Source organism: Mandrillus leucophaeus, unplaced genomic scaffold (assembly GCF_000951045.1).
Source record: "Mandrillus leucophaeus isolate KB7577 unplaced genomic scaffold, Mleu.le_1.0 Scaffold59, whole genome shotgun sequence".
NCBI lineage: Eukaryota > Metazoa > Chordata > Mammalia > Primates > Cercopithecidae > Mandrillus > Mandrillus leucophaeus.
Window position 1 is genome coordinate 3,562,565 of NW_012106363.1, and position 68,532 is coordinate 3,631,096.

General features: G+C 53.7%; 2 protein-coding genes and 1 pseudogene across 3 annotated transcripts; 2 read left to right on the plus strand and 1 right to left on the minus strand.

Moving 5' to 3' along the window:
- The first annotated feature begins 21,449 nt into the window (after positions 1–21,449).
- Positions 21,450–39,024, plus strand: COL1A1 (collagen, type I, alpha 1). Its single transcript, XM_011999267.1, has 51 exons — positions 21,450–21,690; positions 23,180–23,374; positions 23,535–23,569; positions 23,671–23,706; positions 23,799–23,900; positions 24,624–24,695; positions 24,923–24,967; positions 25,129–25,182; positions 25,346–25,399; positions 25,898–25,951; positions 26,068–26,121; positions 26,460–26,513; positions 26,602–26,646; positions 26,762–26,815; positions 26,930–26,974; positions 27,153–27,206; positions 27,464–27,562; positions 27,651–27,695; positions 27,796–27,894; positions 28,020–28,073; positions 28,282–28,389; positions 28,484–28,537; positions 28,663–28,761; positions 28,927–28,980; positions 29,068–29,166; positions 30,081–30,134; positions 30,313–30,366; positions 30,470–30,523; positions 30,635–30,688; positions 31,150–31,194; positions 31,288–31,386; positions 31,676–31,783; positions 32,242–32,349; positions 32,570–32,623; positions 32,786–32,839; positions 33,058–33,165; positions 33,253–33,306; positions 33,433–33,486; positions 33,627–33,788; positions 33,890–33,997; positions 34,155–34,262; positions 34,370–34,423; positions 34,528–34,635; positions 35,015–35,068; positions 35,153–35,260; positions 35,598–35,651; positions 36,014–36,121; positions 36,214–36,496; positions 36,629–36,819; positions 37,113–37,355; positions 37,485–39,024. The coding sequence occupies exons 1-51, from the start codon at positions 21,588–21,590 to the stop codon at positions 37,629–37,631; spliced, it is 4,395 nt and encodes a 1,464-aa protein (XP_011854657.1). The 5' UTR covers positions 21,450–21,587; the 3' UTR covers positions 37,632–39,024.
- Positions 39,025–47,100: 8,076 nt separating this feature from the next.
- Positions 47,101–59,353, minus strand: SGCA (sarcoglycan, alpha (50kDa dystrophin-associated glycoprotein)). Of its 2 annotated transcripts, XM_011999268.1 has the most exons (10): positions 59,286–59,353; positions 56,226–56,345; positions 55,977–56,131; positions 55,695–55,767; positions 55,139–55,337; positions 54,458–54,620; positions 53,341–53,549; positions 53,026–53,052; positions 47,581–47,773; positions 47,102–47,318 (listed from the first exon to the last, which is right to left on the minus strand). In XM_011999268.1, the coding sequence occupies exons 1-9, from the start codon at positions 59,320–59,322 to the stop codon at positions 47,593–47,595; spliced, it is 1,164 nt and encodes a 387-aa protein (XP_011854658.1). In that variant the 5' UTR covers positions 59,323–59,353; the 3' UTR covers positions 47,102–47,318; positions 47,581–47,592. The 2 variants fall into 2 exon arrangements, with proteins under 2 accessions (XP_011854659.1, XP_011854658.1); XM_011999269.1 differs by lacking the exons at positions 53,341–53,549; positions 54,458–54,620 and having other exon boundaries at positions 47,101–47,318.
- Positions 51,191–52,087, plus strand: LOC105553266 (annotated as a pseudogene).
- Positions 59,354–68,532: the final 9,179 nt, after the last annotated feature.

Here is a 68,532-nt window from a genome sequence, read left to right on the forward strand (position 1 = left end):
GAGCTCGGGTCCTCCCCAGTGGGAGGGGACCACGGCGCAGGAGGCAGAGTCGGGAGGAAGGATGAAGCACCCGGTGGCAAGACCACTCTAGCTGCTGCCTTTCGGAGAAAGATTTGGGCCCTAGGAGGGAGGGAGCAGGGAGAGGAGCTGGGAGGCTGTGGCAGGAGTTCGCAGACTGCAAGGCAGGAGGAAGGAGAGGGCGCTTGGGGAGAATCCATGGGTGGAGAGATTTTACAGGGAGAACCCCATTTGATGGTCATTTTGCAGCGGGGAGTTAAAAGCCCACACTTGGCTGCCAGACCTCAGTTTGAAGCAGAAGTCGCCACTCATTTGCAATAGGACCAAGGGCAAGTGACTTAACCTCTCTGAACCTCAGCTTCCTCATCTGTAAAGCAGAGCTAATGACCCATGTATCTCATTGTGAATATGGCTGTAAAGATTGAGACAATGTAAGCAGGCGTCTGAACCTAAGTCCTAAGTAAACCAGAGCTTTCTGGACACTGTCCTTTAGGTCGTTTTGCAGATGTCTAAGTCTGGGGGAAAGGGTCTTTGGGGCAAGGGGCATAAAAAGTTCCTGGGTCCTCTCCTAGCCTCTCCCCTCCAAGCCGGGTGGCTTTGGGGAGAAGCTCTCTGAGCTTCTGGGTTCTCATCTGTAAAATGGGGCTACTAGCATTTCCTTCACTGGACTTGAGCAGAACAGCTGGGACAGAGCTGTTGGACATGGAGCAGAGCATTGCTTTTGTGTGAGCAAGAGCTAGTGACCCACCAGAAGGCTGTGACAAGGGTCAGCTCAGTTAACACAGCAGGGCTGCGCTGGACAAGCAGGGCTCACAGGATCCTAGGGGCCTCCCTGGATTCCCTGTGGGATTTCTTTATCTGCCATGGAATGCAGCCTCGGCAGTAACAGGAGTGTTTCTCACATTCAACATCAGCAGCCCTTACTGGACATTGAGCTCACACGTCAACCACCCACTTTAAATAAGTTTAAAAACAACAGTGCATTTCTAAAATCATTTTTGAAATGCAACTGTGTAAAAAGTAACATGAAGGATAATTGTTACATATCAGGGAGGGTGATGATACCTTCTGAAAATTTCTGCTAGTACGTCTGCGCCCTGTGTGACAGTAGGAGCCATAAGGAGTTTTCATATCCTGTCAGTTTCTTTTCTTATTCCTTATTCGTACCAAATTAGAAAAATCCTAAACCACAATTATAGGTCATTAGAAATGGCAGCAAATGTTTGGTGGCTCTGACAGATGGTTCTGGATTCAGACCAAACAAGAATTCAGAAATCACAGACCTGTTTCTTCCTGAAGACTGCTCTCACCTCTCTCGGACGTTAGGTCAACAGGTACAAAGCTTCCAAAAGCCAGAAGACTGAGTATTTCACTGAGGGAGCGGGGGGCGGGGGTTGGGGGGAGCAAGCAGAGCCATAATCCTTTCTTTGGTTGAATTTGACTCCGGAAAGAATTCTTTAAGTTCTGATGTAATGTTTGGATGTGGTTTTTAAATAGTCTTAATAATATGTCACCGATTCCTTTCTCCTGCTCAGAAACAAAAATCACCAAGTGCTGAAAAAGAATCAAAATCAAAATGGAGCAGTCATACTGCTGTTTGGTTTTAAGAAATTCTGCTAATGCCGGCACGGTGGCTCATGCCTGTTATCCCAGCACTTTGGGAGGCCGAGGTGGGCAGATCACGAGGTCAGTAGATCGAGACCATCCTGGCTAACATGGTGAAACCCCGTCTCAACCAAAAATAAAAAAAATCACCCGGGCATGGTGGCATGCGCCTGTAGTCCCAGCTACTCGGGAGGGCGAGACAGGAGAATCGCTGGAACCCGGGAGGCGGAGCTTGCAGTGAGCTGAGATCGTGCCACTGCACTCCAGCTTGGGAGACAGATTGAGACTCGGTCTCAAAAAAAAAAAAAGAAAAAAAAAAATTCTGCTAACTTGCTCCTCAACAGTAAACACTGTGATTGATGATGTCTGGTCAATACAGATATTGAATATATTGCCATTTGAGCAAGTCACTCAGGATCTCAGAAGTGGCCTTAGAAGAAATGGGGGGGTTTTTTGGTTTTGTTTTGTGTTTTGAGAGTCTCACTCTGTTGCCCAGGCTGGAGAGAAGTGGCATGATCTCAGCTCACTGCAGCCTCCGCCTCCCAGGCTCAAGTGATCCTCCCACCTCAGCTCCCCACCACCCCACCCCAGTAGCTGGAACCACAGGCAGGCACCACTGTGTCTGGATAATTTTGTTTGTACTTTTTGTAGAGACAAGGTTTTGCCATGTTGCCCTGATTGGTCTTGAACTCCTGGACTCAAACAATTTACCCGCTTTGGCCTCCCAAATGCTGGAATTTCAGGCATGAGCCACCAGACCCAGCAGCACATCACTGATTTTTAGCCAACTTCACATGGGGCCTCAAGAATGTTTGAAAAAAGAGATGAAATGAAACCATTTCCTTAAGTCATTGACTAGGCCACTGAAGATCAGTTCTAAGATCTTAAACAGCTTGCTCAGATGACAACGTATGTAATAACTGACAGTTCAAACCTCATCTTAGAGGAATAAAATGTCATTATCTTCTTTTAAAATTTTGGTATTAGACAAATTATCACTGGGCAAAAACTTACATTTTTAAATGAGGAGGATATGATAGCCGGATTTATTAAAATCAAACAATTTTCTCATATTTGCAATTGATACTATGTGATATCCAACACTGTCATTTGATAAAGGAAATTTGCCAAAAGTTGGTTTTTCATTCTCTGTGAGAGAAATGTGTATCATTAATAACACAGCTGTGTTACAATCTTCTCAGACAGTATTACTTTGTAGCTGTGTTTTACTAAGAGGAGTGTACTTTTAAATGCTGCCTCTGTCATTTTGTTTTTCTTCCTGCCTTTACTGGGGGAAAATCCATTAATTTTGTCCTGGAAAGCTTATTTTGCTCTTGTTCTGGAAAAAAAAGAAAAGTCTCTGATGGTTTACCAGAAAGGTCACTGTGCTGTGTTTGAAAATGATGTGAAAATCTTGATGGCTTTATGCCACTATTTGACAAAGTTTCATAACACACAACTCACTGGGGATTAAAATGGAATAGATCACCAGTCCAGTAAAGTTTAGTTTCAGATCTTCAACATCGTACTATTTACACTTTTTCAGCTGCTTGTGTGAGATTGTCAGACATGTCCCAGTTCTTAGAGATTTTACAGATTTTTGAACTAGATGCTTGTTCATTGTGTGTTTACTTTTCTTCTTTCTTCCTTTTCTTTTTTAGCCCAGCCATATGCCTGGACACTACGCATTTACTTTTATAACACCATTCTCAGTTGTAGTATTTGGGTTACTATTTTCATCACTCTTCTTAGGCTTTAATTAACCACTTTTGAATCACTGGCTTATTATTTGGGTTGAGGATATTACACATCACAAAAATAATAACCAAAAACCCTTAAGTGACATGAAAATATATCTCTGGAGATGATCTGCCCAAGCAAGATCAGCCAAATTCAAACTGGAGGATGCACAATGTTGGAGAATGTGACAGTTATTAAGAACAAAATGGGGCTGGGCGCAGGGGCTCACGCCTGGAATCTCAGTGCTTTGGGAAGCTGAGGCGGGAGGATTACTTGAGCCCAACAGTTCAAGACCAGCCTGGGTAACATTGTGAGAGCTCATCTCCAAAAAAAAAAAAAAAAAAAAAAGTAAGGATTAGCTGAGCATGGTGGCCTGCGCCTGTAGTCCCAGCTACTCAGGAGGTTGAGGCCGGAGGGTAATTTGAACCCAGTTCAAGACTGTAGTGAGCTGTGATCACACCATGCACTCTCTGAGTGACAGAGTGAGACCTCGTATCTGAGATAGATAGATAGATAGATAGATAGATAGATAGATAGATAGATAGATAGATAGATGGATGTACAAGAGGGAATTGTTGCAAGAATCTTAATCAGTTAATCAATTTTGCATTTCAGATTTATGAGTAGAGCAATTCCATCCTTTTTTGCCTTAGAGGTTTCTTACGGACCACTTGTATACCTTTAGGGACCCTCCAATGGTCCATGAACCACACTTTAGGAAAATTCTATAGCCATTAAGTCTGTTGTCTGAATCATGAAATGTAGTGGGGTGGGGGGAATAGTCCTGTTACCCTGGTCTCTGGCCACCTAGAGCTGGAAGAGTGCATCCTTGGCCAAGTGACATGTTAAGTGGGAGGGACCTTGATAGACACATAAGGGGCATCAAGAGAGACTCAGGACATGTAATGAGCAGAAACCTGGACAGCTCAGTCTGGAGGATACTCATGGGAAGATGCAGGGTCTGTCAGGACTCAGCTTATGATGAGTGGCTCTGGTCCCCTGATGCTCCCTGGTTAAGTGTTCTGTTTCTACCAGGGTCTTGTAGCATGCCATAAGCTGTTTTTGACTAGTGAATTACCCTCCAGAACTCTAGAGGTCTGCATTGTGATTCTCCTATTGCGTTGTCAGCCTTTTTTGATGCCACAAATACCTCCAATGCCATAGGATCTGTGGGTCTTAGGGTCCAAGTGGCAGGACCATTTGCACTACACCCAGAACTGTTGAACAACTCTTTGTTGCTCTGCGTCTCATTCACATTTGACAGCCTTTAATGTCACCTGTAAACATATTCCCAAATGTAGAACATGTTTTCTCCAGAGTCGAAGGAGGCCTACCAGATGTGCTTTCTTATCTGTTGGGCAAGAATTTCTCCTTTTCTTTGGAGTGGATGTCTAGTCATGCTTCCGACTACCAAACCACTAAAGATTTCACTGATGTTAATGAGACCCTAAATCTTTGTAGGGGTTTTTTCTTCCCATCCCCTGGAATGCATGCACTTACCAAGGCTCCTTGGCACTTTTCTGGTCCAATTAACATGATGTCATCTGAAGAGTAGACCAATGCAGCTGGGCGCCATGGCTCACGCCTGTAATCCCAGCACTTTGGGAGGCCGAGGCAGGTGGATGACCTGAGGTCAGCAGTTCGAGAACAGCCTGACTGACATGGTGAAACCCTGTCTCTACTAAAAATACAAAAAAATTAGCCAAGCATGGTGGCGCATGCCTGTAATCTCAGCTACTTGGGAGCCTGAGGCAGGAGAATCACTTGAATCCGGAAGGCAGAGGTGCACTGAGCCAAGACCACACGATTGCACTCCAGCATGGGCAAGAAGAGGAAAAATCCACCTAAAAAAAAAAAAAAAGAGAAGAAGAAGAAAAGAAAAAGAAGAAAAAGAAGAGTAGACCAATGCACTATTCTGCAGAATGTCCAGATGATCCAGGTGCCTTCAGACTTTTATGACAGAGTGGGAGGGTTAATATACCCTAAGACAAGACCTTAAATGTATATTGCTGTCCTTTCCAAGTGAATGCAAATTGTTTCTATTTCTTTCTGATAAGGATGAAAAAGAATGCATTCTTCAGATCAATGCCTACATACTATGCACCTGAGGCATGTTCATCTGCTTTAGCAAAGGTATGACTCCTGGTCCAGCAGCCGCCATTGGGGCTAATACTCAGTTGTGTTTGCACTGGTTCGCCGTCATCCTCTAGAAACTATTTGGTGAATTGTTTGGTTTTTACATAATATATCCACTCTAGCATGCCCACTTCTCTGAGCTTTTTGATCCTATCTTCTACTGTCTGCTATGACAGTTCTAGAATTTCTACTGTATTTAGTGTAAAGCTGGCTGGTGGGTGATTCAGAGCCTGTTCTCTCTCTCTCTCTCTCTCTTTTTTTTTTTTGAGACAGCACCTTACTCTGTCACCCAGGCTAGAGTGCAGTGGCATGATCACGGCTCACTGCAGCCTCGCTCTCCCAAGCTCCTCCTACGTCAGCCTCCTGAGTAGCTGAGACTACAGGCGTGTGCCACCACATCTGGCTAATTTTTTTTTTTTTTTTTAAGACTGCGTCTCACTCTGTTGCCCAGGCTGGTGTGCAGTGGCACCATCTTGGCTCACTGCAACCTCTGCCTCTTGGGTCAAGAAGTTCTCATACCTCAGCCTCCCATGTAGTTGGGATTATAGGTGTGTGCCACTATGCTCAGCTAATTTTTGTTTTTAGTAGAGACGGGGTTTCACCATGCTGGCCAGGCTGATCTTGAACTCCTGAGCTCAAGTGATCTGCCTGCCTTGGCCTCCCAAAGTTCTGTGATCACAGGCATGAGCCACCATGCCCAGTTTTTTGTTTTTGTTTTTGTTTTTTAATAGAGATGAGGTCTCGCTATGTTGTTTGGGCCGGTCTCAAACTCTTGAGCTCAAGCTATCCTTCCGCCTTGGCCTCCCAAAATCTCACACTGGGATTACAGGTGTGAGCCACCGCGCCCAGCCCACAGTCGGCTTCTTTAGGCTACTCCTGGCACCAGCTGTCTTAGGTGAGGTCCCGGGAAACAGACTCTCAGGTGGAGTTTTATGTGTAGAAATTTTGGGGGTAGTGACTGCTGTAGGACTGGGCAGAGACAGATAATTCACTGCAGTGGATTCACAACAAAGGCCTCAGTCGACCCCACAAGGAATTCTGGAGCTGAGGTAACCCCTGGGAGTTGTCCCTGCCTTGAGGGTTTTATACCCTTACAACAACCAGCCCTAGGACGACTGCCCCCCAGGGCGGGAGCGAGACCTGCAGACTCCCTTTGCCTGAGGGTGAAACCTGGGGAGGAATATCAAGGCAGCGAACTCCAGCATTCAGCTGGGGAAATGGGTGTTGCCATCCTGCAGGGGCACCCACAATACAGGCTGAGGAAAGGCAGATTTCACAGATCTCTCCAGTCACTGTAGCCTTCTTGAAAATGTGTGGGCTGGGTGTGGTGGCTCACGCCTGTAATCCCAGCACTTTGGGAGACCAAGTTGAGTGGATTACCTAAAGTCAGGAGTTCGAGATCAGCTTGGCCAACAGGGTGAAACCCCATCTCTGCTAAAAATACAAAAATTAGCTGGGTATGGTAGCACATGCCTGTAATCCCAGCCGCTCAGGAGGCTGAGACAGGAGAATCACTTGAGCCTGGGAGGCGGAGGTTGCAGTGAGCTGAGACTGTGCCACTGCACTCCAGCCTGGGCAACAGAGTAAGGCTCTGTCTCAAAAAAAAAAAAAAAAAAATTATGGTGGCCCTCTCACCAGAACTATGTAAGACCTAGTTTATAATTCCCTGTCTAGAGTTTTATAGCACAAAACCAAGTACTGAACAGAGCTTGGCCTAAATTAATGGTTTTCAAACTGGGTTCCATGGTGTCCTGGGAGTTTCTCATAATTCTCAGGGGGTTCCATGGAGATTCATATTCAGGGGATCATTTCTCATCCCTGCTGTGACCAGGGCAACTCCACTGTTTTCTGTTCACAGACTAGGACTCTGCAGAAGGTTTTGAGGAAAGGCTTTTACTGCTGAAAACTAACAGCAGGACATTCTGTGGAATACCTGACCAGTACTCCTTGAAACTTCAGTCATGAAAAACAAGGAGAGACTGAGAAACTCTCAAGAACCAGAGGAGACCACGGAGACACAAACACCAAATGCAATGTGATATCCTGGATGGAATGCTGGAACGGAAGAGGGACTTTAGGAGAAAAATTCGTGAAATCCCAATAAAGTCTGGAGTTTAGCTCACACTAACGCACCAGTGTTGACGTCTTCATTTTGGCAAAGGTTCCATGATGATGTAGGATGTCAACATTAAGGAAACTGGATAAGGGATATATGGGAGCTTTCTTTACTTCCTTTGCAACTTTTCTGTAAATCTAACATTATTAAATCCAAATTGTAAAAGTTTATTTAAAAAAAAAAAATAGCATTCAAAAACCATCAGACAAATGAGCTCCAAATACGTTCAGAGATGAGAAGAAAGACGGTGACCTGATTCAGGAAGTTCAGATGTCCATGTTGGTGACCTGATTCAGGAAGTCTTTCGGGAGGAGATCAAGCTTGGATCTTGGGTAGAACTGGGATGCAAGGCATTGGTGATTGGGCAATATCCCTGCCTGTAGGATTCTTTGTGGAATGCTGGATATTCATATTCCTGTCTTTCCTTATCTCTGGCTGCCTCAGGGAAGTAAGAACGCATTTGGGAAAGAGGGGACAGGACTGAAGAGGGACTTAAGGAAGTTGAGTTTACTGGATTGGGGGTGAATGTTAAAGTTCCAGTTTGAACAGGTTTGGAGGGAGAGATGGATGGTGGGGAGGGCATCATACCTTCATCCTTGCTAAATACTTCCTCTGCTTTCCAGCAGAGCCCCAGCTGGAGACCAGGAGAATCTAGAGGAAGGAGGTGACACAGGCCTGCTCCTAGTCTGATGGGGAAACCTATGTTTTACCCTCAAGGAACCCCAATCTGGTATGGGAGACACACTCCCTGACTTCAGAGAGCTCTCTGTCTGAACAAGTGGATGCAATGCCTACCTTTAAGGAGCCCCTCTGTCTGATGGGAGGGACACGGCTTCTTCCTCCAATCTGCAGGGGAGACAGAACATATCACATGCCCACTGGTGGTAGCTGGGCTGACCTTTAGATATTAGTATTCAGGGACAAGGAGAGCCTGGGAAGAAGGCTTGAGGATGACCCGTGGTCCACCGGAGAGTGGGCCCTGCTCAGACATAGATGTCCATATTGGTGACCAAGCTCTGATTTGTTGTCCCCACAGGGGTCTATACCCAGCTGAAAAGCAGTGAGGAGACAGGGAAAGACAGGAGACAGAAAAATAGAGACATGCAGAGCCATATATGGAAGAAGATCTGAAATGGAGTGATAAAGAATAGATATGAGGCTGGGCGCGATGGCTCACGCCTGTAATCCCAGCACTTTCGGAGGCCGAAGTCGGTGGATCACCTGAGATCAGGGGTTCGAGACCAGTCTGACCAACATGGGGAAGTCCTATCTCTACTAAAAATACAAAAAATTAGTTGGGCATGGTGGCACGCGCCTGTAGTCCCAGCTACTCTGGAGGCTGAGACAGGAGAATTGCTTGAACCTGGGAGGCAAAGGTTGCAGTGAGCCGAGATCTAGCCACTGCACTCCAGCCTGGGTGACAGAATGAGACTCCATCTAAAAAATAAAAATAAAAAAGAAAGAAAAGAAAAAGAATAGATATGAGTATATGATTAAAATGCAGCCAGAAGCAAAGAGAGATTCCTGCTCCCAGACCTCCCCTCACCCCCTACCCTATCCCCCATCCCTGCCCTGGCCCCAACTGGCACCCCATTTGCATCTCCTTGTCTCCATGCTCCCCATTCAGGTGTTACCTCAGTATTTTCTTTCACTAGGGGTCAAAGGCAAACAGAGCCAGTATCCACATGTGCCAGCTTGCGGAGGAGGAGAACCTCTGGAAAAGAAGGAGCGTGACAGCAGGCACAGCCCCCATCTACCATTCGTCACACACCAGGCTAGGTCAGGAGGAGGGGGCAGGGAAGAGCCGTCCCAGGGGCCTGTGCAGAGTTGGGCACAACACGGTAGTCAGTAATAGTTGATGACTGACTGAATGAGTAGCATGCAATCAATATTAGAGAATGGGCCATAGCACAGTGGTTAAAGCCTGCGTTCAAATCTCAGCTCTGCAGCTTCCTAGCTGTGTGACCTTGGGCAAATTACTTAATCTCTCTGAGCCTCAGTTTCCTCATCTGTAAAATGAGGATAAGAATATTAAAGGAACCTTCATCATAGGCTTGTTATGGCCTTGCATCTAGCTCATGCCTACATGGACCTTACAACAGGGCCTGGCACACAGGAAACACCAAAAAGCCCTTAGCCTGTGTCGTGCAGGTACGATGTGAGTACGATTTTCCTGTCTGTGACATGCATGTGTGCTCGCTGGGGATATGGTGTGCGCAGGGGCTGCTTCTGGGCTGCTGACAGTGAGAGTGGCAGGTGGTATTGTAGGGTGGGAGGAGCACTAGTTTTGTGGCCAGGCCAGGCAGACGTGGGATCTAGTCACAGCTTTACCACTTCCCAGCTGGTGGGGAGCCCCAGAAAGGGGCTTCCCCTCACAACAGAATGGGCAGAAGCCCTTCCTGGGACATTGTCAGTGAGGAGGTGTGCAGGGCCTCTTCAAACACTACCGAGAGCTGTCATTTATTTATTTATTTTTTTTAGACAGAGTTTTGCTCTTGTTGCCCAGGCTGGAGTGCAGTGGCGCGATCTCAGCTCACTGCAACCTCTGCCTCCTGGTTTCAAGCGATTCTCCTGCCGTGGCCTCCTGAGCAGCTGGGATTACAGGTATCCGCCATCAAGCCCAGATAATTTTTTGTTTTTTTAGTAGAGACGGGGTTTCATCATGTTGGCCAGGCTAGTCTTGAACTCCTGACCTCAGGTGATCCACCCACCTTGACCTCCCAAAGTGCAGGGATTACAGGCGTGAGCCACCGTGGCCTACCAAGAGCTGTAATTCTTTCCAACGTTCTATGTGGTCTGTTGTATGTGACTGTGTGTGTCTAGAAGCCGTGTGGATTTGGAAATAGGGGATGTGTGGATCAATGAGAGAAGACTGATCTGGCTGTCAGGACACCTGGGTTCTTTCTGAGCTTGAGAAAGGGGATCTTGCACAACGCCTCGGCCCGTTTGACTCTCCAGCTATAAAATAGAGGTATTAAGGCTGATGTCCCAGAGCTGTTGTGAGGATGAAATGAGATGTCGTGTGTGGTGTGGTCAGCTCACAATAGTTCCTCAGCAAATGGGAGGGAGGCGGCTCTGTTCTGATCTTTCCAACTACTGGTGGTGCCTGTGGTCAGTTTCCAGCCACATCATCCTGTGATCTTCCCATGAGCGCACACAGATGGGAGCCTGTTTGTGCAAACAGCCACTGCTTTAGATGAAGTGGGAGGGCATCCCTTGGACCATCCTGGGTCCCTTGGACCAGCTGGGAGTAGCAGATAAGCGTGGGGGCTCTGGAGCCAGGCTGCATGGGTTTGAATTCCAGCTCAGCCACTTGATAGCTTTGTGACTTCAGGCAACTGACTTAACCTCTCTGTGCCTCTCTTTCCTCCTCTGAAATTGGAGACAATTGGAGCACCCATCTCAGAGGGCTTTTGGAGCAGTACAAAGATGTAAAGTGCTTACGGCAGAGCCTGGCACAATCGTTTGTTGTTATTCCGAAGTTGGGCCGGGTCTGGAGGGTGTGCTCTGCTGCCCAATTCCCACGCCTTTCCTGGCCAGCAGATATCTCATCCCCTGGAACAGTCCCTCCTGAGCTCTGACCAGTCTCCCTCAGGCGGAAGTTCCTAGAAGGGTGCAACCTGGGGCAACAGCCAGGGCAAGCTGCTAAAATGATCACACTTCAGAGGAGGCCTCCGGATGTCAGTGGGACAGATTTTTTTGGAAAGCGAATGTTCATGATGTTCAGGAAAGACAAGTGAGGGGCACCCTTTTGCAGATCCCCAGCGGTGTAGGAAAGAACTAGCCTTTCTCAGCTCTATTCCCTCTCCCCACTCAGACTCCCTCCCACCCAAAACTCAGAAAGAGCCTCAGGGGATAGTCAGAGTGGTCTTTGGCAAGGTCAGAGGTCTAATACTCTGAAGTTCAAATCTCACTGCCCTGCCAGTGACCTCACGAGGAGGAGAACCAGGAGTAGAAAAATGTAAAGAGGGTGGCTAAAGCGGGTGGGGTGGGGGCTGGGGGAGGTATGATTGGAATGAGAGAAGAAATGGTGGGCTGTCAGAAAGAAGGAAACAGAAATTGTGGGGATCTGCTGTACCCAAAATAGGCAAAGGGCTACGTGTGCGTGTAGATGTGTGTGTAAGTGTTCATCAGTGAATGTGTGAATGAATGAATGTGTGTGAGAGAGCAGGTGGGTTTGAGTGAGTGGGTATGAGTGCCCGAGTCTGACTGACTGTGCAGAGACAGAATCATAGACTCACCCATGGGTGGAGACTTTTTCTGGTCATCCCCCTTATTTTCCAGCTGAGGAAACTGAGGCTCATTGATGGGGAGTGAAATGCCCAGGCATGCTGGGAGGGGGCGGAGAGGAGCTTTTCCTAGCTTGGCCTTCCCTTCAGCGTCCCCTCCCCCTACCCCCCAGCTATTTCTTGAGGTCAGAGGGAGGGGGCAGGCAGGGCTGCTGGGGAGAGGAGGGAGAGGAGGAGAGGGGTGGGAGGCAGACTTGCAGGGCACAGGGGCTCTGTGGGAAGGGTCTGGACACGTGGCATCCCCCTTTTCTGCGGACGTGGACTCCCCACCCAGCAGAGACGTGTCATCCCTGGAGCGGGCAGCAGAGCCTCTCCAGCTTTTCTGCCAGATCCAGCCTCGAATGTGGGGAGGGCCCTTCAGAAGGACGCCTGGGCAGGTTCCCAGTCTGACAAAGCTGTGCCCTAAAAGGGAGTGGGTGAACCTGGGCCCACCCAAGTTCAGGCCCTCCCCTCCCCACCTCTCCTCAGTGTCCCCACCTGCAAAATGGGAGAAAGTCAGGGAATTCTATCTGCCGTGGGAAGGTAGGATCTGGGTGAGGGGCGTGCAAGTCTTCGAAGCCCCCTTCCAATGGCAATCGGGGAGCAAGACCTCATCCCAGGCCTGCCTGTGGCTTCCTCCCCCACTTCAGAGCCCCCTGCCTGGGAGGGGCACCCTCTCCCTGAGTGTGGGGGAGGAGGAGAAAGAGGGTCCACGTCAGGAGAGGGAAGTTGCAGCCAGAACAGACATTCCCGATGACTCACAGCCCCGGAACGCCTTGAGAGCGGGGCAGGGACAGCCCCCTGTTCAGCTGGGGCAGCTGGAGACCCAGGACCCTGGGGGGCAGGGAGGCGAAGCGAGGGGGAGGCAGGGGTCAGAGGCAGAGCCTGGAGACAGGACTGAAGGGAAGGTCCCTGAGAGCAGCTGACAGACGGAAGACAGTGTGCCGCCCACCTCATCCTAGCCACACACCGTGGTCCTCACACAGCATGGGGAGGAAGACTAGATCTTGTAGAGGCCCCCTCCTAGACCATGGAACTCCTCTTCTTGTGAACAGCTTGAAAAGAGGAGGAATGTCCTGCCCCGTCCCTTTCTGGGTCTGATCCTAGCATCCTCCTGCCCTGAGGAGGCAGGGGGATGGCTACAATGACCTCCAGAGAGCCCCCACCTGATTCTCACCCACTCCAACCCACTTCATTGTCATGCTTCTCCCATGACCTCTGTCCCCTCCACTTCCTGGGCCTCAGGTTTGAGGAGGGCAAACTGAGGCCCAGCCTGGTCATGGAGGGTGTTGAGGAACACAGCTGCTCTCCCCAGGCCAGCCTGACCCAGCAGAGCTCTGGGCTCAGGGCCTCTGTGTTCTGCTCTTCCTCCCTCCAGCGAAGATGCAGCTAAGCCTCCAGTCTACGTGGCAGGCAAGGGGGGAGCTTGCGAGGGAGGGGAGCTGGGAATGAGGTCAGCGGGTTGGATGGGCCAGACCATGGCTGCGAAGGCATCTGGGCTGCAGCAGTCTGGAAGGTAGGGGCCTCCGGGTCAGGCCACTCCCAGCCCAAACCCGCCATCCACCCGCCCACCATGGCCTCCTTCCCGTCTCCTGCTCCTCCCCTCCCTGCAGCCCACATTCCGCCCGCCCAGGCCAGATGGTTCGCATCAAGGCTTTTCCATGTGGCAGTTCCTCCCTGCCCACCAGGCTCCCTTCCCCCTCTGGCCACATGGCTCAGCTGAGAGTTGGGGAGCAGCTCTCCTGGGCTGTCCTCCCAGGACCAAACTGGGATTATGTGGGATCCCTGTGTCATGCTGTCGCTGCCATCCTCAGTGACTCCCCTGGCCCTGCCAGCTCCCCAGCCCCAACCACCTGGGCTCTTGAAGTGTCACAGGGTTCTTACCTCTGATCCCTCAGTCCCAGCTGTGTGACCTCTGGCAGCTACTTTCCTTCTCTGGGCCTCAGTTTTCTAATCTGTACAAGGAGGGGAGGACAGAATAAACTCGAAGTTTCCTTCCAGCAGAACGTCTCTTATTCTGTGATATTTCCACTTAGAGACTCTAAAGCTCTGGGATTCAGCAGAGGTCAAACCACAACTCTGGAGGGGTTATCTGGTCTACCTCTTTACCTGCTCCCAGGCCCCATTTGTTTGTTCATCTCCAATTCCACAAGTTCCTCCCAAGCTACCCACACTTTCCTCTAATCTTCCCCTCCGTTGAAGGGCCCCGGCCTTCTAACTTGAGTCCTTCTGCTGTCACCAAGGTATAAGTCCTCTGGGTGAGTTCTCGGCAAAAGAATCACAACCATTCTCCTCTCAAAGGCAGTCACCAACTCCCATGGCCACCACCGAGTATAACTAACCCCGGGCCTCTAGAAGTTGGCCCCAGCCTATCTTTCCAGCCTTATCTTCCTCTGCCCATGGCCTTATCCCTCTCTCTCTCTCTGTCTCTCTCTCACTCAATCTGTGTCAAGCTTCTCAGGCTGGGCGGTGCCTTTCCTCCCATTTAAACCATGCATTTGAACCCTGTCACCCACCCTCCCAAGCCTGGCTGGAAAGCCGCCTCCTCCACGCAGCCTTCCTTATCTCTCATTGGCGCTCTCGTCATCCTTTGTGTCTAGAGGCTTCCATTTACTGAGCAAGACATAGACCAGCAAGGTGGTCTCACTACTACCCCAGTTCACAGACTGGGGAAATGAAGTTCTGAGATGGAGCATTTACTCAAAATCACACAGCCAGTGCTGCCTCAAGTGAAGGGCGTTTTTGTGTGTGCTTTCTTTCTTTTCCTGGCTCCCCACTCTCCCAGAATAGGAGTTATTGTCCCCAGAGTTCTCCCCAGCACAGGGCTGGCCCCAGAAGGCCTGAAGTAACCACCTAGTGAATAGGATCAACTAGAGGGTCAGCAACAGGCACCAAACTCAGCATATTCTCCCCCAAGCAGGGTCCTTGCCCAGCCAGAAGCCCAGGGTCATCCCTGTTCCTCAACACCCCCACCCCACATCCAATCCAACCCCAGCACCTGTAAATTTTGCTTCATAAAGGGCTCTCAAGCCCATCCTCTTCTCTCTGTCTCCATTCCCACCTACCGGGTCCAAGCCCCTCACCTGGACAACTGCAGCAGCCTCTCAGCTGCTCCTCCACCTTCGCCCACAGCCCTCCTCCCGCAGGTACCTACTCCATCGAGTGCCCACGGTGTTCTTTTACAAATGCAGACCTGATTGTGACCCTCCCCTGCCTCAGGCCCTCTGCTGGGGCCCATAGCTCAAAGGAGGCAAACTACACCGTGATGGGGCTTCTCTGGCCTGTCCAACCTTTTCCTGTGGTACTCCGGCCTCACTGGCCTTCCCTGAATTCCTTGGGTATCCAGCACTTGCCATGCTCCCACCTGCCTTTGCATATGTGGTCCCATCGCTCCCCAGCCTGCCTCCTACTCCTTCCCATCAGCCTACCCAGGGAAGCCTTCCTAGGGCTCCAGGACTAGAGCAGACCCTCTGCCATGTCTGCCCATTCAAAGCTCTGCATTCTTCTCCTTAGTAACCTTAATGGTTGCACCTCCATGTTTATTCATGTGATTTCATTGCTGGCTGTGTCTTTACCAGACACAAACTCCATCAGGCAAACACAGGGTCTGTGCTGCTCACCATTGAATGCCTGGCACGTGAGTATTGTTGAATGAATTCATCAGCAAATGAATGTAACTCCTTAGCAAAATGAGGTGGCCGTGGCTTTTGGGAAGAAGGCAAGGTCATGTTATCCCTACGGGATCCTTTCTGTGTCCGAGCCAGACTGTCCAAAGAGGTCCTCTGCCAGGACCCCTGCCCAACACCCTGCCCTGAATCTCCAGAATCTCAAGTTTGCCAGGAGGAAGACTGGTGGCTGGGGCAGAAGTGGAAGAGGAGACATCGGTGGCCAAGGCTTACCTGGGGTGGGGGTTGTGGGGGGTGGGTATCAAGGAAGGAGATCAAGATCTGGAAGGTACCTCTGCCCAACAGAGGCTTCTCCTCAACTCCCCGCTTCTTTTATTTAAATTCAGGATTCAAAGGAACCCTGGCATTTATCTCCCAAACACAACACGGCATCCAGACATCTGGCTGTGAGGCAAGCCCTGCACCACCCGCCCCCCTGACCACACCCCCTATGGCCGCTGCCCTTTCTCCCCTGGAGCAGCTCACGAAGGCTGCACGCCCGCCTACAGCATGAGGAGACCCGGCAGAGCGCCATTCCCCAGGATGGGCACCAGAGTACCGAGGACTGGGGAAGAGGAGATACCGGAAGAGAATAAGAGAGGAAAAGAGGGAGGGAGAAAAAAAGAGTGTGTGGGTGGAGGGGTGGGACAATGGGCCAAAGACAGAGGAAAGAAAAGGAAAGGAAAAAAAAGTGAAGAAAAGGAAGAAAAATGCATGAAGAGAAAAATTTGAAGGGAGAGAGGTTAGGGGGAGGGGGAGAGAAAAGGTAAATGAATAGAAAAAACGAAGGAAGAAAGGAATGGAGAAAAGTAAATGGGATAAAACAGGCACAGAATTGAACCAAACCAGAAAGGCGTAAATAAAAATTCAATCAATTCATGAGGCCAACTTTTTCTTTTTCTTTTTTTCTTTTCCTTTTTTTTTTTTTTTTTTTGGAAGAGAGTTTCCCTTTTTTTGCCCAGGCTGGAGTGCAATGGTACGATCTCGGTTCACTGCAACCTCCGCCTCCTGGGTTCAAGTGATTCTCCTGCCTCAGTCTCCCAAGTAACTGGTACTACAGGTGCACGCCACCACGCCCGGCTAGTTTTTGTATTTTTAGTAGAGATGGGGTTTTACCATGTTGGCCAGGCTGGTCTCAAACTCTTGACCTCAGGTGATCCGCCTGCCTCAGCCTCCCAAAGTGTTGGGATTACAGGTGTGAGCCACTGCACTTGGCCAAGCCAACTTTTAAGAAGAACTACACTGTCTCCAGACATCAGGAGCAGGGAGGGATGTGACAGAGAAGCTGCCAGCTACCCAGCCAGGAGCTCACTCCAGCAGGAATGATGAGGCTGACCCCTCACTTCTGACTACCAGAGAGCGGCAGTGAGAACTGGGGTCCCCTAACTCAACAACATCCCCCGTCCAGTGCGTTATTCTCAGCAGGGGCCTGGCTGGGACCTGGTGAGGTGGCTGGAGAGGGCCTGGGAGCCCGGGCCCGTAACAGGCCATACCCCCAGCCCTTCTCTCTCCAGCTCCCAAGTTCTCCGTCTAGGACTCGGGTGGGGGTGTTGGGGGCAGGGGGCAAAGAATGGGGTGGAATCCGTCCAGGACTAGAAAACAAGGCTCATCTTCAGGAGTCTGGAATGAGGGCTTGTTCTAGGGGAGAATGAGTGGGAGGCTGGGCCTGGCTGTGGACATTTGAGGACTCAGGTCACCTGGGAAGAAAAGGAAAGGGGGAGGGAGAGCAGAAGAGGCAAATGTGATCCAGAAAAGGAGCTCTGGAGACAGAGGGGGATGGAGAAAGCAGTGAGGTAACTCGGAAGGGAGAGGAGGGATGCAGGGACCTGAAAGGAAGGCAGGATCGGGGGTGGAAAGAAAGAGAAAGAGCAGGGGACAGATGCCTTTCTAGACTCCTGCCACAGCCAGACTCCTCCTCCCAGTCGCTGCCCTCTGACCTTGCTTCCTGGCCTCCCACACACTCCTTAGCCCACTCCAGTCCAGCTTCCTTGCCCATCACTCCACCACAGCAGCTCACACTGGGGGGTATCAATCACCACCATTCTGCTAAGTCCAGGGAACGTTTTACTCCTTACCATACTAGTTCTCTCTACAGCATATAACTCTCCTTCCTTCTGGCACCATCTTTTTCCTCTGCACTCATGACCCCCAATCCCTCTCACCCAGTCCTTCTTCTCTGGCCACTCTTGCCCTGTCTCCTCCTCCTCCTCCACCCAGCCCTTACACCCTGAGGGTCCCCGAGGCTCAGGGCTAGCCCCTCCACACTCTTCCCTCCATGCTTTCTCTGAGACAACACCATCCACAACCCCAGCTTCAGTTACCATCGTCCTGGGCCCCACATTTGTCTCTCCTCTGAACTCCCGACCCAGGCACCCAAGGGTTTCCTCCATATTTCTAATTGGATGTCTCACAGGCTTCAAACACTCAGCATGGACAAAAGCTACTTCAGCATCTTCCCCCTAACCCTGGAAAGGAAGGAGGGAGGGAGGAAGAGAAAGAGGGAAATCCTAGGAGGCTGGAGGACTTGGGTTTCAGGCTAAGGCATAGAAGAGCAGAGCTGTACCTGGAAGCCGAGGAACCTAGCAAAGGGCTCAGACCATGCAATGCTAAAGCAAGGGAAGAAGAAGGACCCGCACACACCAGGGGTCTGTCCCCAGACTCTGCTCCAGGCTCCCTCAACAGGAACTGTGCAGGACTCCATGATAGAGACTCATGGAGAGCTTCATCCTGGGGTCTTCACTGCACCCTACTCTTAGACCCCGCCCTTCTCTCTCCTCAGCCCCTCTCCTAGGAACTCCCTCTCTATTACCAGTCTGGGGCTAGAGATGGGAGCAGAGAAGCGTTCTGGAGAATCGGAGTTGGGGGAAGGGCAACAGAACCTCAACTGGAGGCTGCAGCAGCTGCAAAGGGTGACTCGGATGTGCAGGGCAGGGGGGCATGCCCCCCACCAGGTGCACAGCACCTGGGCTACCTCTTCCAGGTGTGTTCTCCTTTGTCCCACACCATGGAGTCCAGATGGGGCACCTGAGGAGCTCTGAGGGTGGGAGCCTCTTCCCTCCTTCTTTGTGTTGCGGGGGACACTTGGGGAAATTTGGAGAAGGAGAGAACTCAGAGCTCAGCACTTTCCTCTTTCTGTTTTTCTTCTTAAGGAATTTTTTTTTCCCTCACTGCTGATGACTTTACCATTTCTTGGGGGTGTGGGGAGGAGATTTTGGCTTTTGCTCCCCCCCACTTTAAGTGCCGGACAAAGTCTTACATTCCACAAGAAGCCAGAGCTTCAGAGTTTCCTAAAGATGAGGTGGCGTCTCCTCCTCTCACAGGCACAAGCTCCCTCCTCCTCCCACTTCCCATCCCCCCAGTCTGCAGCCCTCAATCCTGGCCAGGAAGGCCCAGCCAGGCTGGGAGGAGACCCCAAGCACATTCTTCCTCTCACTGTCATACTGCAGAAATTAAAGACACATCTTCAGCCTGGGCGCCCGCCAAGCGTTTTAAGTCGAAGAGTGGCAGGGGAGGCCTTGAGCCTCAGCTCCATGCCACGTGTAAAGGATGCTTGGAAACTGTCTGCCTTGGCCCCTGGGAGGAAGGCCTGGAATTGGACGTTGGGGTGGTGGCTGTCACACACCAGGCACACACAACCCCAATACCAGGGATCCCCAAATATCCTTCAGAACCCCAGGCCCATGATGTAGCAACCCCCAGTTCACACCTTGGAGGTTTCAACTCTTCTTTAAGATGGGCGTGGGAAAGCCTGGATGGGGAACATGTGGGGAGGGGCGGGGAGCTGCAGGCAGGAGCCCTTCTCGCTACAAAAACCCAAGAAGCAAGGTGGACAGGTCACTAACTCTCATACCACCAAGTCCTGTGACACCCTGCCCTAGACCACCACTCCAAATGTCTGTTCCCTCCAAAAACAGGACCCCTGTCCCCTATTAGGGAAGCGGTCTCTTGGAACTGACCCACAGTAGAAGGCAGGACTTTGGTGGGTTCAAGAACTGCCATCTCAGCACCTCAGCCCCCCATTCCTGCCCTGCAGTCGCTGGCACTAGGCGGGGGCAGACCCTGGGCCACAAGTCGCTGCCACATGGTCGGGATAATTGATGAAGGTCCGTCCCTCCATTGCTGTCTCCAGCCCTGCCTCTCTGGAAACTCTATATTTTCCCTTTAATTATAGCCCCTGCAGTCTCCCTTTGCTGCCCCACCCGCACCGCTCATCCTGGCTGCCCACGGCCAGCCGACGTGGCTCCCTCCCCTTCTGTTCCTTTTTTTTCCCCTTTGCCTTCGTTGCACAAAACCAGCTGGGGGAGGGCGTGGAGAGGGGCGGGGGGAGGCAATGGAATCTTGGATGGTTTGGGGGAGGCGGGACTCCCCGCTTCCACGTTTGCAGCTCTGGAGCACCGGGGGTGGGGAGCTGCACAGGAGGGAGAGAAATGAACAGGGCACTGCAAGGAGACCCCCAGGCCTTCTCTCAGCCCTACAGAGTTTGTTAGGACGAGGTAGATTGGGGTTGAGGCAGAGCCCTGTTGGGGGATTCAGACTTGGAGGAAGAAAGGACACGGAGTTCTAGAGGCATCTTCCCTAGATATAGCCTGCTGTCCTTCAGGTCCCCAGCCCCTTTCAGAGTGTACAGATGATTCTCTCTGGTTCCTAAGGCAAAGAGCAGTGACCGGGATTTTTCAGGAAAGAGATGAGGCAGTGGGAAGTAGCCCCTAAAATAAAGTCAATCATCCTCTGCAGCTCATCCCACACCCCAAAGGCAAGTTTCACCCAGACACCCAAAATATCCCATACACCCCCAACACTGAGTCCAGGTACAACTGGAGAAGGGGCTTTATGCAGCTCCGAGAAAGACATCTCTTTAGCTAAGTTTCCTCCCTCCATCCAGGTTCTCCCTGGTTTGACTGTGTTGGGTAGAAGGGTCTCTAAGCAGCCCCTGGCCACAGCCATAGCAAACAAAACTCTTCTCTAAGTCACCAATGATCACAGGCCTCCCACTAAAAATACTTCCCAACTCTGGGGTACAAGAGCTTGGGGAATGAATTTTTAGGGGATTGCAAGCCCCAATCCCCACCTCTGTGTCCCTAGAATCCCCCACCCCTACCTGGCTGCTCCATCACCCAACACCAAAGCTTTCTTCCGGAGAGACCACCTAGTCATGTTTCTCACCGTGCACCTCAGCCTCCCCACCCCATCTCTCAATCATGCCTAGCGTTTGGAGGAAAGCATTTGATTCTGTCCTGGAGCACAGCAGAAGAATTGACATCCTCAAAATTAAAACTCCCTTGCCTGCACCCTTCCCTCAGATATCTGGTTCTTAATGTCTAGAAAAGAATCTGTAAATTGTCCCCCAAATACTCCCAAGCTCCATCCCCTAGCCACACCAGAAGACACCCCCAAACAGGCACATCTTTTAAATTCCCAGCTTCCCCTGTTTTGGAGAGGTCCTCAGCTGGCCTCTTTATGCCCCTCCCTTAGCTCTTGCCAGAAAAGTCAGAGGGCGAGTGGGGTACAGCCAGGAGGACCCCCTCCCCAACACCCCCAACCCTTCCACCTTTGGAAGTCTCCCCACCCAGCTCCCCAGTTCCACTTCCTCTGGATTGGAAGTCCCAAGAAGAGAGCAGAGGGGCACCCCTACCCACGGCTTAGCCCATGCCATTCTGAGGACCCAGCTGCACCCCTGCCACAGCACCTCTGGCCCAGGCTGGGCTGGGGGGCTGGGGAGGCAGAGCTGCGAAGGGGGGAGATGTGGGGTGGACTCCTTTCCCTCCTCCTCCCCCTCTCCATTCCAACTCCCAAATTGGGGGCCGGGCCAGGCAGCTCTGATTGGCTGGGGAACGGGCGGCCGGCTCCCCCTCTCTGAGGGGCAGGGTTCCTCCCTGCTCTCCATCAGGACAGTATAAAAGAGGCCCGGGCCAGGCGTCGGAGCAGACGGGAGTTTCTCCTCGGGGTCGGAGCAGGAGGCACGCGGAGTGTGAGGCCACGCATGAGCGGACGCTAACCCCCTCCCCAGCCGCAAAGAGTCTACATGTCTAGGGTCTAGACATGTTCAGCTTTGTGGACCTCCGGCTCCTGCTCCTCTTAGCGGCCACCGCCCTCCTGACGCACGGCCAAGAGGAAGGCCAAGTCGAGGGCCAAGACGAAGACAGTAAGTCCCAAACTTTTGGGAGTGCAAGGATACTCTATATCGCGCCTTGCGCTTGGTCCCGGGGGCCGCAGCTTAAACGGAGACGTGGATGCTCCGGAGACTCGGGATGGAAGGGAGATGATAAGGGCTCTTCCACGGGGCCCTGAGAAAGGACAGAGCTCACCCTGGGGCGAGGTTGGGGATGAACGCGCCCAGGGAGCGGGAGGTGAGGGTGGAGCGCGGCGTGAGCTGGTGCGAGAGAGAATCCCGAGCGCGCAACCGGGAAAGTAGGGATCTGGGTGCAGAGTGAGGAAAGCACGTCGAAGATGGGATGGCGGCGCCGAGCGGGGGATTTGAAGCCCAAGATGTAGAAGCAATCAGGAAGGCTGTGGGATGATTCATAAGGAAAGATTGCCCTCTCTCCGGGCTAGACTGTTGCTGGAGCTGTGGGGGTGCTGGGCCGCGGCGGAGGGGGCGCGGAGCGTGGGCGGGTGGAGGATGAGAAACTTTGGCGCGGACCTGGTGGGGCGGGATCCTTGCGCCCCCTTCTGACCGGTGCTGAGCACTGCGTCTCCCGGTCCAACGCTTCTTGGGGCAGGAGCCGGAGCGGGAAGACCTGAGTTATTGCTGGGTGCGGACCCCATCTCTAGATCTGGAAAGTAAAGCCGGCGATGGGGCAGCCCAAGCTTCTTAAAGAGGTAGTCGGGCCGGTGAGGCTGGCCCCGCCCCGGCCCCATTGCTTAGCGTTGCCCGACACCTAGCGGCCGTCTGGGGAGCCGCTAGCGCGGTGGGAGAGGTTAGTTAACTTCTGGACTATTTGTGGACTTTTTGGTTCTTTGGCTAAAAGTGACCTGGAGGCATTGGCTGGCTTTGGGGGACTGGGGATGGCCCCGAGAGCGGGCTTTTAAGATGTCTAGGTCCTGGAGGTTAGGGTGTCTCCTAATTTTGAGGTACATTTCAAGTCTTGGGGGGGCCTCCCCTCCGATCAGCCGCTCCCATTCTCCTAGCCCCGCCCCTGCCACCCCACCTGCCCAGGGAAGGAGGCGGGATGAGGACTGGACCTCCCTTCTCTCCTCCCGCGCCCTCCTCCTGTCTCCACCGCGCAAGCCACTCCCCGCGAGCCTGCCCTCCCGATAGGGCTCCTCCTATTCTCCCCCTGCCCTCCCCCACCTCCCACCCTGTGGTTTTTATTTCACTTGGCTTCAGCGCCAATGGGCTGAGGTTGGAGTTGGAAGCCACCGCGGCCTAAAGCTTTGTTTAAATTCCTGAGAACTGGAAAGAGTTACAGCCTCCCTGGCCAGGCGCCTCGGCGCTGTCACCCGCGCTGATGAGGAGCAGGCGAACTTTTAAGGATTTAAGGAAAGAGGAACAGGGAGAAGGCGCGGGAAGTGAAAAATCCAAGTGTGCCTCTTAGACCCAGGGGAAAGGTGGTTAAGGTGAGGGTCTTGGAGCCCCAAGGTGGGAGTCGCAGACACTACTGACAACGCCCCTCTTCCTCTGCCTGTCCCAGTCCCACCAATCACCTGCGTACAGAACGGCCTCAGGTACCATGACCGAGACGTGTGGAAACCCGAGCCCTGCCGGATCTGCGTCTGCGACAACGGCAAGGTGTTGTGCGATGACGTGATCTGTGACGAGACCAAGAACTGCCCCGGCGCCGAAGTCCCCGAGGGCGAGTGCTGTCCCGTCTGCCCCGACGGCTCAGGTGCGACTGCGCTCGGGGCCTGGGGCCTAGGGGCTGGGGCTGGGGCTGGGGCTGGGGCTGGGGATGGTCGGCGCTCGCTGGCCCTCCAGCCTGGAGGCCTCTGCCGCCAGGAGCGGCATTAGCAAACCTTGGCTCTAACGCGCGTCTCTTCGCCCCCTAGAATCACCCACCGACCAAGAAACCACCGGCGTCGAGGTAATCTCCTGCCCTCGACTTTTGTCCCTCGCCGCCCGTGCCTCCTCACGGTCCTCCCTTCTCTAACCTGGCCTCTTGTTTCTTCTTCCCCAATCCCACAGGGACCCAAGGGAGACACTGGCCCCCGAGGCCCAAGGGTAAGCGTTGCACTCTCTGGGCTGTGGGGAGCTGCAGGTGGGCGTGGCTCCTGGCCCCACGCTCAACCCGGCCCCGCCCTCTCCCCCTGCAGGGACCCGCAGGCCCCCCTGGCCGAGATGGCATCCCTGGACAGCCTGGACTTCCCGGACCCCCCGGACCCCCCGGACCTCCCGGACCCCCTGGCCTCGGAGGAGTAAGTGAAAAGGCCTTGTGTGTCCACTCTCCCCTGTTTTGTTTTTGTTTTTGGCAGATGACATAATTTTATACTATGAAACAATTTCAAACTTACAGAAAAGTTGCAAGAATCCTACAGGAAACTCTCACATGCCCTTCACAGTTTGTGACATGTGCTTTATTAGTTTCTGTTTATGTATATGTAGCTTTTTTTTTCTGAACTGTTTGAGTAAGTTGCTAACATCAGGTTCCTTTGCGCCTAAATACTTCGGTGTGTTTTTCCTAAAAGCAAGATCATTCTCTTAACTAACCATAGCACAGTGATTAAATTCACTCTCTAATGTGCAGCCCGTATTCAAAGTTCACCCATGTCCCAATAACGTCCTGTATAAATTCCACCCCCACCACCCCTACCTGGGATCTTGTCCAGGATTATGGATTTTGCACTTAATCATCATGTCTCTAGTTTCCACAAATGTGGAACATTCCTCAGACTTTCTTTGTCTTTCGTGGCACTGGGAGTTTTGAAGAGTCCGGTTGTTTTGCAGACTGTCCCTCAGTTTAGGATTGTCTGATTAGATTGGATGCAGGATGCATTTTTGGCAGGAGTATCTTACAAGCAATGTTATTTTTCTTAGCACATCACACCAGGAAGCGCATGATGTCAGTTTCTTCCATCCTCAGTGCCATCTTCTGCCTTTCAATTCACTATCCTGACCCTGACTTCTCTTGTTTGTTCTAGAACTTCGCTCCCCAGTTGTCTTATGGCTATGATGAGAAATCAACCGGAGGAATTTCCGTGCCTGGTCCCATGGTGAGCCAGCAGGGGGAGCAGGGATGACAGAAGAGAGAATGAGTATCCAGAGGAGGTGGGCATAGGCAGCTGGCATAGACAGCTTGGGAGGTCAAGATCACCTTTGGGACCTCAGAGTCCAGAAAGGATGCAGGATGACTGGGTGGTCCCAACAGGCATGAATGACTACATCCACATGCTTTCCTACAGAGAGATCACCATGACCCCCCTTTCTTCTCCTTCTGTAGGGTCCCTCTGGTCCCCGTGGTCTCCCTGGCCCCCCTGGTGCACCTGTGAGTATCCAGGATATATTCATATGCCTCCCTGGGCTTTGGTCTTTTGGAGGGAAGATCGGGATGAGGGAAGGGGAGATGCTCAGAGATCTCTTGGTAAGATTGGAGAAGGTTGGCGGGGACTTGCTTTCTAACCCCATCTTTCTTTCCTTCTTCTCAAGGGTCCTCAAGGCTTCCAAGGTCCCCCTGGTGAGCCTGGCGAGCCTGGAGCTTCAGTAAGCACTCTCTGTACAGATACACACTCCCTCTACAAACACACAGACTCTCCTATCGAAGAACCCCCAGGCCTGGGGTCTTCCTTGCCTCTTCCCTTCAATCCCAGCCTTCCCCTTCTTTTTTTCTTATCCTTATTCTAACCACCTCTTTTATCTTTTCTAGGGTCCCATGGGTCCCCGAGGTCCCCCTGGCCCCCCTGGAAAGAACGGAGATGATGTAAGTATCCCCAGCAAGAAGATACCATCTGACCCCATGGCCTCCGTGGGTTGGGTCCTGCAATTTCCACTCCACCGCCTTTGGGAACGATACTCAGAGGAAGGAGGGCAAGTCCTCTCTGATGCGTGGACTACCCTTGAACAATGATCCTTTCCCTTAGTGAGATGATTCCATGTCCCCAACAAGGTGACTGTTCTCCTCACCCCAGCCACCTTAGAGCAATCCCCAACCCCATCCCTCTGGGGAAACTGGCGCACAGATGGTGAGATTAAAATGCTGGTGACAGAAGTAGACAGAAATTCCTTTAGAGGCACTCAGGTTTCACCAAACGAAGGTTTCACTGTAGATTTAAACTGAGCTCTAGATTCAAAGATAAGATTCTGGGCCCCCAAACCTGACCTGCAACAACCCAGAGAAGACTGAGACCTTCCCCATTTTTCCAGCCCCTGGGCGGTGGTGGGGAGGCAGGGGCCTGACGGTCTTTTCTCTCCCTCTCAGGGGGAAGCTGGAAAACCTGGTCGTCCTGGTGAGCGTGGGCCTCCTGGGCCTCAGGTGAGCAGGGGACTGTGGCTGAACCTGGGCTTCACTGCACTTGGGCTTCATTTAGGAGCTGGGTCCATGGTGGTGTGTTCTAATGACCCTTCCTCGCCGCCTTCATCTCTCTCCAGGGTGCTCGAGGATTGCCCGGAACAGCTGGCCTCCCTGGAATGAAGGGACACAGAGTGAGTTCCCTTTGAGTCATTTAAGCTCCCCAGGTCCCCAGCATACCCCCATCCAGTCCCAGCCTCTTCCCCAAAAGATCTTGAGATGCATCATGGTGGGTGGCAGCTACAGAAGCCCTGAGGGACAGAGAGTGGACATCCAAAGCACCTCCCTTCATGGGAAAGAAGTCCCGATTAAACAACTGGGGGAGATCTTGAGCCAGTTGAGGTTTAGTCTAGCTCAGAAACAGGGGAATGGCGGTGATGACCTCTCAAGGCTCTTTCTCAGATCTAGATGGGTGTCAAGGTTGTTCCACCCCCTCCACAGATCCTCACCTTCTACCTCTTTCCTGCTTTAGGGTTTCAGTGGTTTGGATGGTGCCAAGGGAGATGCTGGTCCTGCTGGTCCCAAGGTAAGAGGCTGTCTCAACATCACGGTCCTCCACATCCCCAGAGTCCCACTATGAATGAATTTCTCACTCATTATTCTCTGTTCTACAGGGTGAGCCTGGCAGCCCTGGTGAAAATGGAGCTCCTGGTCAGATGGTGAGTGTGCCCAGTTCCAGAGGGCAGGGACGGGCAGGAGGCAGGGGCAAGATGGAGGCCTGGGGGAACGAGGCTGTCTCCCATCTCATTTGACTTCTCTTGGTTTGGTTGTCAGGGCCCCCGTGGTCTGCCTGGTGAGAGAGGTCGCCCTGGAGCCCCTGGCCCTGCTGTAAGTACTCCTAGCCCCTTGGGGGAACCCTGGGCTCTTAAAGGGGCTCCCCAGGAGCTCTAGGGACTGACCAGTGCTCAGTGGACTTAACGGGGCTTCCCCTCTCTCCTGCAGGGTGCTCGCGGAAATGATGGTGCTACTGGTGCTGCCGGACCCCCTGTGAGTGTGGCCTGTAGGCCTCAGGGCCTGGGAGTGGGGAGGAGTCTCAGTGTCTGCTCTCGGAGCTGACACTGGGGGCAGGTTGTGTTGGTCTGAACCCCAGGGCTTCTTCTGTCCCAGGGTGTGACTTGCAGCTGTCATCTCTTCCTTCTCGTTAAGATCTCCATTTCATTCACAGGGTCCTACCGGCCCCGCTGGTCCTCCTGGCTTCCCTGGTGCTGTTGGTGCTAAGGTGAGACCCCCCACTCTCCTCTGAGCATGACCCTCATGGGCCAAGCGGTTCACGTCTCCTTGTTCCCCAAACCAAAGGGACCCAGAATGGCAAGAGAGCAACCCGTTCACTAACACCTTTGTCCCAGGGGCTCTGTGTCTGATCTTAGAGTCCTGATCATTGCTCTCCTGTCCCTGTCTCCCCTTCCTCCTGTCATCCCAAGAGGCAAGGTTGGGTTTCCTAGGGTGGCTTCTGATATGTCCTTTCTTCTGATCCAGGGCGAAGCTGGTCCCCAAGGTCCCCGAGGCTCTGAAGGTCCCCAGGGTGTGCGTGGTGAGCCTGGCCCCCCTGGCCCTGCTGGTGCTGCTGGCCCTGCTGTAAGTGTCCCTGCCTCAGTGTCCCCTGTGCCACTTTCTAACCTCAGAGTCCTTGCCTGTTGCTCACACTCCTTTCTCTGTGCCACAGGGAAACCCTGGTGCTGATGGACAGCCTGGCGCTAAAGGTGCCAATGTAAGTATCCTGCCAGGCTTCAGTCCCACCCCTGCTGCCTGCAGCCTGCCTGCCCCGTTCCCTCTGCTCCTAGGCTCACCTGGCTGTCTGCCTCCCACAGGGTGCTCCTGGTATTGCTGGTGCTCCTGGCTTCCCTGGTGCCCGAGGCCCCTCTGGACCCCAGGGCCCCGGCGGCCCTCCCGGTCCCAAGGGTAACAGCGTGAGTACCAAACTTCTGCCCGCCCCATGCACTGGCTCCAGTGCGGCTCTCATCTGGGGAGCAGGAAGATGCAGGCCAACTGAACGCCCCCAACTCTCAGCTCATCCTCTTCTCCCCCCTTGCAGGGTGAACCTGGTGCTCCTGGCAGCAAAGGAGACACTGGTGCTAAGGGAGAACCCGTAAGTCTCCCTGTCATTCTTCTTGCAGCCCAGCCCACCTTGCCCTGGAAGCCCCCTGAGGGAGATCCAGAAAGGAAGAGGAACCCCTAGCCTTCTGGGGGAGCCCCTGCCCCACCCCTGATGCTGGAAGCCCAGCCTCAGCCAGCTCTGAGGCTGGCATAGGATGGCCCCTCACCACAGGCCGCCCCCTCCTCTCGGCTCTCTCCAGGGCCCCGTTGGTGTTCAAGGACCTCCTGGCCCTGCTGGAGAGGAAGGAAAGCGAGGAGCTCGAGGTGAACCCGGACCCACTGGCCTGCCCGGACCCCCTGGCGAGCGTGTAAGTGCCCCTGCCCGCCCCCTCCCACTCCACCCTCAGTGCCTGGCTGGTGCCCATGTGTCTCTGAGTTAACTGGCCTCCTCTCCTCCTGCAGGGTGGACCTGGTAGCCGTGGTTTCCCTGGTGCAGATGGTGTTGCTGGTCCCAAGGTAACCTCTCCTTGAGGCCGGGGGGCTGTCCCTGCCGCTCCCTGGGCATCATCTTCCTCTTTTGGCCCATGGCAAAGAGCCCCAAACTTGCGACCCTAACTGTTCCTGTGACTTCTCCCAACCAGGGTCCCGCTGGTGAACGTGGTTCTCCTGGCCCTGCTGGCCCCAAAGGATCTCCTGGTGAAGCTGGTCGTCCCGGTGAAGCTGGTCTGCCTGGTGCCAAGGTGAGGCCCCAGTCCTTCGGCCTGGCTTGGCCAGGCCCTGACCATCCCATGTGGGGTCTGGGATGAGGCGTTCTGGAGCAGGCCCAGGGGTCTGCCCTCCGGAGTCCCCCCTCACCTCCATCATGCTTCTCCCCCAAACCCACTCATACCTCTCTGCCTCCCTAGGGTCTGACTGGAAGCCCTGGCAGCCCTGGTCCTGATGGCAAAACTGGCCCCCCTGTAAGTATCACTCCCCCTGACCCCCTGCCACTGTCCTGTCTACCTCCTCACTATCCTCACCGCTGCTTTCGTGACTCCCATCCTTAGGGTCCCGCCGGTCAAGATGGTCGCCCCGGACCCCCAGGCCCCCCTGGTGCCCGTGGTCAGGCTGGTGTGATGGGATTCCCTGGACCTAAAGGTGCTGCTGTGAGTATTCAGTGAGGATCCATGAAGAGCCAGGGACAGGCACACCTGAGACTCAAAGGAGTCCTGAGCTCTGGGCTCAGCTCTGCCGCTACCTGCTGTGTGGCCACTCACTCTTGCTTTCTGGACCTCAGTCTCCTGATCTGTAAAATGAAAGACTTCTCGGCTGAGCATGGTGTCTCATGCCTGTAATCCCAGCACGTTGGGAGGCCAAGGCAGGCGGATCATGAGGTCAGGAGTTTGAGACCAGTCTGGCCAACATAGTGAAACCACGTCTCTACTAAAAATACAAAAAATTAGCTGGGTGTGGTGGTGTGCACCTGTAATCCCAGCTACTCAGGAGGCTGAAGCAGAAGAATTGCATGAACCCGGGAGGCGGAAGTTGCAGTGAGCCTGCACTCACTGCATTGCACTCCAGCCTGGGCAACAGTGCGAGACTCCGTCTCAAAAAAACCAAAAAAATAAAAAGAAAAAAAATGAAAGACTTCTCCAGGCTCCATGACCACTGCTCTGTGCTGGAAATAAGAAGTGTTGTTGGTGGTCCTCCACCCCCCACACGTGGGGATAGGACAGGCCTATGATATGATAGGCGCCCCCATTCTTGGTGGGTTCTTCAAGGTCCAAAAGGAGATAGCAGAGGAGAGGAAAGCCCTTTGCAGTGCAGGCCACAGCGGGCATCTAACAGGGAAAGGCAGGGGAGAGGGTGCAGGAGGAGGAGCCTGGAAGGGCATCTTAGGAGGAGTGGGCTCGAAGGGGCCCAGCAAGAAGCACCTGCAGGGGCATTCCCTGGGGGCCAAACAAGCGAGTCTTTTGAAAAGAAAGCCCCTTAAAAAGTCCCACTCAGAGTAAATGAGAGTCCCCAGGAGGCCCTGGCTTCTCACTTCAGTCCCCTCAACCCTAACTCCCTTTCTCCACAGGGAGAGCCTGGCAAGGCTGGAGAGCGAGGTGTTCCCGGACCCCCTGGCGCTGTCGTAAGTATCTCCTTTCCGTCCCTCCCTACCCTCTTCCGGTTGCTGCCCCAGCACTTTCTCCTCCCTGCAGGAGGGGTGCTAGAGGCCACAGTCCTTGGCTGCTCCCAACCTGAGTTGGCTGCTCAGAGCCTGCTCAGGGCCTCCCAACCCTGAGTTCCCCTTCGCTCTCTCCCCACAGGGTCCTGCTGGCAAAGATGGAGAGGCTGGAGCTCAGGGACCCCCTGGCCCTGCTGTGAGTGTCCCTGATAGGGAGATCTGGGGAGCAGGAAAGGGGAAACACCCTCAGCCCCTCGTCTCCTGGGCCTCTCCGTAACTGCACTGTTCTCTCTGTGCAGGGTCCCGCTGGTGAGAGAGGTGAACAAGGCCCTGCTGGCTCCCCCGGCTTCCAGGTGAGGCCTCGTGGCTGTCAGGGTGCTGGGAGATAGGGGTGGGAAACAGCTCTTTGGTCTCTTCCAGATTCTAAACCTTCCCTCCCTCCTTCCCCCATTTCCCACCTACAGGGTCTCCCTGGCCCCGCTGGTCCTCCCGGTGAAGCAGGCAAACCTGGTGAACAGGTAAGAGGGAGCAGCTGGGAGCAGCCGGCCAGAAGGGTGGGAGATGCAGGGAATCCAGAGGGACAGGCGCTGCTCCTAGTTCATCAGACAGCCATCAGCTAGAGGGATTGAGATCAGATGCCAGAAAGAACTTCCTACCGTGAAGGGAGCATCACAGAGGGAAGTGGGGGCTGCATGATTGCTAGTCTGGGTGACTTCTTTTAAGAGCTGCTGGAATATACTGTGACTTTCCCTCAACCCTTCTATTGATAAATTTTGGTCCATAGTTTGGGGAGCGGGGAGGCCTCTGACACATCTCCAGGAGGAAGAGGGGCTGTCTGGGATAATTCCACTTCAGTGCTGAGAAGGGGCTCCTCTCTCATCACAGCCGTACCCCAGGAGGAGGGACAGTGCTTTGCAGCAGAGTGGCCCCAGGTAGATTTTGCTCACTGTCTGTTCCTCCCTCCCTCCCTCCCCCTCAGGGTGTTCCTGGAGACCTTGGTGCCCCCGGCCCCTCTGGAGCAAGAGTAAGTAGGCCTCTCTCGCTGCATCCATCAAGGTGCCTTGTACGTGGCCCTGTCTCCAGAACAGCTGTCACATGCCCTGTCCTTCCCTTCTAGGGCGAGAGAGGATTCCCTGGCGAGCGTGGTGTGCAAGGTCCCCCTGGTCCTGCTGGTCCCCGAGGGGCCAATGGTGCTCCCGGCAATGATGGTGCTAAGGTGAGGGCAGCGTGGAAGGGTCTCTGGCAAGCAGCCCGGGGACCAGGTCTCACCCCTCCTGCAGCAGGGGATGGCTGGCTATGACCAAAGCCGTGGAGATAGGGTGCGGGGTAGGGGGAAAAGACCAGGGTAGGGACAGCCTGGAGTCTGGGCTGTGAGTCTTTTCATCTTTTCTCAAGGCCTGTCATTGGCCTTGGAACTAAGCCTGTGAGATACCAAGCGGGGCTTAGGGCTATGACCCACTCTTGGGACCCCAGGCCTCACTTCAGTCTTCTTGGTTGTCACATAGGGTGATGCTGGTGCCCCTGGAGCTCCCGGTAGCCAGGGCGCCCCTGGCCTTCAGGGAATGCCTGGTGAACGTGGTGCAGCTGGTCTTCCAGGGCCTAAGGGTGACAGAGTAAGTTCAACCTTCCCTCTCCCCTGAGCCCTACATGGCTCCCATCTCTGCCTACTTTGAATCCCTCATCATCTCTCCTTCTCCCTGGGATCTGTTCCTCTTCTCACTAATCCTCCCCTCTTCCCCTTTCCGCTCTGGCCTCTTTGCTGATGAATCCTCTCCTAGTGGTCCAGGCCTGTCTCTCCCCATGAGTTACTATGGTGATGAGAGGTGGGGGCATCTCCTTGATGGAGACTCCCTTATTCATCCCCCTACACAAGTCAGGGGCCTCTTAACCTCAGTTCTACGCGAGTCTCCAGGCAGGCACCCTTTTTCCTGAAAGGACCTTTGAGTCCTTGCCCCAGGTGGAGGCAGGGCAGAGCAGGAGAGGGCCTCTCAGGAAAGCCAGACACAAGCAGAACGCTACAGGTCGCCTCCTTGCCCCACGCTGGAAATCTCAAGCTTATCCATGTCTTTAGGGTGATGCTGGTCCCAAAGGTGCTGATGGCTCTCCTGGCAAAGATGGCGTCCGTGGTCTGACTGGCCCCATTGGTCCTCCTGGTCCTGCTGGTGCCCCTGGTGACAAGGTGAGGTGGCTGCTTCCCCACCTTCTGCCCTAACACATAGCCTCCCCAGCAGGCCTGGGCACGGTTCCATGGGGTTGGGTTGGGAAAGCAGGTCCTATCAAACTGAGCTGTCAACCCGGGAACCTGGAGGGACCAGAGGGAGGGGAGGCTCTCCTGGGGTCATCTAGCAGGAATATTCAGGGAAGGCCCTGACCCTGAGCCTCTTGTTCCTTGCTCTCAGGGTGAAACTGGTCCCAGCGGCCCTGCTGGTCCCACTGGAGCTCGTGGTGCCCCCGTAAGTATAGAAGACCTGTTAAGACCCCACACTTGGCCCTTCCCTCCCTTCACATAGCACTCCTGGCCCTGTCTGTGCCTCCACCCCTTGCCTTTCCCCTCACTCCATCTCCGCCTTCCCTCATGTCAGCCCATCTCTCCAATCTGCCACCTTTTCTTCTAGGGAGACCGTGGTGAGCCTGGTCCCCCCGGCCCTGCTGGCTTCGCTGGCCCCCCTGTGAGTACCAAGACCCCCCTCGTTTTTCATCACCGACTGGGACTTGGGACCTCGAGGGACAGAATGAGGACAAAGGCGTCAGCCCTCCTCTGGGGAGAAGGGTGGAGACGGGATTGTTTCCCACCCAAGCATCTTCCTGCCTCCATTACTGCTCCTCGCCCCGCCGGTGGAAACTCCTGCCTGCTTCCCTGCACTCACGGCCCTGCTTCCTCCCCCAGGGTGCTGATGGCCAACCCGGTGCTAAAGGCGAACCTGGTGATGCTGGTGCTAAAGGCGATGCTGGTCCCCCTGGCCCTGCCGGACCCGCTGGACCCCCTGGCCCCATTGTGAGTGGCTTGCCCTCTGTGCCTGTGATGCTGGTGTCCTAGGACTCAGGACAGGTCCAGGCTTGATGCCTCTGTGCTCTCCTACAGGGTAATGTTGGTGCTCCTGGACCCAAAGGTGCTCGTGGCAGCGCTGGTCCCCCTGTGAGTATCACCCGCCTCTCTGCTGAGCCTCTCCCCTCTCCCCAGGCAGCGGTGGCAGGTGAGGGCAGCTGGATAGGATGACTTGGCTGTTCTCCCTCTGACGGTTCCTTTGTTCTCTCCTTCCAGGGTGCTACTGGTTTCCCTGGTGCTGCTGGCCGAGTCGGTCCTCCTGGCCCCTCTGTAAGTCTCCGCAGTGGAGTTCACTGCTCTAGGTTGGGGGTGGTGGGTGCGGGCTGCCAGAAGGATGGTGGGTCCGACTGAGGAACCAATGATGCACCAGAGCCCCCTGGAGTCTGACAGCCGCTCCTATCCCCATCCAGGGAAATGCTGGACCCCCTGGCCCTCCTGGTCCTGCTGGCAAAGAAGGTGGCAAAGGTCCCCGTGGTGAGACTGGCCCTGCTGGACGTCCTGGTGAAGTTGGTCCCCCTGGTCCCCCTGGCCCCGCTGGCGAGAAAGGATCCCCTGGTGCTGATGGGCCTGCTGTAAGTGCCAGCTCAGATCTCTGCAGCTCCAGAGGTGTCCAGAGCTGGGGAGGGGTCCCTGTGCTGCTGTCCCGCACCTCACCCCTGTTTGCCTCCCACAGGGTGCTCCTGGTACTCCCGGGCCTCAAGGTATTGCTGGACAGCGTGGCGTGGTCGGCCTGCCTGGTCAGAGAGGAGAAAGAGGCTTCCCTGGTCTTCCTGGCCCCTCTGTAAGTGCCCCCCTCACCTTGGGGGACCCTGAGAAAAACCATCACAGGACTTGGAGTGGGGTGGAGCCAAGGAGAACAGAGTTGGTAGAGATGACCTCAGGGGACTCATGGGTCCTCTCAGACCCTATCGCTGGCCTGACTCTTTCTTCTCCCTTAGGGTGAACCTGGCAAACAAGGTCCCTCTGGAGCAAGTGGTGAACGTGGTCCCCCTGGTCCCATGGGCCCCCCTGGATTGGCCGGACCCCCTGGTGAATCTGGACGTGAGGTGAGCAGTCCCCAGCCCCCATGCCAGTACCCTCAGCATGGCCACTGTGGCCTTGCCTAAGTCCTCTTCTCTGGCTGACTCTCACTTCTCTCTCTCTCTCTCTGCAGGGAGCTCCTGGTGCCGAAGGTTCCCCTGGACGAGATGGTTCTCCTGGCCCCAAGGTAAGATGGTGACACTCCATGACCACAGCCTTGTCTGCTGCTTCCCTGTCCCATCCTGGCCATTCAGCTGGAGCTGGCCCATATTCCTCTGCTCTCCCCGCCAGGGTGACCGTGGTGAGACTGGCCCCGCTGGACCTCCTGGTGCTCCTGGTGCTCCTGGTGCCCCTGGCCCCGTTGGCCCTGCTGGCAAGAGTGGTGATCGTGGTGAGACTGTAAGTAGCTGGGCTCCAGTTCCCTGTGTCTGGTCAGGCCAGGGACTCTCCAGGCCTCCTTAGAGGCCTGGGGATGGGTGTCGGACTTCACCCAGGCAGGGGGAGGAAAGGAGATCCTGCAAGATGTCGGGGCCTTAATCCAAAAAACTGAGTTAAAGCTCAGCCTCAAGTCCCCTCTCCCAGACAGGACCCCCTCTCCCTTGAGCTGGCCCCAGCTCTCATGAAGATTGCAGTGGGGAGGTTTCCCTGGGAGTTGGGAGAGAGGGCCACAGTGGGAAGGAGCTGGGGAGAGAGAGATGCAGCAGGGGGAGGCCTCATCCTGCAGCCCCAGCCTCAGCCTCCCCTGGCCAAGATCTCATGCTCTCCTTGCTCTCCTCAGGGTCCTGCTGGTCCCGCTGGTCCTGTCGGCCCTGTTGGCGCCCGTGGCCCCGCTGTAAGTTCCCTGCTGTGTCTCCCACACCTTCAGAACCCTACAGATGTGGACAGTGCCCCACTTGATGCCCCTTCTCTCTTCTAGGGACCCCAAGGCCCCCGTGGTGACAAGGGTGAGACAGGCGAACAAGGCGACAGAGGCATAAAGGGTCACCGTGGCTTCTCTGGCCTCCAGGGTCCCCCTGGCCCTCCTGTGAGTATGCTCAGCCCCTCCCCAGTCCTCATGCTGTGCTGTATGATAGGAGGGGGAGCTTTGCCTCGGTTTCCCCCTCTGGATAGTCACTCTTACCCCTCCCTAGTGAGGACTGGGGTCTGAAGATTTATGGGCATGTCCAAGTAGCTTCTGAGAGGGTGAGGGGTACACAGAGAGGGATTATGGGAGAGGTCTCTGCCTATGGACACCCTGGGGCTAGATTTCCAGAATAATGAAGGGGCATGGGCTGCCCATGCTGCCCTCGTTTCTCCAGCAAGGCCCTCAGGCTACATTTGACCCTCACTGGGCCTGAATTGCCTTTTTATCTGTCCTTCAGGGCTCTCCTGGCGAACAAGGTCCCTCTGGAGCCTCTGGTCCTGCTGGTCCCCGAGTAAGTCATGCCTTCTCTCTCCTCTTCCTGAGTCCCAAGCCCAGGCTCACCTTGGGGACCCTTGCCAGGGACCCAGGTACCCTTTGCCTCTCTGGAGAAGGGTTAAGGGACAGGGAGTGGGCAAAGAGAGGAAGAATCCTGAACAAACAATCTGATTTAGCTTTGGCCTCTCTGCTCCCCAGTCCGTCCTCCCCTGGCTCAGCGGCTGGAGCGAGCTATGGCATGTCCTATGGAAAGAGGCTGAAACTGGCTCTATGAGGCCGTGGAGCCAGAGCCAGCAGGGAGGGTGGTGGGCTTCTCCTCCAGAGCTGGGGTTGTTGGGGCTTCTGGCAGCCTTTCTCAAACCATTTCCCCCACTCCAGGGTCCCCCTGGCTCGGCTGGTACTCCTGGCAAAGATGGACTCAACGGCCTCCCTGGCCCCATTGGGCCCCCTGGTCCTCGCGGTCGCACTGGTGATGCTGGTCCTGTTGTACGTAGCCCCTCATCCCCTCTCCTCATGGCCCTCCAGCCCCCAAAGCACTTGGACGCCGGTAATCCCCACTCTCCTCCCTCTCTGTGCAGGGTCCCCCCGGCCCTCCTGGCCCTCCCGGTCCCCCTGGTCCTCCCAGCGGTGGTTTCGACTTCAGCTTCCTGCCCCAGCCACCTCAAGAGAAGGCTCACGATGGCGGCCGCTACTACCGGGCCGATGATGCCAATGTGGTTCGTGACCGTGACCTCGAGGTGGACACCACCCTCAAGAGCCTGAGCCAGCAGATCGAGAACATCCGGAGCCCCGAGGGCAGCCGCAAGAACCCCGCCCGCACCTGCCGCGACCTCAAGATGTGCCACTCTGACTGGAAGAGCGGTGAGGGCCTGCCCTAGCCTCCCCCTCCCTCCTACTTCTGCCATGCCAGGGTCCCCATGCCCATATGTGCCCCTACCATATGGTGCTGGCTGCTCCACTTCCCTGACTCCACCTTGCCCTGCCCTACCACAGGAGAGTACTGGATTGACCCCAACCAAGGCTGCAACCTGGATGCCATCAAAGTCTTCTGCAACATGGAGACTGGTGAGACCTGCGTGTACCCCACTCAGCCCAGTGTGGCCCAGAAGAACTGGTACATCAGCAAGAACCCCAAGGACAAGAGGCACGTCTGGTTCGGCGAGAGCATGACCGACGGATTCCAGGTGCGTGAGCTGGACCTCAGAGCCAGTGTTAGGAGACGGGCTAGCCCAGTGCTCAGAAGGGACATGAAGTCCTGGAGTAGGTCTCTGCTAAGGGTGATGGACAGAGCTGGGCTGGGAGGCAGGGGTCCCAGGTCCCTGATAGTGGTTCAGACACAGGCTGCCTATGGGCAGGTGGCCCTTCTTGATATAAGGGTGTATTGGGCCGCTCTCTGAGGACCCTGGACAGGGAGGCCAGGCAGGACTAGAGGTTCCTGCATAGCTGCTCACTCTTCCCTCTCTCCCCTCCCCTGCAGTTCGAGTATGGCGGCGAGGGCTCCGACCCTGCCGACGTGGCCATCCAGCTGACCTTCCTGCGCCTGATGTCCACCGAGGCCTCCCAGAACATCACCTACCACTGCAAGAACAGCGTGGCCTACATGGACCAGCAGACTGGCAACCTCAAGAAGGCCCTGCTCCTCCAGGGCTCCAACGAGATCGAGATCCGCGCCGAGGGCAACAGTCGCTTCACCTACAGCGTCACTGTCGATGGCTGCACGGTGAGTGGCCAGAATCCTCAGGCAGGGCCCCACCTCTCTGGCCTTGGGCTTTTTGGGCAGGCCATAGTGTCCTCTTTCCATCACTCCCACGTGGTAATGCCCCCTCCCATTGTCTCCGCCCCACCCCAGAGTCACACCGGAGCCTGGGGCAAGACAGTGATCGAATACAAAACCACCAAGACCTCCCGCCTGCCCATCATCGATGTGGCCCCCTTGGACGTTGGTGCCCCAGACCAGGAATTCGGCTTCGACGTTGGCCCTGTCTGCTTCCTGTAAACTCCCTCCATCCCAACCTGGCTCCCTCCCACCCAACCAACTTTCCCCCCAACCCGGAAACAGACAAGCAACCCAAACTGAACCCCTCAAAAGCCAAAAAATGGGAGACAATTTCACATGGACTTTGGAAAATATTTTTTTTCCTTTGCATTCATCTCTCAAACTTAGTTTTTATCTTTGACCAACCGAACATGACCAAAAACCAAAAGTGCATTCAACCTTACCAAAAAAAAAAAAAAAAGAATAAATAAATAACTTTTTAAAAAAGGAAGCTTGGTCCACTTGCTTGAAGACCCATGCGGGGGTAAGTCCCTTTCTGCCCGTTGGGCTTATGAAACCCCAACGCTGCCCTTTCTGCTCCTTTCTCCACCCCCTCTTGGGGCCTCCCCTCCACTCCTTCCCAAATCTGTCTCCCCAGAAGACACAGGAAACAATGCATTGTCTGCCCAGCAACCAAAGGCAATGCTGAAACACCCAAGTGGTCCCCACCCTCAGCCCGCTCCTGCCCGCCCAGCACCCCCAGACCCTGGGGAGACCTGGGGTTCTCAGACTGCCAAAGAAGCCTTGCCATCTGGCACTCCCATGGCTCTTGCAACATCTCCCCTTCGTTTTTGAGGGGGTCATGCCGGGGGAGCCACCAGCCCCTCACTGGGTTCGGAGGAGAGTCAGGAAGGGCCACGACAAAGCAGAAACATCGGATTTGGGGAACGCGTCAATCCCTCGTGCCGCAGGGCTGGGCGGGAGAGACTGTTCTGTTCCTTGTGTAACTGTGTTGCTGAAAGACTACCTCGTTCTTGTCTTGATGTGTCACCGGGGCAACTGCCTGGGGGCGGGGATGGGGGCAGGGTGGAAGCGGCTCCCCATTTTATACCAAAGGTGCTACATCTATGTGATGGGGTGGGGAGGGAATCACTGGTGCTATAGAAATTGAGATGCCCCCCCAGGCCAGCAAATGTTCCTTTTTGTTCAAAGTCTATTTTTATTCCTTGATATTTTTCTTTTTTTTTTTTTTTGTGGATGGGGACTTGTGAATTTTTCTAAAGGTGCTATTTAACATGGGAGGAGAGCGTGTGCGGCTCCAGCCCAGCCCGTTGCTCACTTTCCACCCTCTCTCTACCCGCTTCTGGCTTCTCAGGCCTCTGCTCTCTGACCGCTCTCCTCTGAAACCCTCCTCCACAGCTGCAGCCCATCCTCCCGGCTCTCTCCTAGTCTGTCCTGCGTCCTCTCTCCCCGGGTTTCAGAGACAACTTCCCAAAGCACAAAGCAGTTTTTCCCCCTAGGGGTGGGAGGAAGCAAAAGACTCTGTACCTATTTTGTATGTGTATAATAATTTGAGATGTTTTTAATTATTTTGATTGCTGGAATAAAGCATGTGGAAATGACCCAAACATAATCCGCAGTGGCCTCCTAATTTCCTTCTTTGGAGTTGGGGGAGGGGGAGATATGGGGAAGGGACTTTGGGGTGGTGGGCTTGCCTTCCATTCCTGCCCTTTCTCTCCCCACTATTTTCTTCTAGATCCCTCCATAGCCCTGCTCCCGTTTCTCTCACCCTTCTTATACCTCAAACCTTTTTATTTCCTCTTTTATTTTCTATCTCTTGCAATTCCCTTGCACCGTTTCCAAATTCTCTTCTCCCCTGCGATACCATACAGGCAATCCACGTGCACAACACACACACACCCTTCACACCTGGGGATGTCCAAACCTTATGCCCACTCCCCTTCAAGCCCATTCACTCTCCACCGCCCTGGACGCCCTGCAGTTGGTGGCGGTGGGATGCTCACGGATACTGGGAGGGTGAGGGGAGTGGAACCCGTGAGGAGGACCTGGGGGCCTCTCCCTGGACTGACATGAAGGGTCGTCTGGCCTCTGCTCCCTCCACACCCATGCTGAGCTCCTGCCAAAGGAGCAATGCAACGGGAGAGGGGTCTGCTGAGCCTGGCGAGGGTCTGGGAGGGACCAGGAGGAAGGCGGGATCCCTGCTCGCTGTCCTGGCCCTGGGGGAGTGAGGGAGACAGATGCCTGGGAGAGCTGTGGGGAAGTCGCTTGCACAGTGCTCTCAGGAAGGAAGGAGGCCCGGCCCTGCTCACCACGGACTGGGTGCCTCAACCTCCTGAATCCCCAGACCACAACACCCCTGGGCTGGGGTGGCCTGGGGAGCCATTGTGCCCCTGCCTCCTGCCTACTCCTTTTGAAGCTTTTTCTTTTTTTTTTTCTTAAATTCTTGCTTCCTCTTCCTTCCTCTTCTCCCTCCCTTCTTTTTTCCTTCACCTTCTGCCTGCTCCTTCCCACCTGCCTGAGATGCCGAGGCCCGGAGGGAAGGTGACTGACTGTTCGGCTCCCCCATCGCAGGTAGGGGAGACTGCAAGTGTGGTCAGCGGGGGACAGAGAATCCAGGGCGTCAGAAGTCCGGAGAGAACCAGGCACCCGGAGCCAGGGAGACAGCGAGACGACAGCTGGTCACCTCTCTCACCCCGTCTCAGGTCTAAACCCGAAAGGAACAAAAAGCCCACGCTCCTCCCTAAGGTCCCCAGAGAGATGGTCAAGTCTGTAGATAGCATTCATCGGCAATACTAATATCGTGGTGTCATTAAGTATTCATGGCCATTCATTATGGCCTTTAATAATTCATCATTAGCACTTCTACCACACTTAGGACAGTGTGGAAAGGGAATAGGTATACAGAGGATAAGAATGATGGCATATAAATGAAGGTTTATTCACATGCAAATTACCCAAAGTTGTATGATGCCCATCCAACTCTCTTTTTCTCTTTTTTTTTGAGACAGAGTCTCACTCTGTGGCCCAGGCTGGAGTGCGGTGGCGCAGTCTCAGCTCACTGCAGCCTCCGCCTCCCAGGTTCAAGCGATTCTCGTGCCTCAGCCTCCCAAGTAACTGGGATGACAGCCATGCACTACCACACCCAGCTAATTTTTATATTTTTAGTAGAGTCAGGATTTTACCATGTTAGCCAGGCTGGTCTCGAACTCCTGGCCTCAAGTGATCTGCCTGCCTCAGCCTCCCAAAGTGCTGGAATTAAGGACATGAGCCACAGTGCTGGGCTCCATCTCTTGATCAATGTGTTGCTTGTTTGGTGATGCCTGCCATGCTGGCAGAAACCCTGTCTACCTGGACCTCTGGGACTTAAGGACCCTGGCTGTCCAGGCCACATCCCCATCTGCCCTCATGGGGGACCCAGGGACATCCTGAGCCTGGCATCCAAGGCTCTACCTGGTCACTACCCACCTGCCCAGCCTCACTGTCCCCTCCCCTGCCTACATGTGTCACACCAACCAAAAAGGGTGGCCATAGTTTCCACAAATGCACTGCATTTCCCCACTTCCAGGCCTTCCTAGATGTCCTTTCTCTCTGCATGCTCAGTGCCCTACTGTCTGGGCCATGTTCAAATGTGTCATTCTCCTCCCATTTCCCTGCCCAACCCAGCCTGAGCTCAGCCCCTCTGAGTTTCCAAAGCTCTCCAGATCCACATAGCTCCCCTCGGTCCTTCACCCTAGGATTGTGGATGTGGTCATGTTTCCATCCTGTTATTCTCTCCAGACTAGAGGCCAGGTGTTGCGATGCAGGGCTAGGCGGAGTCTGCGCTTAGGTACTGGAGAGACTAAAGAGAGAGACTGAGCTAGAGAGGCCACCCATTAGGTGAGAGCGTGGCGCTGTGTGTGCTTTGTGCACCGGAGTGAGCAAGTGTGAGAGGAAGAGCAAGTGAAAGTCAGGCCCATGGGGGAGCGGACAGCAATGGAGGGCGCAGGGCAGGCCTTTCTGCAGCAACAGACATGTCCTAGAGCTGCACTGCCCTGTACGGTAGCCGCTAACCACACGCAGCTGTTGAGCATGTGAGATGCAGCTAGTGTGACTGAGGAATGCAGTTTCCACTTTTACTGAATTGCAATTAATTTTACTAACTCTATGTGGGATAAGGGTTACCGCATGGGGCAGCAGAGCTGTAGGCAAAGGAGTGAATATGCCTCTTGTCACCTCTGTACAAATCTACATGTGGGTATGTGAGTGTGTGTGTACATGCGTGGGCATGTATGTGGACACACACACTGTGGGTCAGGGCTGCAACGGGGGCAGCCTTTTGTGGCAGTGCCCCATGGGCAGCTCAGAGCCTGTATCACGTGGTGTGGGGCTGGTGTGTGGTTTCAGTGTGTACAGGACAGGAGGGGAGGGGGACAAAGGGGCCATTGTGCCATATTCCCAACTCAAACCCTCCTTTCCGCTGACATCACAGCTGCCCTAAATACAGCCACCCAGACCCGCTCCCCGAGACCCTCACTATCCCCTGCAGGGTGTCACAGAGCCTGCCGCTCTGTCAGACTCACCTTTGTCTTCTCTGTGAGAAGGACCAGGCTCCTGTGGTTGACTTTTCAGTCAAACCCAGATGGTAAATTCTAGAAAGGGAGGAGGCTTCATTTGGATTTTTAATTTCTGCTGTAATCTCAGACTCCTGGGTCCCTTTTGGGACTTGAGCCCATCTCCCGGCAGGAGTTTCTATCACCAGAATACAGTGGATTTTCCCTCCTTTTTTTTTTTTTTTTTCTCAGCACCTTAACTCTCAGCTTTCCAGACTTTCTCCAGTGACAGAGCTGGGTGGGTGGAGGAGGGGAGGGGTTTCGAGAGAGCTTGCTGGCTGGGGCGAGGAGACTGTGTGTGGAGCAGGCGTGAGCGTGGGCGGCGTGGGAGAGAATGTGAGGCTGCCGTCAAGACCAGCGTCCACACGAAGAGGCGTTTGAGGGAGCGAGGTGAGTGCCACCAAGGGTTCCCTGTCTCCTGGGGGTGCCTGGTGATGAGCATGTGTCTCACTCTCTGTGCCCACCTATCTGTGCACAAATAAATGCATCTGTGTTCACAGGGGCCCTATACACATGCATGTGTGTGGGTTGGGGTGGGCGGGCATCTGTGCGTGATGAGGGCAGCTCCCCCACACGTGAGGCAGTGAAAGCAACCCTGTGTGAACTGTGAGAACACATGGACGATGGCATTTGGGACATATTGTACATGAGCGTGACAGAGGGCATAGGAGGGTCTGTCTGTGTGATATGGATGAGTGGGGCAGGGGAGCAAAGAGGAGTGTGGGAAAAATCAGTGGGTGTGGGAGGAGACCACTCTCGTGATGTTCCCCAGCCAGCGGGAGCCCTGGTGCTGGGAAGGGTGTGTCTCCCTGTCCCCTTCCCCTGTGTGCGCTCTAGAGGGTATCAAGTCAGGCTGAGGGCATGTCCACAGACAGGGAGGCAAGATTCTGGAAGCAGGAGGGGTCTTGTCCAGTAGGGTGGCAGGCCCTCCCCATGCAGAGATTTCAACCCTTCGCAGAGAATGTGCGAGGCAAGGCCAGGCGGGAGGTGAGTCTGGCACACGCTAGTGCTGGAGAAAGTGGGATTTTCTCTGCAAAAGACAATGGGAGGAACTGGGAAAGGGGTACTGAATGAGAAAGTACAGAGAACCATGATGGGGACTAAGACATTTTAGAGAGGGCGGCCACACACATGTTCAAATTCTGGATGAATTCACTGCTGTGGGGCAAACTGCCCGCACGCCAGGGCTTCGCTGCTGAGTGAACAGAGGCCTAGGAGAGCAGGTGTTCTGCAGAAAGCAGGGTAAAGGGCTGAGTTCCGGGTGTGAGTTAATCTGGGATGGAGATACAGGAAGAGCCATGAAACCAGCGCAGCCCAATAAAGATACAACCCAAGGCACAGATGAAATTTTTCATTTTCTAGCAGCCATTTAAACAAAGATAAAAAGGGTCGAGGGTGGTGGCTCACGCCTGTAATCCCAGCACTTTGGGAGGCCGAGGTGGGTGTATTGCCTGAGGTCAGGAGATCGTGACCAGTCTGGCCAACATGGTGAAACCCTGCCTCCACTAAAAATACAAGAAAAAATTAGCTGGGCCTGGCGGTGTGCGCCTGTAATCCCAGCTACTTGGGAGGTTGAGGCAGGGGAATTGCTTGAATCAGGGAGGTGGAGGTTGCAGTGAGCCGAGCTAGTGCCACTGCACTCCAGCTTGGGCAATGGAGCGAGACTCCATCTCAAAAAAAATAAAAAATAAAAAATAAAAAGGCTGGTGCTGTAGTGCATGTCCTAGCTACTCAGGAGGCTGAGGCGGAGGATTCTTTGAGGCCAGGAGTTTGAGACCAGCCTGGACAACATAGTGAGACCCTATCTCTACAAAAAAATTTTAAAAATTAGCCAGATGTGGTGGTGAGTGCCTGTAATCCTAGCTACTTGGTGGCTGAGGCCACTTGACTTTGAGGTAACAGTAAGCTATGATCATGCCACTGCACTCCAGCCTGGGCAACATAGTGAGACTTCATCTCAAAAGAATAAATAAGTAACTACAGGTAAAACTAATTTTAGCAATGTCTTTTATTTAACCTAATGTATCCCCAAATCTGATCATTTCACAATTACACTGACAGTACTTCTCAGTTTGGACTAGCCACAGCTTAAGTGCTCAGTAGCCACGTGGCCTGAGGCTGTTGGACTGGATGGCGCAGCTCTAGGCAGCAGATCCATGCCAAAGATCATAGGCTGCCACCCCCAATTCACAGGGAGAGACTGAACTTTTTACAAGGCACAGCTGGAAATGGAGTTCATTTAGCCTGGATCTTAGGGGCCAGGGAGACCCCAGGGACCTCTGGCCTTGGGGGATTGTGTGTGTGCTTGTATGCAATAATGTCTCCATCCTTGGGAGCTGCCAGAGTGTCCAGTTCCCACAAATTCTCACAGCAGCCCCAAGGTGGTTATGACGATCATCTTATGAGTAAACTAACCCTCAGCTAGCTGAGCCAGCTGTTGTGTGGCAGGATCATGATTCCAGTCCTGCTCCCGGGCAGTGTGCAGCAGGGGGCTGAGGCCGGCCCTAGGTGGTGCCTTCGGTCGCCAGGTCTGGCCGATAGAGAGGTGGTGAGGGAATGTCTGAGCGTCAGGCCACGTGTGGGTGCTGTCTTTAGAAGGAAGGTGGAAGCCACCCACCGGGCCACAGGGGCGATACCATCGTGGGACTGGAGGAGACAGGGGTGGAGCAGAGTGTGCAGCAGGCCAAGTCTCCCGATGGAGGTGGCTGTGGGGGCGGCTGCCCTTCTTTGTCCTTGGCTGTGGGGAGTGGAGCGTGACTGCTGGTTGGAATCTTGCACGCCAGGGAGGGGCTGTTGCCCAGTGGGGAGGAACTAAGTGTGTCTGTGCCTTCCCAGCGTGCTGCCGGGGACCTCTGGACGTGTGTGCCCAGGCAGGGCTTGGCGTCCTCTGCAGGCACGCCATCCTCCCAGCTACTTGTCTGGGCCACTTCCTCTCAGGCCGGCAGCCAGGCTCCCGTGTGCTCTTTGGAGCTGAGCAGGGAGAAAGGCGCTGCCAAGACCCCAAGGCAAAGCTGGGAAGTGAGGAGCTGGCCTTGCACTCTCCCAGCCCTGGCCGGCACAGGAAGAGCACTGGAGGCCCAAGAGCTGCCTGGCTGCAGGGGGCGAGCCCAGAGATGAGGGGTGGGCAGCCTCCTCCTCGAGGGAGCAGGGATCAAGGAGGAGCTACCCCAGACAGCAGGCTGGCTGCTGGAGCCTCCAGTCTGCGCAACTCCTGGTTTCCTTCAGGAGAAAGAAAGAAATAGCCAATGATAAGCCAGAGGCACCCGCTAGTCAAAGAACCCATTTGGTTATGGCGTGGGCACCTAAAGAGCTAGTCATTCAACAGGCAATCATTAAGCAGTACACTGCACCTCGGCCTGCCTCAGCAGATGCTCATGAAACCAATGTTTGACGAGTTGATTGACTAACTAATGGGTACAGGGAGGCACAGGAGATAATGGAAGAACCTTTAGCCATGGCCTTGCTCACCCCCTGTTCCCTGAGAAGGGGAGCAACCTCCTTAAGAACGCTGAGCACAGGCATGGTGGCTCACGGAGGTCATCCCAGCTTCTCAGGAGGCTGAGGCAAGAGGATCGCTTGAGGCCAGGAGTTCGGGACAAGCCTGGGCAACGTAGTGAGACCCTGGCTCTAAAAGAAAGAAAGAACGCTGAGCAAACCCATACACATGGTGTCCCTTCATGCCTCCCTTCAGAACATCCTTCCTGAGCCCTCACTGTGTGCAGGCACTGCACCTGCTGCAGGCTGAAAGAATCGTATGTTCTAGGGCGGAAAAGGACTCGGAATACGTGAGCCCAGACAGCACAAATCCTCTCAGAGAGCAGGAAGTCCTCGCAGGGCAGGCGGTGGGACCACAGCGGGGACAGGGAAGGCCTCTCTGAGGAGGTGCCCTTTGGGCAACGACAGAACCTGCAGTGAGGGGCTAGTTGTGTGGATGTGGGAGCCAGGGGCTCCCAGTAGAGGAAAAGGAGAAGGAGGCTGGAGTGGCGATGCCAGCCCTTATCTGGGTTCTCTCGGAGTTGCCACTAGGGGAGGGCCTTGCCAGCTGTCCCTCTTTTAGCCAGGCCCCTCTCAGGCCTGTCTTCACGTAGGAGTATATGAGCCTGGATGTGGCCAGGTGGCAGTGATCAGGGGAGAACTGGTCCAATTTGGTTGTAGCCACCTGGGAAAAACAGGTTCAGGCCTCCTCACGGCCAGCTGAGCTCTTCTGAGCTCATGTGGGGTCAAGCTGTGCTAGTGCCATTCAGCCCAACAAGGGTCCCAGGCTGTGCTGTGTCCTCTGCACCCCTGCCCATCTCTGGAGGAGCTCAGCAAGGTGGGGAGTCCTTGAGCCTAGGGCATTCGGGACCCACATTCCAACCTCCTTTTGATATCTTTTTTTTTTTTTTTTAACAGAGTTTTGCTCTGTCGCCCAGGCTGGAGTACAGTGGTGTGATCTGCAACCTCCACCTCCTGGGTTCAAGTGATTCTCCTGCCTCAGCCTCCCAAGTAGCTGTGATTACAGGTACGTGCCACCATGCCTGGCTAATTTTTGTATTTTTAGTAGAGATGGGGTTTCACCATGTTGGCCAGACTGGTCTCGAACTCCTGACCTCAAGTGATCTGCCTGTTTTGGCCTCCCAAAGTGTTGGGATTACAGGTGTGGGCCACTGCACCCGGCCCCACTCTCCATATCTAGATTAGCTTCTCTCCAAACACAACAGACAGAGGGACTCTCCCTCCAGGGAATCTTGAGGTGCCAACAGAATCTGAAGGTAAGGGCCTGGATTTCCTGCTTCTAGAACCCCCCAACACTGTAGAAGGCGGGATGAAGGCAGACATGCCAGGGTCAAATCCAAGCTTTGCCACTTGCTTGCTCTGTAACCTTGGGTAAGTCATTGACTCTCCCTTGGTCTCTGTTTCCTCGTCTATGAAATGGGAATGATGATCCAGGCATCCCTCACTACCAGGTTCGTGGGAGGGCTGCAGGTAGCAGGTCCTTCCCTCTTTCTTCCGGAGAATTTGAGAAAAAGGCAAAAAGCCAAGAGTCCAAAGGGCAGGCTGGCAGGCACTGGCTGCCTGTGGGGCCTCCCAGAAAGCACAAAGGGAAACAGAGCCAGTGAGGACTGGGGAGGCTGCCAGCAGCAATAGGTGAGCAGAGCAGCAGGTATTTATTCTGAATGTCCTTACTCCACACACTCTCACCCCGCCCCACTCCCTCTCCCTGCTTGTTTAGAGCCTGGGTTCCAGGCGGGCCAGGAGCTGGAATCAGTAGGTGGGATGTGCTGCTTGCCGAGTGGACACAGAAGGGAGGATGAAGTCAGGGCTGGACCTGGAACCACTATGGGAAGAAAGAGTGGAAGGCTGAGAGGGCCAGATGCCGGTTCTCCCGCCTTCCCCACCCTGACCCTCCAACCCTGAGTGCTTGGCGTTGGGGTCACAGCCCTGGCACTGGTGGGCACCCCCAGCAGCTGCCTCAGAGGGGCAGGCAAGTCTATGTGCCTGTTGCCCTGAACTCTCCCAGACCCCACCATTTGCCCCAGCCTTGAGATAAAGGCCATCTTGTTCCCAGAAATAAGGCTGACATCGCCCATCAGACCCACCTGGCCGAGCCCTCAGTGCTGGTCCAGAATGAGGGGCACCTGGGCGCTGTCCACACGGGGAGGCAGCCGCTCGCCCGTGCGCACATTGAACATGGGCAGGGTGGAGAGTGGCCGGGGCACCTCGCGGTTGGCCGCCATCTGCCGCAGCTCCTCTGTGTTCCCGTGGATGGTGCAGTGGTGGACCATCTGGATGCTGGAGGCACAAGTTGGGAGTCGTCAGCTCTGGGAGTCAGCTGCCCTGGAGTGAAGCCTGGCACTGCCTCTGAGTCACCCTGCAGTCCTCCCCACCACTGACGTGGGGAGAGACTCAAACACATGGTGCAGGGGCAGAAAATAAACAGAAAGCTCTACAGGGCTGGGCACGGTGGCTCACGCCTGTAATCCTAGCACTTTGGGAGGCTGAGGCAGGCAGATCACTTGAGGTCAGGAGTTTGAGATAACCATGGCCAACATGGTGAAACCCTGTTGCTACAAAAAATAAAAATAAAAAATTAGCCAGGCATGGTGGTGGGCACCTGTAATCCCAGCTACTCAGGAGGCTGAGACAGGAGAATCACTTGAACCTGGGAGGCGGAGGTTGCAGTGAGCTGAGATCACGCCACTGCACTCCAGCCTGGGTGAGAGAGACTCCATCTCAAGGAAAAAAAGGAAAGAGAAAGCTCTATGGTGCCTGCTCAGTGTCCAGTGGTCGAGACATGGGCTGTGGGTATAGACCGCCTGGGTTCAAGGCTGTGTGTCTTGGGCAAGTTGCTTAACCACTTCATGCCTTAGTTTGCTCAACTGCCAAATGGAGATAATAGCACCTACCACCAGGCTGGGCGCAGTGGCTCATGCCTGTAATCCCAGTACTTTGGGAGGCTGAAGGAGATGGATCACTTGAGACCAAGAGTTCAAGGCCAGCCTGACCAACATGGTGAAACTACATCTCTATTAAAAAAAAAAAAAAAAAAAAGAACCTACCTCCTAGGACTGCTGTGAAGATTAAAAGAGAAAATGCAGCTTAGTGTTTAGAACAGTGCTCACCACGTGGTAAGCGCTCACAAGATACAGAGACATGAACAGACATCCACAGGGGCCATATTCTTCCAGAAGCCAGTATTTGTGAGCTTTATATTGTTATTTATATTATTTATTTATTTATTTTTAAGAGATGGGGTCTCACTTTGTTACCAACTTCAGTGCAGTGGCACAGTCATAGCTCACTGCAGCCTCCACCTCCTGGGCTCAAGCGATCCTCCTGCCTCAGCCTCCTGAGTAACTGGGACTATAAGTGCAAATCACCATGCTTGGCTAGTTTTTAAAAATATTTTTGGCCAGGCGCAGTGGCTCACGCCTGTAATCCCAGCACTTTGGGAGGCCGAGAGGGGCAGATCACGAGGTCAGGAGATCAAGACCATCCTGGCTAACACGGTGAAACCCCGTCTCTACTAAAAATACAAAAAAATTAGCCGGGCGTGGTGGCAGGCACCTGTAGTCCCAGCTACTTGGGAGGCTGAGGCAGGAGAATGGCGTGAACCCGGGAGGCAGAGCTTGCAGTGAGCCGAGATCACGCCACTGCACTCCAGCCTGGGCAACAGAGCGAGACTCCGTCTCAAAAAAAAAAGAAAAAATTTTTTTTGTAGAGACAGGTGTCTTACTATGTTGTCCAGGCTGGTCTTGAACTCCTGGCCTCAAGAGACCCTCCTGCCTCTGCCTCCCAAAGTGCTGGGATTACAGGCATGAGCCACCACACCCAGCCAAGAACTGGTTTTCTTAGAGGAGCTGGGGTCCCAGGCAGGGATGAAGCAACCCCACTTGCCACTTGGTTACTGATGAGATGAGAGAGGAGAAGTGATCACCACCCATGTTCAGGTCCCAATTAGTGGACACGGACTCCAGTTAGAGCCTGACAGTTTAGACCACAGAAAAGACCTAGCTTCACACTGAATGGGCCACGCTCCTCCTGCGGGGCGTGGGACCAAGTCCTGTCTGGCGAGCAGGAAGAGGTGGAGTCACCATCTAAGGCCAGGGGAGGGGCAAGATGAGCTCTTGAGTCTGGAATTTGGTGAGCTGAGTTATCCGAAACACAATTTTCTATTCCCAGGCAAGGGGAGACTGAGGGGAAAGAGAGCAACCAGTGTGTGGATGCTGAGATGGAGACAGCTGGGCAGGTGAGGCCCTGGCAGAGGAAGGCCTCAGTCAGTGGGCCCCCTCCTTACTCCCAGTCCCACATCTGGGCCTCATTACTCTGGCAACACGCAGGTGGAAATATGTGCTGGGGATGTTTTTCTAGAGCAAGAGCAGAAGCCAGACCCTGCAGTGGCTTCCCCACGTTCCTTCCACATCAGCACTTGGGCAGACAGACAAACGGCAGGCATTCCTACACACTCAGGCACACACACACACGTGGCCCGGGTCTCACCCACTCCCACTCCACCACCAACACACAGTCCCGAAAGCACTGCCTCTGGCACAGAAATCCCCAGGAGAGGGTCGTGGGACCTGGAGGACTCTGTGCAATCGCTGAAATCTGATCTAGGTGAAAAGCAGACAGCAGAATCATAACTTGTGGATAATCTGAAAAGTGGCAGACATCGAACAAGTGAAAAACTGGATTTCGTAGAAATATATCAACACAAAATCCAAACCAGCCAAGGCTAATGTTGCACATGGTAAAATGGTTATTGATTTCAAATGGACGGAGGCAGCAGATTTTTCTGACAACATCAGAGCTACAGAGTTGACCCAGGGAAAGCTGGATGTGGAGGAAATACTGGTCACAAGAGAATATCCTCAGTGGCAGTAGATGTTAGTGATTACATTTGGCACAGTCCAAAAAAATTGAGGAATAAAATCTTCTCAGTGAAATGTACATGAAAAATCACTGATCCCCATGGGGAAAAAATTCTACAAAAATGAAAACAGAAAATAAAAGCAAAGCCTTTTAACTGCTTTGTATAGAAAGTTGCTTGAGGAATTAAGTCAACTCAGCATAGATCAAGGAATTACATCTCTGTTCACTCTGGAAAATATATTCCCTATAAAAAATTCATAAATGTTGGTATAGCCCTGATGCCTGCAAAGCTTGTATTCCTCAACCCAGTGGCTCAAAAACCCAGTAGGTCAAGATGGTGGGGTCAAAATGGTGAGTTTAAAACTTAGGGCCATGCCAGGGGCAGTAGCTTGAGTCCCAGCTACTCAGGAAGCTGAGATGGGAGGATCGCTGAGCCCAGAGAGTTCGAGGTTGCAGTGAGCTACGATCATGCCACTGCACTCCAGCTTGGGTGACAGAGTGAGACCCTCTCTTTTTTTTTTTTTTTTTTTTTTTGAGATGGGGTCTCGCTGTGTCTCCCAGACTGGAGTGCAGTGGCGCGATCTCCTGTCTCTTATACACATCTAGATGTGTATAAGAGACAGGGAGGCGGAGCTTGCAGTGAGCCGAGATCGCGCGACTTCACTCTAGCCTGGGCAAGAGAGTGAAACTCTGTTTCAAATAATAATAATAATAATAATAAAATAAAACAAAATAAAATCAGCCCAGGCATGTGCACACACACATGCATATGCGCACGCACCGTGCAGGCCCACTGTTTGGCCCGTAAGAGCAGCCTTCCTCCCCAGGACACCTGGCATGTTACATGCCTCCACCATCTGGCATCTCTGGTCCACCCCTCCCTGGAGGAAACAATGAGGCTACTGTGACCCACACAGAATTCTGGTAGCCTCTGAGGTCACCACAGAGATAACCTCACCACCCCCTGCACCAGGAGCACAAGTCTGTGGAAGCCAGCCATGGGTGACCATCCTTGATCCTCTCTCTGGCCACCCAGGGAAAGGCGAGGGCCGGAGCCCAAGAGGAAGCCTCAGGGAGGACCAGCAACCAGGACGCACCTCAGCCATCATGCAAAGAGCAGCCCAGTGGAGACTGCCAGCTGCCCTGGAGGTCCTTGCACCCAAGACATTTCACCTACCCCAGGGAGAGAAGCCGAAAGGCACTTCGCCACTGTCCCTGTCAGTGCCCTTGACCTCAAATACTGCCTTGAGTGGAGGCCAGCAGGGCAGCGTGTCCCTAGCAAGAGAGCGACTGGGCAATGCACCTGTGCCAAAGCCTGCCAGAAGCCCAGCATATCCAAGGTGATCCTGAGGGCTGTGGCAGACAAGGGGACCTGCAAGTATGTGTCCATGGCCACCCTGAAGAAGGCTGTTTCCACCGCGGGCTACGACATGGCCCGAAATGCCTATCACTTCAAGCGTGTGCTCAAGGGGCTGGTGGACAAGGGCATGCTCAGCAGGTGACCAGCAGGGGGCCTCTGGCTCCTTCACCCTGGGCAAGAAGCAGGCCTCCAAGTCCAAGCTCAAGGTCAAGAGACAACAGCAGCAGAGGAGGCGCTCTGGGCAGTGCCTCTCTGGGCAGTGCCGCTCTGGGCAGTGCCCCTTTGGACAGCGCAGGTCACTACTGGGCTCCAAACAGGGGCACAAGTGACTTGTCAAGAGGGTTCAAAGGATCGCCCAGTGCCACTGCAATTAACGAGGCAGGCCGGGCAAGCAGTCAGGGGTGCCAAGCCCGCCATTGGCTCAGTGCAGTGAGAATAAAAGGAAGCTAACATTTCACATCTGCCTCCTGGAATCTGGGGTTCAGGGGAGTGGGAGAGGAAAAGGGCTGGGGGCACAGAGGAGGGGTAAGGCCATGAGTAGGAGAAACCAGGCCAAAATAAGAGAGGAAGGATTTGGGAAAGGCTGGCAGAGTTGGAAGCATTCATAGACACCAGCTAGTCCAACCGCGTGGTCTTGCAGGTGGAGCATCTGAAGCCAGAAAGAAGGGTCACGGAGTAATTGTGTGGCAGAGCCCGGCCTGGACCGCAGGTGTCTGACTCATACTGATACTGGGAGTCTCTTAAGTTGCTTCTCAAGCCCTTTCCCCCAGAGTGGCAGTAGCTCCCATTCCCCTGTGCCACAACAGGCTCTTCTTTTTTGGGGAAAAGAGTCTCACTCTGTTGCCCAGGCTGGAGTGCAGTGGCACAATTACGGCTCACTGCAGCCTCAACCTCCCAGGCTCAAGCGATTCTCCTATCTCAGCCTCCCAAGTAGCTGGGACCACAGGCATGCTCCACCATGCCTGGCTAATTAAAAAAAAATTTTGTTGAGATGGGGTCTCACTGTGTTGCCCAGGCTGGCCTCAAACTCCTGGGCTCAACCAATCCTCCCACCTCAGCCTCCCAAAGTGCTGGGATTACAGGCATGAGCCACCACACCCAGCTCACTAGAAACTCTTCTATGGACACCAGCAGATAAGAAGGCAGAGTCAGGAAAGATCAGGCCCAGCATCCAGCCAGCCCGGGGCTAGGACTCAGAGGTCACCCCAGAATGATTTATTTTGTCTCTGCTGTTCATGGCATAGTTTGGGGGTGGGGGTCCAACAACTGTCTAGGTGGGCTCCCACCCCACCCCCTGCTTTCCTTTACTCACTCAGAGGTAGCCAGGTCTCTCTTCAGCCTGTGGGAAAGTGAAGGAGAGGGTTAGCCCAGCTCTGGGCTTCACCCCAAGGTGCCCCAGGGCTCCAGTGTGTGTGGAGGTCAGTGTGCGATTATCCACAATGCCCTCCTGGTGCCAGGCCAGGCAGGTCTCAAGCCCTAAGTTGCCTACAAAGGGGCCCCACACTCCTTTTGTGCCTGAGAACCCCATTCCCAGGGCGTCTGGGTCCCACACAGCACAGGTGCCACCAGGAGTCCCATGGGTGTGAGCTCCAGCAGGTACTCCCCTGCCCTTCATGCCCACACTCACCTTCCCTCCCGCCGGCAGCACATGACGTAGGCCAGCAGCAAGGTGAGAAGCAGGGCCACCAGCAGGGGCACCAGGAGGGTGACCAGAGCATCCACCAAGAAGTCACGGTCTGGGGCCTCAGTGGGTGGGCAGAAGAACGGGTCATACTCCAGGATCCCATCGCCTGGGGTGGGCATCTCATCTGCAGGCTCCGGGACTGACTTATCCACCTGCACAGAGAGTTCAGGGCTGATGCAGGAAGTGGCTGGCTGGACACAGAGGTCCCCAGAAACAGGGCAGGGGCCAGGACTAGGGGGCAGGAGACACAAAGTCCAGCAGAGGCAGGACAGTGCACTGGTTAATGCACAGCTCTAGGGTCTGACCTACTGGTTTGAATCGAGACTCAGACAAGTGCTTAGCTAGGATGATTATGTGCCTCTGTTTCGTCACCTCTGAAGTCAGAAGGATAATAGTAGCACCTGTCTCCTGGAGTGGTGGTGAGCATAAAATATGTTGATGGGACAGTGCCCAGCACATAGCAAGGGCTCAAGAATGTTGTCAATTACCAGTCACTGGCTGTGGACCCTGAATGAGTCCCTGCTCTGTTGGTCAATTCACAGGAACAGAGTACACCAGCAGTGGGATCCTGTGAACCTCAGCTCAGTATCCAAAAAGCTGTTGTGAGCATCTTTGGTTTATAGTGTGAAGAGTTCTCAGATCCTTGTTGTAAGTGGGTTTGCTAGGTAGAACCTTAGAGAAAATCAGACAGAGCTGTCACGCAGAGGCCCTTGGTAGGGAAAGGGTTTGGGAACCAGATTATGACATAGCTGTTGGCCTGGGCGGATCTGGAGCGCGGGAGTTGGAGACCCCACGTGTGGATTGCGGACTCTGTCGCCCTCTTGTGGGAGTAAGGTAGAACTTCAGGCGGTGTGTGTGTGTGTGTGTGTGTGTGTGTGTGTGTGTTTGTGTGTGTGTGTATCATCAGACTAAGCCTGTGGGCAATACTGAGAGTATCAGAGAAAGAAATGGGGACTGGAGCAATCAGAGAGACGGAGGTAGGAAGAGGCATGTGAGGGAAGGGGGACGGTGATGGGGGACCATGCCCCAACCCACCCCTGGACCCAGGATCCCTCCTCACCAGGGTCACATTGCACCAGTCAACGCGGAAGTGGGGAGCCAAGGTGTCGTAGCAAGACAGAAGTGGAGGCTGGCCCTGGGCACAGCGGGCGTGGCTATCGGGGGATGCCACCATCTTCAGGCAAGTAGAGAAAGGTGAGGCAGAACCCACCTTAATGTACACCCTGGGACCAGATAGAAGTCACTGTCAGCAGAGTGGGGGCAGGGGGCACCAGGCACCACTCTGCAGGGGTTGTTGAAACCGTCCTGATTGTAGGCTATGACCTGGGGATGGGATGGGGGAGACGGCTAGGAGGGAGGATTAAGGGAGGAACATGGCACAGCTGGGGTCTGGCAGGAGTCACAGTCCTCCCAGAGATCTGAGGTCATGGTGAGAGTACCCAGAGCAACCCATTCTTCTAGGGGGCCTTACCCTCCCCACTAAGGAATGTCTTTTAATGGATGGATCTGGTATGTCCTCATGAGGCACCGGGAAGTACAGAGTTCAAGGTAACTAGGGTCTGGACTCTGGAAGGACAAGGAGATGGGGGGGTAGCCAGAGGGGAGTGGAGAGTGGTGTGACGCTGGGAGGTGGAGATATGCATGGTAAAGCCCCACCTGGAAATTAGGGAGACCCTTGTTCTATGCCTGCCACAAGCAGCAGCATCCTCTTTCAGGAAGTCCTCTAGGGTTGCACACCTACCCTTCTTTTCGGCCCTCAATGGGAAGGGGGACACGGCCCCCACGGTCCAAGGCAGAAGTGATGTTGAGCAGCTGAAGCTCTCCCGGCTCCCAGAGTCCCCCCAAGGCTGAGAGGAAGCGGCTGGCAGGGGCTGAGGGCAGCACCTCCTCCACATCATGGCTGCGCACCAGGAACTCAGCTTGGTACGGCAGCAGGGGGCCTGGGAAGGCCAGGTGGACACCTCAGGCTGCACCCAGACCCAGCTCTGCCCCGCGAAGTCTCCCCGAAGCTCCTCCTCACATCCCCGCACACCCCTTCAGGCCCCTCAGTGTCCCATCCATCACAGACCCCAACGAGCCAAGGCCCCGTAGTCTCTGCAACGCAACCGGTAACAGAACTCCAGAGCCTGGAACCCCACCCAGCCCAGCATCCATTCTCTAAGGCCTTGTCCCCACTTTCCAGGATGCCCTGCTCCACTCCTCTCCAAGCCTCTCCCGTCCACAGCCCCCTCCCTTTCCAGGGGAGGTCCCCCAAGACTGGCATTGGTGAGGAAAGGATGGGGCACAGCTAGAGGTACCTTCCGAGTCCCCAATCTCCAGCACCAGCCTCTGCCGAGTGGTATCAAAGCTGTCCCGATTGTAGGCTGTGACCTGGGGGATGGGATAGACACCTGAGAGGTGGATTAGGGGAGAAACGTGGCACAGTGGGGGCCTGGCAGGAGAGGACTCAGATACCAAATTAGAGGTATGTAAATTATATGTAAATGACTGTGAAGGAGCACCCAATCCGACTGGTAAGGCTGCTCCTAGGAGGCCACGCTGGCCCACCCCTATGATTTTCTCAGGGTCCCTGACGGCACCTCAATGACCTGGCGCCCACGATCTTCTGGGGTGGCAGAGCCGTAGAGGAAGCCAGGGTGGTGCGGGCTGCGCTGGGTGTAGCGGAGCCACCGGGGCAGGTCTGGGTGTCCCTGGAGGTGGGCGTGGTAGGTGATGCGGACAGCCGGTGGGACAGCTGGTGGAAGCGAGGAGAGGGGATTAGAGTCACAGCAGGAGCCCTCCAGGGTCCACCCCAGCCCTCCCGCCTGGGTGCCTGTCAGGCCGCTCACCGACGTGCTCAGGAAGGCTCAGAAAGGTCTCATGGTCCAAGGTGTGCACAAAGACACGGCCCACAAGTGGGTATAGCGTGGTCTGCTGGGCCTCGGTGTCCCCCAGTCCTGCCAGGAGAACTGTGGGGACCCCACAAGTCCCAAACACACAGGCCAGCCTCAGTCCTGGGCAGGGGATAAGATCCCTTCCCCACCAAGTCCTTGGAGCCCCTAAGGGACCAAGAGAAGCGCTTCCTTTGCTGCCTCCCAGGAAGGGATTGGGGTGGGGGTGAGGGAGCAGGCCCTGCTGGGTTAGACATTTTAAATGTCTGGGTTGTGGGATTCGTGGGAGAGCCTCTCCCACAACCTTTCCATTCCTTGTTTCAGGCCCCTATTAATGGTGCAGTGGGCAGGGACTGATGTTTGGGAAGTGTGTGTGTGAGGGTGTGTGTGTATGTGAGGGGGTGTGTGTGTGAGGGTGTGTGTGAGAGGGTGGGTATGTGTGAGGGGGTGTGTGGGGGTGTGTGTGTATGAGGGTCTGTGTGAGAGTGTGTGGGTGTGTGTGAGGGTGTGTGGGTAAGAGTGAGAGTTGTATGTGTGAGGGTGTGTGTGTGACGGTGCATGTGTGAGGGTATGTGGGTGTGCATGGGTTGTGTGATGGTGTATGAAGGTGTGTGTGTGTCAGGGTGTGTGTGAGGGTGTGTTTGGGGGTGTGTATGTGAGGGTGCATGAGGGTGTGTGTGAGGGTGTGTGTGAGTGAGGGTGTGTGTGGGTGTGTGTGAGGGTGTGTGAAGGTGTGTGGGTGTGTGTGAGGGAGGGTATGTGTGAGGGTGTGTGTGTGAGGGTGTGTGAGGGTGTGTGTGAGGGTGTGTGAAGGTGTGTGGGTGTGTGTGAGGGAGGGTATGTGTGAGGGTGTGTGAGGGTGTGTGAGGGTGTGTGTGAGGGTGTGTGAGGGTGTGTGTGAGGGTGTGTGAGGGTGTGTGTGAGGGTGTGTGAAGGTTGTGTGTGAGGGAGTGTGAGGGTGTGTGTGAGGGTGTGTGAAGGTGTGTGTGATCGTGTGTGAGGGTGTGTGAGGGTGTGTGAGGGCATGTGTGTATGTGTGTGAGGGTGTGTGTGTGTGGATGTGTGTAAGGGTGTGTGCAAGGGTGTGTGAGAGTGTGTGAAGGTGTGTGTGATGGTGTGTGAGGGTACGTGTGAGGGAGGGTGTGTGTGAGGGTGTGTGAAGGTGTGTGCAAGGGTGTGTGCGAGGATGTGTGAGGGTGTGAGTGCAGGTGTGTGTGAAGGTGTGTGAAGGTGTGTGCCAGAATGTGTCTGAGGGTGTGCATGAGTGCGAGTGTGTGAAGGTGTGTGCAAGGGTGTGTGAGGCGGGTATGTGCGAGGGTATGTGAGGGTGTGTGAGTGTGGGTGTGTGAAGGTGTGTGAGAGGGTGTGTGTGAGGGTGTGTGAAGGTGTGAGTGAGGGTGTGTGAGGGTGTGTGAAGGTGTGTGGGAAGGTGTGGGAGGGTGTGTGTGGGTGTGTGGTGTGAGGGTGTGTGTGGGTGTGTGGTGTGAGGGTGTGTGTGGGTGTGTGGTGTGAGGGTGAGTGTGGGTGTGTGAAGGTGTGCATGTGAGGGGGTGTGTGATGGTGTGAGGGTGTGTGTGAGGATGTGTGAGGATGTGTGAGGGTGTGAGGGTGTAATGTGAGGGTGTGTGAGGATGTGAGAGGGTGTGTGAAGGTGTAAGGGGGTGTGTGAGGGTGAGGGGGTGTGTGAGGGTGTGTGTGGAGTGTGTGAGGGTGTGTGAGGGTGTGTGTGAGTGAAGGTGTGTGTGAGGGTGTGTGTGAGGGAGGGTGTGTGTGAGGGTGTGTGAGGGTGTGTGTGAGGGAGGGTGTGTGTGAGGGTATGTGAGAGTGTATGAGGGTGTGTGAGAGTGTGTAGGGGTGTGTGAGGGTGTGTGTGAGTGAAGGTGCGTGTGTGAGGGTGTGTGAGGGTGTGTGTGAGTGAAGGTGTGTGTGAGGGTGTGTGTGAGGGAGGGTGTGTGTGAGGGTATGTGAGGGTGTGTGTGAGGGAGGGTGTGTGTGAGGGTATGTGAGGGTGTATGAGGGTGTGTGAGAGTGTGTAGGGGTGTGTGAGGGTGTGTGTGAGTGAAGGTGCGTGTGTGAGGGTGTGTGAGGGTGTGTGTGAGTGACGGTGTGTGTGTGAAGGTGTGTGAAGATGTGGGGGGGGAGTGTGTGAGGGTGTGTGAGAGGATGTGTGAGGGTGTGTGTGAGGGTGTGTGTGGGGGGTGTGTGAGTGAAGGTGTGTGTGTGAGGGTGTGTGTGAGTGAAGGTGTGTGTGTGAGGGTGTGTGTGAGAGGGTGTGTGAAGGTGTGGGGGGAGTGTGTGAGGGTGTGTGAAGGTGTGTGTGAGGGTGTGTGTGAGGGTGTGTGTGTGAAGGTGTGTGAAGATGTGGGGGGGGTGTGTGTGAGGGTGTGTGAGAGGATGTGTGAGGGTGTGTGTGAGGGTGTGTGTGGGGGGTGTGTGTGTGAGGGTGTGAAAGGCACTGGGAAAAGAATCCCATGCTAAATGCCCAAGAGCCCGTAGGAGAGGAAGAGGGGGCCCGGAGCCTACAGAAGGGGAAGGGTAGCCATTCTGTGCCTGGAGACCCCACCTTCCTCCCCTGAAATACAGGGAAGGAAAAGGCCTGCCCTAGAGGCCAGTAGGAGCTGAGCAAAAGGAATCCTAAGCCCAGGAGAGGAGCAGAGGACTTGGCCGCCAGCTCCACACTCCCTCCCAGGGCCAAATTTAGCCTCTGGGCTCAGAAGCTGCTGCCCAGCCAGCTCATTAAAGGGTCCGCGACCCTCTGGGCTTGCGCTGTCAAACTCACCCCCGCCCTAGGACACCTCCAGCTCTCAGAGCTCCCAGCCCCCTCATCCCAGAGCCCAGCTCCCAGCCCCATTCCCTGGAACCCCAGCCGGCCATGGCATTAACACCCCAAAGCCCTTCTGGCCCCTGCCTCACCCAACCCAGATCCCTGTTCTGCGGGCCCTCCATACCTCCATCTTACCACCCCTAAATCCTACCCCCTCAGCCCAGGCCTCCCCCTTGAGCAAGGCCCCAACTTGCCCACGAGGAGAGGAGTCCAGAAGAGTGTCACAGCCATGGCTGCCCGGCCTGGCCCGCCCCATGAGTGACAGAGACAGGGGGCAGGGAGGAGAGGAGGGAAGGAGGGAGGTGGCTTGGGGCAGCTGGGTGCCAGCATCAGCCTCCCCTCCCTGCCTGGAGCAGGCACTGAATCTGGGATAGACACGCTCATCACATTCATTGTCCCTCCGATCGTCCCCTCCAGTGGCCACAGTGTTTTCTAAACCACCAACCTGGCCACCTCCATCCTTCCTTAAAACTCTAATGCTTCTCATGGCCCCTGAGTTCCCAGCTCATCCCCAGTTGGTGGCTTTCTGGCCCGTCCTGAAACTGGTCAGTTGGTCTAGAATCCCATCCTCTGCCCCCACCTTCCCAACCCCAGGCCCCTGCCCAGCCTCACTCCGCTCCTGCCTAGCTTGGCAGACTCTCTCAAGTCTCCATGCCATCACCCAGGCTGTTCCCTCTGCCTGCAATTCCCTTCCCATCTTGATTCAAGCAGCAACCTTCCAGTCACCTTTCCAGACTCTGCACAGATGTCCTCTCCTCTCTGAAGCCTTTCTGACCTCCCTTCCTCTGTTAGGCCAAGCTGGGTGACCCCTCAGCCCCTGCGTGCTTTCCTGGGCACAATCCCACCGCACAACACTGCTCCAAGCTCCTCGAAGACTAGGATCTTGTCATGTTTGTATCCTTGGGCCTGGCACAGGGCCTGGAAACTAGTAGGTGTAGCCGGCTGGTGGCAGTTTCCTTAACAGCAAATGTAGGTGCCATCCACCCAGCCTTTATCCCCAGTCCAAGCACTTCAGTTGGAAGTCTAGCAAACCCGGGACAGGACCAGCCAGGTAGAGACAGCTGAGCGGAGGAGGCGCCTTCTCTGGCCCATGGAGTCAGGGCTCAGTGCACAGACTCGGAAGCCTGGAGGTGGGCACGAGTCCCACCTTGGCCACTTGCTGGGGATGCAGCCTTGAGTGTGCCATTTGCCCTCTAGCCCATTTCCACAACTATAAACTGGCAAGAATAGTGCTTGCCTCTTGGCATCATTGTGAGGACTCCACAAAGTAATGAATGCAGTGCATATTTATGGAACACCTGCTATGTATCAGACATTGAAGTTGCAGAGGTAGGCAAACCTCTGCCCACGTGGAGGTCACCTGCCTGTGGGTAATGCCAGCTAGCCCTGCCAGTTACTGTGCTGAGAGTCTTACATATATCTACCTATATTACCTCATTCCACCCCCTCAGCAGTTCCATGAGGCAGGTATTATTACTGTGCCCATTTAACAGGTGATAAAACTGAGGCACAGGGGTGTATACCTTCCCCAAGGCCACATTGCTGATGAGTAGAATGCAGGCAGATGGCTTAGCCCAGTGCCTGACTCAGTCAATGACAACTGCCGATGTACTTGCCGGCCCCGCTTGCCCTTCCTTCCTGCCTCTGCCAAAGGATCTCAGTCCAGGGGTGATGGGGCAGGGTGTCCTCTCCCCACGTCTCCTACTTAGGGCAGGCACAGGGGCACTCTCCCCAGGTGCCCTGAGAAGGGAGCAGGGACCTATGGCTGCCAGGGTTCCCAAATCCTTGGTGCCTGTGTGAGCGCTCCTCCAGGGCCTCAAGATGACAACAAAATACTCCAGGCAAGGATCGCTTGGGTCCAGCCTAAGGGCACAGGTGTTGGCCTGCAGATGGGGTGACTGGTAGGCAGGTTACTCAGTCCTTGTCCCTTCCTCTCTCTCTCTCTCCACCCGCCTGACCTGCTCATCCCTGGAGAGTCACCAAATTCCAGAGTCAGCGTCCCCTCGGGCAAGGTGGCATTTGTCCCAGCATCACCTGGCCATCTCTCTGTCTTCTCAGAGACAGAGGGAGGGAGGAAGAAAGGTTCTGGATGCAGAGGGAGAGTCTGAGGGCTCTGGGGGAGCAGGCAGAAGTGCCAGCGCCCGGGCACCTGCCCAGCCTCACCCCTGAGCCTCTCCATGTGACTCCCCGCCCCCCACTGTCCCCCTAACTATTTTTGGAGCCACCCACTCAGCTGTCTTAAGGTAGCAGTGCCTGGCCCCAGTGTCACCAGGCCCTTGGAGGCCAGCCTTCCTTAATGAAAAGCTGCAGCCACTTCCCCATCGGATCTTCCTTGCCCAATTCAGGGGAGCCAGGGACTGTCCCACAAGCCAGAAAGTCCCCAGAAACCCTCCTCAGACCCCTCAGCCATCAGAGGATCTTCCCACTCAGAGCTGTCTGGTTTGCAGCCTGCTGCTTGTAACACACACAGCACCTTCTGTCTGTTGGGTCTAGGGGTGGGAAGGGAGGTCACAGGGTCTTTAAACTTCTTAGTTTGAAAAATTTACAGCATACTGTCATAAGCCCCCATGTATCTGTCACCATGCTTCAACAATTATCAACTCAGGGCCAATCTAGTTTCATCTATACCCCTCCTGATTAATTTCATCCATCAATATTTCAGTGTGTATCTTTAAATGATAATGAGTCTTTTTAACATAATTACATAACATCTTCAGTTATTAACATCATCAATAAAATTCCTTAATATCAAACTTCTAGTGTTCAAATTTCCAATTTCTCGTAAATATATATATATTTTTTACAGTGTATTTGTTTGAATCAGGATACAAAGAAGGTACACACATTGCAACTGATTGATGATTGATAGGGCTCTTTTTCTTTTTTTTTTTTTTTTTTGAGACAGAGTCTCGCTCTGTCACCCAGGCTGGGGTGCAGTGGCATGATCTCGGCTCACTGCCACCGCTGCCTCCCAGGTTCAAGCAATTCTACCTTGGTCTCCCAAGTAGCTGGGATTACAGGCACATGCCACCACACCCAGCTAATTTTTGTATTTTTAGTAGAGACAGAGTTTCACCATGTTGGCCAAGCTGGTCTCAAACTCCTGACCTCAAGTGATCCACCCACCTGGGCCTCACAAAGTGCTGAGATTATGGGTGTGAGCCACTGTGCCCAGACACGGCTCTTTTAAATTTCTTCAAATCTGTAGGTTCCCATACATCTTTCTCTCTCTTTCTTTTTTTTTTCTTTCCTTCCTTCCTTCCTTCCTTCCTTTCCTTCCTTCCCTTTCTCCCTGCTTTCTTCCTTCCCTCCCTCTCTCCTCCTTCCTTCCTTTCTTCCTTTCTTTCCTCCTTCCCCTTCCTTCCTTCCTTCCTTCCTTCCTTCCTTCCTTCCTTCCTTCCTTCCCTCCTCTCTCTCTTTCCTTGAAGGAGCCAGATAATTTCTTCTGTAGTTTTTTGTCCTCTGGATTTTGCTGATTGCACCTCTATGGTGATCTTTAACATGTTCCTCCCACCTCCATACTTCCTGTACGTTGCATTTCCTGTACATTGTTATCTCCTGTAAATCGTAGTTGGATCTAGAGGCCTCATAAGGTTTACGTTCAATTTCCTTCGTTGAGACCTCTTCATAGGTAGTGATAGTGTTCTTCCATTTGAAGGCACATCATGCGTTTCTGTGGTCTTGGCAGTGTCAGTGCCTCCGCCATTAGCTTTTTATTTTGTGTGTGTGTGCAGAATAGTGATATTCAAATTTGATCACTCTGATCACGCCTTCCTTTATTAGCTGGAATAACTATAGACAGAAACTGCCCCTTGAGATTTGGTTACTGAGTGGGAAAGTTCGTATAAGAAAGACAAGAGAAACGCTGGATTCTACCTGTATTAAACAGTTTCAGAATAAAGAGCTGACTCCCTAGCATCCTCCAAACTCTGGCCAGTCCGATCTATTTTGGTAGTAGTAGAATGATGAATACATGGTTTACACTGATCTGATTGCTTCAGTTCATTGAAACTAGGATCCCTTCTGGTGCTCATATTATCTATCTTTAGCTCTCCATTTTGTCCTCCCCAGTTGGGGCGTCGGTCGGGGTAGCTGGAAGGGTCCGGGCTCACACCCCGCCTTGCACAGCTGGTGCCTGTGCCGTGCTGCAGGCTCCACCGGGACTTCCCCGGCCTCTGCCTCACTCCTGCGGCCCAGCCCTGCCCTGAGCTAGTCGCTTCTCTGTCCTCGCCTTTTTGACATCCGCATCCGTCTCTCCAGCTCTCTGCCCCGTCTCTACCCACTAGTGCCTAAATGTAAGCCCTCTGGTCCTTTGTCCCTGTATCTCCCCATCCCAGTGAATATTTGCTGAATGAACGAATGAATGAATGAATGCTATCCAGTGTGTCTCATTCAGCTTCAGTCTCTGTGCACCTGTATCTAAATCTCTTGAAGTCTGAGGCCGTGTTTTCTTTATCTGCATCTATACGTTGCTGTGAGGGACAAAGGAAAGGGCTTCTCGTCATTGTGATCTGATTCTCGCATCTGCCTCCCAGACTCCACCCACATCTTTCTCCCCCGTCCCGTTCACCGCCTCCAGCGCAGCAACAAAGACTGCGACCCGGCCAGTCAGCCACGAGAGGGCGCATTCGCTGGCGCCTGCCCGGTCTTGCGCCTGCGCGATGTTGGGGCGGAGCGGGAGTCGGGGGCGGGATGCCTGCGGAGCGCACCGCCGGGGCTGGGGATGCGCGTCAGCAGTGCGTGCCGGGCGCCGCAGTTACAGGGGGCGACGCAGGAGGGAACCCAAGGCCACGAGCTCCATCTCGTCCTCCCCTTCCTGATCCAGAAGACGCTCTAATCTATAGGGGGACAAGAACCCGCACGGAGGCAGGGGGCTGGACATAATGATCTCTTCCCGGTCCCACCTCCACCCATCCCACCATCTGTATCAAGCCTCCGACTTCCAAGGACATTTCTATATCCCCCCCCCAGACATTTTGGGATACCAGCCTGGAGACCTAAATGTGCCCAGAATCTCCCGCCTTTTTATCGGCGAATTTCAGCCCTCAAAGGGTTCCGTGAGCCTCTGACTGCCCAAATCCATCACATGAGTTGGAATGCCAGGGACCATTCCCGGCCAAACGTTAGCTTACAGGAGAAAGAGAGAAGAGGAGGGACTGTTCGAGGTGCCTCGGCACTATGCCTGCACAGCTGGATCTCTGCACACGGAGCCCTGGGCCGTTTCCACCCAGACGCTCCCACTCCATCAAGCGGGGGTAAGAAGGATCAATGAGATAATGGAAGCGAAAGGGCTTTGCTAACTGTAAAGCTCTGGAGAAAGTAAGGGTGTTTTATTTATTTATAACTGACAGTGCAAGGTAATAGCTGCCCAGGGCCAGCCCACAGGCAAAGCCCAAGCCCAAATCTAAAGTCAGATTTAGAAGTCACCATTCACTGATAGAAGGATTGGGAAAATAAGGCCAGGCACCGTGGCTCACGCCTGTAATCCCAGCACTTTGGGAGGCCAAGGTGGGCAGATCCCGAGATCAGGAGTTCCAGACCAGCCTGGCCAACACGGTGGAAACGCCATCTCTTCTAAAAATAATTAACCCGACGTGGTGGTGGGCGCCTGTAATCCCAGGTAATCAGGAGGCTGAGGCAGGAAAGTCTATTGAACCCGGGAGGCAGAGGTTGCAGTGAGCTGAGAGCGTGCCATTGCACTCCAGCCTGGGTGACAGAGCGAGGCTCCATCTCAAAAAAAAGTTTAAAAAAAGAAGGATTAGGAAAATAAGAGGCAAACGTCTCTGACATCTTCTGTAGACTGAATGATTATTTATGCAGAAAATCAAGAGATTCTACAGGCATATTATTAGAGTGATTAAGTGAAGTCATGCTGGACAAAGGTCAACATCCAAATACAAAAAACCATATAAAATTCAGCAGTGTTTCTATGCACTAGCAATAATTAATTAGAAATCATAGTATCTTTTCAAAAATAAATCATTCACAATAAAATTAAAATTGTACAGAACCCAGAAAAAAATTACAAAATACATCGCAAGATATTTAGGAAGTAAAACATAGGCTACGATAGTAATAAATGGAGAGCCATAGAGAAGTATTAGGTTAGGGATGAGACGCCTCAATGTTATGAAGCCGATTCTCTCCACATTAATCTGTTGATTCATTGCAGGTCCAATAAATATCCCAACACGATTTTTCACAGAGCTAGGCAAACTGATTCTAAAATTCATAGAGAAGAGCAAAGACCCAAGAAAAAAGTAGACAATTCTGAAAAAGAATAAGGAAACAGACCTGGCACTAACAAATACCAAGACTTTTTTGAAAGCGATAATAATTAAAACAATGTGGTATTGGTGTCGGGCTAGACAAAGGGATCAATAGAATAGAGTGCCCAGAAACAGATCCAAGTATATGTGGGAATGTGATTTATGATAGTGGCAGCACTGCAACTCAGTGAGAGAAAATAGGCTTCAATAAAACGTGTTGTGACAATTGGCTTTTCCTATGAAAAATCTTCACACCATCCATAAATATGAATTCCAGATGGATTAAAGACCTAAAAGTGAAAAACAAAACTTTAAAATCATTAGGAGAAAATGTAGGAGACCTAAGGGTAGGAAAGCATTTCTTAGACAAGAGACGCACTCAAAAAAGATCGGCCGATTTTTATTACATTACCCGCCAAAAACCCTCTGCTATGAAAATGACATTACGAATAAAGTTAAGAGACAAGGAGCAGCCTGGGTGGCAATGGTGACAGCATACACAACAGATAAAGGGTTAGCATTCATAATATAAAGACCTCCTAGGAATCTACAAAATTAGCTGGGCATGGTGGTGTGCACCTGTAATCCCAGCTATGTGGGAGGCTGAGGCAGGAGAATCACTTGAACCTGGGAGGCAGAGGTTATAGTGAGCCAAGATTGCGCCATCGCACTCTAGCCTGGGCAACAAGAGCAAAACTCTATCTTAAAAAGAAAGAAATAAAGAAAAAAAGACTTCCTAGGAGTCAATATGGAAAAGACAGAAGTTTTATTTTATTTTTATTTCTTCTTCTTTTTTTTTGAAACAGGGTCTCGCACTGTCACCCAGGCTGGAATGCAGTGACACAACCTCGGCTCACTGCAACCTCTGCCCCTCCAGGCTCAAGTGATCCTTCCACATCAGCCTCCCAAGTAGCTGTGACTACAGGCACATGCCACCATGCCCAGCTTATATATATATATGTGTGTGTCTAAAACATATATATTTAATATATATAATAAGTAATATATAAAATATATATGTATTTTTTTTTTGGTAGAGATGGGATTTCACCACGTTGCTCAGCCTTGTCTCAAACTCCTGGGCTCAAGCAATCTTCCCATCTTGGCCTCCCAAAATGCCAAGATTACAGGTGTGAGCACCCACACCTGGCCTATCTTTTTTCCTTCACGGTACTCATCAAGTAGTAAGGACAGACATTTTTTGTGCCACTCCAAATAGCATCCCTTCCTTCTTCCTTGATAATCAGAACCGCATTCTGATTCAGGGGTTTGGGCTTTGTGGGAGGCTTGGCCTTCCTCAGCCCCATCAGGTGAATGATGATTGGTCTAAATATAGCATGATAATTTAGTTCCTCTGGTCAATGATTAGTTTAGGTGTGAACGTTTATGCAATTCTGGAAGGTCTCCTGCTGGGGACCCCTGGAAAAGAGACTAATAAGAAAGCATCCAGTTTCTTCTGTCTCTGACGTTGTTGTCTGCACAAGAAAGGCAGCCATCTTGGGACCACGAGGGGGCCAGTCTAAGAGACAAATCAACACAATGAGAGGGTGTTGGAAAAAGACAAAAAGAACCTGGTCCTTGATGTCACAGCGGGGCCTCTGAATTAACCACCCCCAGGACTTCTTGTTATGTGAGCTAATAAACATTCCTTTTTGCTTAAACCCCTTCTAGTTGGGCTTTCTGTTGTAACTTGCACCAAAAACTACAATAGGATAGCAAAGGATATGAACATAAGTGATTTGCCTGGAGGAAACCCACATGGTCAATGAGAATAAGATGCTCAACCTCATAGGCAGGGAATGCAGCTGCAAATGAGATGCCACTTCATGCCCATCAGATTGGCAAACATAAGTCTAACAAGAGCAAAAGTTGGCAAGGACGTGGTCAAACAGGATGTCTTATACAAACGCTGGTGGTGAAAGGATCAATTGGTTCAGCCACTGTAGAGAGCAGTTTGGCAGTACTAGTCAACTTCAAAGTGTGCCTGCCCGACAAGCCTAGCTTTCTAATTCTAAGTATATGCCCTAATAATGGGTTCAGAGAAAAGTCCAAGCATGTTAATTGAAGCCCTGTTTATATAATAGCAAAACAGGCCAGGCACAATGGCTCATGCCTGGAATCCCAGCACTTTATGGGAGGCCGAGGCGGGCAGATCACTTGAGCTCAGGAGTTTGAGACCAGCCTGGCCAACATGGTGAAACCCCATCTCTGCGAAAAATACAAAAATTAGCTGGGCACAGTGGCATGTGCCTGTAATCCCTGCTACTTGGGAGGCTGAGGTAGGAGAATCGCTTGAACCTGGAAGGCAGAGGTTGCAGTGAGCCAAGATTGCGCCATTGTACTCCAGCCTGAGAGACAGAGCGAGACTCCATCTCAAAAATAAATAAATAAATAAATAGCTATAATAGCAAAACATAGAAACCTAAACACCCAATTGATAAATACATTGTGGCTTATTCTCCTGATAAAATAATCAACAGAAGTTAAAATGAACAAATCAAATGAACAAATGTGGCTACATTGTAAAAAACATGTTGACTGGAAAAATGGTACACATAGTACGATGGCCATTGCATAATTTTTTTTTTTTTTTTTTTCAGGGTCTTGCTCTGTCACCCAGGCTGGAGTGCAGAAGTACAGTCATAGCTCACTGCAGCCTGGAACTCCTGGGCTCAAGTGATTCTCCCACTTCAGTCTCCTGAGTAGTCAGGACTATAAGTGCACACCTGGCTACTTTTTTATTTTTTTGTAGAGATGGGGTCTTGCCATGTTGCCCAGGATGGGCTTGAAATCCTGGCCTCGAGTGATCCTCCCACCTCAGCCTCCCAAAGTGCTGAGATTAGAGGCACGAGACCCTGTACCTACCCTTGTTACATAAAGTTTTAAAATACATGATTCTAGGCCAGGCACAGTGGCTCATGCCTATAATCCCAGCACTTTGGGAGGCTGAGGTGGGCAGATTACTTGAGGTCAGGAGTTCGAGACCAGTGTGGCCAACATGATGAAACCCTGCCTCTACTAAAAATACAAAAATTAGCCGGGCATGGTGGCACAGGCCTGTAATCCTAGCTACTCAGGAGGCTCCGGCAGGAGAATTGCTTGAACCTGAGAGGCAGAAGAGGGGAATGGGGACTTATATGGGTATGGAGTTTCAGCTCTGGAAGATGAAAGT

Excerpts from the sequence above, each read along its gene's own strand:
- COL1A1 (XM_011999267.1), top strand. The coding sequence starts at position 21,588 with ATGTTCAGCTTTGTGGACCTCCGGCTCCTGCTCCTCTTAGCGGCCACC. Across the intron at positions 27,563-27,650 it reads CTGGTGCTGCTGGCCCTGCT|GGAAACCCTGGTGCTGATGG; the intron begins GTAAGTGTCCCT and ends TCTGTGCCACAG. Across the intron at positions 35,652-36,013 it reads CTGGTCCTGCTGGTCCCCGA|GGTCCCCCTGGCTCGGCTGG; the intron begins GTAAGTCATGCC and ends CCCCCACTCCAG.
- SGCA (XM_011999268.1), bottom strand. The coding sequence starts at position 59,322 with ATGGCTGTGACACTCTTCTGGACTCCTCTCCTCGTGG. Across the intron at positions 55,338-55,694 it reads GGAGATTGGGGACTCGGAAG|GCCCCCTGCTGCCGTACCAA; the intron begins GTACCTCTAGCT and ends TGGCCTTCCCAG. Across the intron at positions 53,550-54,457 it reads ACTGGTGCAATGTGACCCTG|GTGGATAAGTCAGTCCCGGA; the intron begins GTGAGGAGGGAT and ends CTCTCTGTGCAG.